The sequence below is a fragment of the Strongylocentrotus purpuratus genome, unplaced genomic scaffold (assembly GCF_000002235.5).
Source record: "Strongylocentrotus purpuratus isolate Spur 01 unplaced genomic scaffold, Spur_5.0 spur5_scaffold_14, whole genome shotgun sequence".
In the NCBI taxonomy this organism is placed as follows: domain Eukaryota; kingdom Metazoa; phylum Echinodermata; class Echinoidea; order Camarodonta; family Strongylocentrotidae; genus Strongylocentrotus; species Strongylocentrotus purpuratus.
Genome location: NW_022145599.1, coordinates 520,853 through 592,941, shown reverse-complemented (window position 1 = coordinate 592,941; position 72,089 = coordinate 520,853). Strand labels below are relative to the sequence as shown.

The following is a 72,089-nucleotide window of genomic DNA, read 5'->3' as shown; positions in this document are numbered from 1 at the left end:
ATGCATTAAATATAACTATCAAAGAATGTCAAGATTCATCTTCGGAAGAAAAGCTCAGAATCATAGTGACGTCAGACTAGAAGTGCGATTGTCTACGATTTAAAGCGGATGAGGCCTTTATTCTGACGAGAATGCTCAAATGTATACTAAATTTCTTGTTGTTAGTATTCTTATCATCATTTGTACCTAAATCAGAAATAATATTATGATGTCTGCTAAGATATCATGTGCAGTGGCGTACGCAGGATTTTTTTAAGGGGGGGGGGTTTAAAATCGGGCCCAAAATTTCGCAACGACTAAGCTTTATTATTTTGCTCCGGAAAATTTGTAAATCGCGCCGGCCGAAAAGTCGCTCAGTGGGGGGGGGGGGGGGGGGGGGGGGGGGGGGGGGGGAGGGGGGGGGGGGGGGGGGGGGGGGGGGGTAAGAAAAAAAATCTCAAAGGGGGGGGGGGTTACCAAAAACATACATAAAACATACACGCAAACAAAAATCAAGGGGGAGTTAAACCCCAACCCCCCCCCCCCCTGCTCACGCGTCTGATCATGTGTATCATGCGCTTAGAGATTTCGGTGATAAACGCTTTATAAGTAACGTTTTTATTATTATTATTATTATTAATACGTGTATATTGTCTTTTTCGAAATCAAAACACTGAATTATCGTAAAGTGTGCGGTGGCCTTTACTCTTTTGAATTTGAATTTGAGAATACAAGTAAGACGAAGAATTAGCCTAATATAGGCTGAAACCATTAAAATAAAAGTTATAACATTGGCAGAAAAAAAATCTTTTAGATGTAGACGAAAAACCTCTAGCAACATAGGACTATAGACCTTGGGTGAGAACAGAGCCATTATGTTACCGGTTCTGAAGAGAGCAATCTTAACATAACTATATTCTTTGAATAATTGATTTGCCTATTAGATCCATCGATACGGATCTAAACAGTTAATCATTTTTAAGTGATACATTATCAAAACTTTGTGGAATATAATTACCTTCTTTTCACCCATTTGTTTTAGCATCGACTGCGAAGATCTTTGTGACAGATGAAGACGTGATTTTTGTTGCAGATCTACAAGGTGACCTAGACTTCACTTCAATACCATCCACTAATAAACCACGTTATATTACATATGACTCCGTGGAGAAGAAGATCTACTGGACTGACGAGGATACAAAACGAGTTTATCGTGCTGATGTGGATGGTGCAAACAGGGAGGAGGTCACTTCTGGAAGCAGTATTGGTATGATGTATTCACGTAGTCGTATAAACATAAATCTTAATATATATGATCGTATGCACTCTATCAATATTTTTGAGGAATGATGTGTAACAGAGTCTGATCTTGTTTTACAATCCAAACACAATTGTGGTTTTGTCGCTAAGTCATTCTTATTGCATAGATAGAGCCTATACACTGACAGATTTTCCGTATTGGAAATGTAAGGCTGCACAGCTTTTGTTTAAAAAAAAAACTAAGTAAATGCACATGTTCATATACCATCAAGTTGACGGTTGTTAACGTTTTCACTGAATAGAACTTTAAACAAAAATGTCATTTAAAGACCTCCTTGCTATTATGGGGTGAATACTGTTCTCCTTATTTCTACTAATTATTATTTCTACTAATTTGTATTATTTCATTTGTAAAGAGGTCCCGCCTCCCTAGTTCCGACAAAGTTTTTTTGTATAAATTAAATCACAGAACTACGAGGAATTGCTATAGCCGAGACATCTCGCACTCTCTACATCGCGAATAAAGGTACGAAGAAAATAACATCGGTATCGATTGCACAAGGAGACTCGTTTCCTAGGGCCGTGATGAACTTTGTATCCTGGTTATCTGAAGAGCTATATTCCTTAGAAGTGGATGAAGAGGAAGGGTGAGTCTATCATGGAGTATCCATGATATAAAATGTCATTTTTTCTTCATACCAGAAGAATAATAGAGATATTTTATGTCACTTGATTTGATTTATTTGATTTATTTACCAACAGCAATGCAGTAATACATTTCATAGAATGATATTTACCTATTATACAAGATGGGACACTATTGGTTGGTAAAAGGCGTCGGATAATAGCACATGTGCTAGTCGAGCCTAACCCCTTACAGCTAAACAAGGTATTTTGATACAAGTAAGTTCAGAAAACGAAATAAAACACAAATTATTAACTTATTATTAACTTACTATTACAATCCGGTATGACACTTTATCATGTTTTGTAAGATCATTTCCCACCACCCCTCCCATCATATGGAAGTATTATTCATTGTTCAATAGAGCGAACGTAAACATAACACGTACCATTTGGTTGAACAAAACTTTGAATCAGAAATGTATAAGTATAGATTAGTATACGTGTTATGTTCATTGTCAATCACGTTAAAATATGATTTTGACCTTACCGCTGATACAAGTCACGAAATTAAAATCTTTAAGTTATTGCGGACGCAAAAATGCTCGGTGTTTTGGGCATTATTTGATGAAATAGGAATAGATAAACATTTCAAGACCAACGAGCAGTCTCCATGCCAGCTGAATCGTTTAAAGGTCCACCAGCAGCGCTAGAACCCCGGAGGGAGGACATGCATGCCCCCACTAATAAGATTAAAAACCAAAAAAAGTGCCCGTCCAGCAACCAAAGTGTGCCCCATCAAAATGAGCACATGCCCCTTTCCCCTTATTAGTATTAATCCATTCATGATAAAGCGGGTGCCCTGGGTGGAGGGGGCATTTGTCCTATTGGGAGAGGGGACAGAAGTAAAAACAGGGTAAATATCGTCTTTTTCCTTATAATTTTCTGCTGCAAACTTGCATGTAATCAAGGTAATTAATAATTAAAAACATTACAACAGCCACATCAGGAAAACAGAAGATGGTATACATGAATCAATATGTATATGCGTATAGAGCCACTTGACGAATTAGATAATTTTTTTAGAAGGCACCGGGGCCGTCGGCTATTAAAGTCTCTCCCTCTCTCTTTTTTGTTGTTGCTCGCTCTCAAATACTTATATTACCAGCCACTTGTGTCCAGGAAGATGTCAATATACAATGCGTATCAAATAAAGTGTACCTAACTTCGATAAAAAGTTATAACCTATGTGAATCACATTACATTGTAAAGAGCATTAAACCCATACCCTGTCTAATGATACCATATTCATAAAGTTGCTGCGCCAGATGACTGAGCAGCAGGCTTTTAAACAAGTATTGTCAAAATCATTTTGTACCAAGTTTTGGCTATTAAAAGCAATGAATGTGGGTAAAAAGCCATTAATATGTGCGTGCTTTCTCATTAAAAAAAAAATTACGCACTTATTTACAATGACTATTGCCTATTGGGCAGTTGAAAAGAAAAAAACTCAAGGAAATGCTTATTACAGCAAAATGTATGACAATCTCTTTGTTATATTGATTACAATCTTGACTTCATTTGCATCCCTTGTTTAAGGTAACCCTACTCACTGAGTGATTCAAAATGGAAAAGTTCATTTGAGATGTAATTTTGTTGTAATGAAAGTCTACAGTCAATTTCTATAATACCTATCATCACCTGGCAGTAATTAATTCCTTGAAATGCTAGAGCGCTGTAATGGCAGCTAGGCTATAAAGACGGGTTAATAATAAATGCGCCTCAGAATAGAATTTCTAGATAGACGGCGCTATAGAAATGCCTATTATTAGTAGTAGTAGTAGTAGAAGTAGTAGTAGTAGTATTAGTATTAGTATTAGTATTAGTATTAGTATTATTATTATTATTATTATTATTATTATTATTATTATTATTATTATTATTATTATTATTGTTATTATTATTATTATTATTATATGTGTTCTTTCTTGCATTTGCGTTTAGTAACTTTTGAGTTTTCATTCTCTATTTGAGATAAACATCTCATATACTCCTTACGCGTGTGAAATGGTGCAGCGGACAAGCGAGTAGAGAGAACTCCGATATCATGAAACAAGAAGTTAGTAGGCTGTTCAAAATAATTAAAGGTTATCCTATAGATTGAATCGAGGTTCTGTGAAAACCCAGATGCACTGAATGAAGAGGCAAAATTTAATGTTTAAAAGGATTTAAGACCAAAGAAGCACATGCATATGGCCTGATCCACATTCATTCCATCAGCCCAACATTGGTACAGAGCAATTTTGACAAGATTTTTCCAGATTCTGGTGCTCAGTCACCCGTTGCAGAAATATTATGAATATGGGATCGTTGGACAGAAAACAAATGCTCTTTGAAGTTGGGCACACCAATCAAGTCATAAAAAAGATAATGAATTCAACCAATATGGAGGTTTATAAAACATCCGTACGTAATGATAATATTCTTTTCCATGAGGTTTTTGTAGGAGCCCCTTTTCCAAAAATGTCCCCTCCCCCTTCGCTTTCAATAACACGTTAATCTCTGATTATGTTCACGTTGATATTATATGACAGGACACACTTTATTTTACAGATTCTTGTATTGGTCAATGAAATACAATATCCAGCGCAAACGGCTCGATGGATCTGGAAGCACGGAGACTGTATACAGTGACAACGATCTATCCGAAATCACCGGATTGAGCATTGATATCAGCCGTACGTATTTCATATTTAGAAGGGTTTAGTAAAATGACATGTCATTTCAGATAAATGAATGAAAATTTAACAAGTGTACCTACATGGCTCCTCTCCACCCATATGTTAATGGGTACCTAGTATGTTGCGAACGTCATTGTGGTTGGATTAGCATCTCGGCGAATCACTTTAACACCCTCATCGAGTGGAGAATGTTCAGTTCAGTTCAGTTCATTTATTTCAATCATAAAACCATAACATAATATATATACAAAAGTAACATGAAACAATCATAATCTTATAATATTGGAATTAAGAAATTGGAGACTAAAAAGGAAGTTTGAAAAACTTGAAAGTAAAATAGTCCCCTGACATAAATAATAAATAACGAGATTACATGGTTGTATACGTTACGACAATAATAACAATATATAAATAATATACTACACATTATAGATACACACACACACACACACGCACACACATGCATGGTACATTGCAAGAAAAAGAAAGAGTTAAGGGAAATAAGAAGAGACCAACTGTCTCTTCAATAGAACTTTAAAGGATGATATAGTTGTGCATAATGTTAGCTTATCAGTTAAATCATTCCAAATCCGGGGACCATTATGTCTAAAAGAGTAAAGCATTAACTGGGTAGAGACCTTTGGATAATGATATTTGATACAGGAACGAGTATTATACGAATGAACAGATTTATTAAGGATAAACATTTGACAAACTCTTTTAGGTACATAATTATTATAAACATTATACATCATAATAGCACTTTGAATTTTATGTATATCATAAATATTGAGTGTTCTTAAGCGAAAAAACAGGGGACGTGAATGAGCTTGATAATGGGAGTTTGTACAAATTCTTAAAGCTTTCTTTTGAAGTTTATGGAGAGGTTCTAGTTTAGTTGTTCCCACACCGGCCCAGGTGATATTACAGTAATGTAAGTAAGGCAAAATTAAACAATTATACAACATAAACAATACTTTTTCAGGCAGAAATACACGTAATTTACAAAGAACACCAATGTTTTTAGATATTTTGTTAGTTATATACAATCGATGATCCTGAAAAGATAAAGTATCATCCAAAAGGATACCAAGAAATTTAACAGAAGAGGACACGTTTAAATTTATATTGTTTATAAATATTTGTACATCATTAATATTGCAAGGATTAGTTTTATTATGAAAATAAAGTACACTTGTTTTGTCATAATTTATAATCAATTCATTAGCATTAAACCATTCAACAACCTTTTCTAATTCTTTATTTACTTCTGACATTAATTTATCAAAATCATTATGAGATGCAATCAGGTTTGTGTCGTCAGCAAATAAGACAAAATGAAAAAAAGATGAAGCAGAACTAAGGTCATTTATGTAAATTAAAAATAGGAGAGGACCCAGCATGGAGCCCTGTGGGACTCCATACTGGATCCTCTCTCTGTAAGAAATAAAGCTGTTGTATGATGTGAATTGAATACGATCACTTAAATAGTCCCTGAACCATTCCCAAGCAATACCGCGTATACCAAAATGTTTTAATTTAGTGAGGAGAATATCATGGTTAATAACATCGAAAGCTTTCGACAAATCAAGAAACAAGCCTAATGTATGCAATTTATTATCTAATTTATTGAGTATGTAATCATGAAGGTCAATTAGAGCATGTCCACATGATGAGTTTTTTCTAAAACCATATTGAGAAACAGTCAGAAGATTATTTTTATTAATATGATTAAAGAGCCTATTATAAATTAATTTCTCCAGTATCTTAGAAAAACAGGGGAGTAATTTTATTGGTCGATAGTTAGAGAATATGTGGGGATCACCTTTTTTAAATATGGGTATGATTTTTCCTACTTTAAAATTCTTGGGAACTCTTCCTGACAAGAAGGAAAGATTACATATAAAAACAATAGGTTTGACAATGAAATGTATAACATGTTTTATAATGAACTGACTTATTCCTTCAAAATCTGTGCTCTTGGTTGAATTGAGCAATTTGACAATATTCAAAACTTCTGTTACATTGGTAGGATGAAAAAATATTGATTTGCTACAAGGATCTCGTAAAAATGAACTAAAATTGCATTTCGGTTTCTGAATATGTTGAGATTTTAGTTTTGTAGCAATACTAGAAAAATAAGAATTAAATTCATTCACAATCAATTGACGATCAGTTAACTTGTCCTTATCTTTAAGAAAATAATTAGGAAATTGGCATTTTCTTCTCTTTCCTAATAAATCATTAATAACTTCCCAAGTTTTAGACATATTATTCCTATTCTTCTGTAATAAATCACAAAAATATTTTTTTCTTACAGACTGCAGGATTGAGTTTAATTTATTTCTAAATTTTTTATATTTACATTCATTGCTGTCGTTTCTTTTCTTACAAAATGTTTTATATAATCTATACTTTTTATTAATCTTTTTTAACAGTGAAGGGGTTATCCAAGGTTTTCGTGGCAGTTTTCTTTTCTTCACTTTACGAACAACAAAGTTATGATCATACACAGTTTTAAATATGTTTAAAAATGAATTATAGGCCTCATCTACATCACAAGAAAAAAAAAAACTTCATTCCATTCTAAAACAGATAAATCTCTCTGAAATGAACTTAAACTTAGAGGATCCGTTTTCCTCATGTGGAAAAATGACGATGGTCTATGACAAGGACTAATAGAGAGGTTGGTTATTTGGAAAATAGGTAGATGGTCCGTTATATCACTATAGAAAATACCAGAGTGAATGTCTTTAGTGACTACATTTGTCAAGATATTATCGATTAAAGTGACAGACTTCTTACAAATTCTTGTAGGTTTGTCAATTAATGGGCGAAATGAGTTGTTATACATAATATTTACAAAATCATCAATGCATTGAAGCGAATTATATTTAAGTAGATCAATGTTATAATCTCCCATTATATAAACTGATTTATTTTCTAAAGATATTTTTTCAAGACAAGCATTCATATTCTCATTGAAATCACAAATGGGTTTATTAAGGTCTCTGTAAATTATACCAATAATTATGTTTTTACAATTATCCAATATGATTTCAATAAAAAGATATTCACAGAGAGTTTCAGGTAAATAAATATCATCTCGAACTTTAGCATCAAATAATTCATTAACCAGGAGTGCAACCCCTCCACCTCTCCTACCTCGTCTGTCATTATGATAAAATGTGTAACCATCCCTATTAAATAATAACATTGTGTTATCGTGAATCCAGGTTTCACTAAAACCATATATAGAAAATTTTAAGTTAAGTTGACTAATAAACTGATCAATAGCGTTAAAATTCTTATTCAAACTTCTAGAATTAAAGTGGAGAATGCTAAATTTTTGTTTATAGTTATTAATTAAATCTTGGTTCACATTAAAATCAACAGGTAGTGGGATTATTAGATGTGAAAAAAATTATCATCTGGATCAATATCATTAAGCGACCCACTTTCATCTGTATCAAGCCTTGTCGAAAACATATCAAAGTTCATATCATTATTAGTAATATCATATTGCACTTCAGAAAACATACATTTAAACTCTATATCATTTACTTGATTGAAAGGAAATACATGCTGAGATATATCCATACAGTTTCAATAGCACACAATCACACTTCATGCACACATTCACGCACACCAAGATAAGAGATACAAATTACAAAATAGCAGATAACGCAAGTTAACACAAAAATATAATGAAAAAAGAAATACAATTAACTCAAAGTGAGAGGAATAGGTCATTAACCTAGGATGTAATTCAAAATAGAAAAAAATTAGACTTACATAAAATTTTGGAAAATATTGATGACATGTCTTTTTTTCAAGATATCAAATAGGTAACTTCAAGAAAGACTTGTAATTTAACTTCATGCAGGTAGAATAAAATGTTCTTCATCATTCATCAGTTTTCATATGTTTTCAATGTCTTTCACGGAAAAAATCCGCTTCTTCATTGTTTTATTGTCCCCAGTTTTGATGGATACAAGTATGCGTCCATCCATTGACCATGCCGACTCTATCTTGCTTTCAGGTTTCCAGCTAGCTTTTTGGGCCTCCCACAGAATAGATCTGTTTGCAGCTGTTAGGTCTTCGAAGATGCTGTACCCAGTTTTGTTTACTTTGAGTTTTTTCTTGTTTTGCAGCAACAGTTTCCGAAGTCTGTAGGAAGTGAGTTTAACGATGATAGCACGCGGTTTACGTGCCGATCCTCCTGTCGGTTCTACCCGTCGACGCACTCTATGACTCCTGTCAATGTCATCCTCTCTGATATTTACTCCAAGATGATTCCTAGCAATATCGCAGACCAACTCGTCTGTGTTTTCCTTTTCTTGCTCTGGCACCCCAAACAGGCGTACGCAATTTCTTCGAGAATATTGTTCTTGCGCATTTAACTGATGTTGTAACTTCACATTTTTATCCTCACATGTCTGCCGCTGCTTCTGTGCTTTAAATCATGTTCAATGATTTCCATTTTGCTTTGGAGATCCAAGATGACACCATCCTGTTTGTCAAGCCTGACAATTAGATTTTGGAATTTGACATCTAGAGCTTGACAAATCGTTCTTTTGATTGTTGATAAAACCTCATCATCCATCAATACCTCCTTAACTTGGCTCTTTAGTATACTGTCAGAGCGTGTTTCAGGCATTGTGCTTGAAGGCGGTTCCAAGTAGCAGTCCAAGGTGAATGATCAAAAGGTACCAAAATCTAATCCAAGATGAATGGAGTTATTTCACAAAGGCACCATAGAATTAGTAAAGTAACTCACTCAATTCAATGATGACCAAGGGTCGATGACCAAGGGTCCAAGTCAGCTTTGGCTTGAACGAAGATCAAGTCTACTCCAAAACGTATAGATGGGGCTAGGTTGAAAAATCACTCACAGAAGCAGGTATCAGATCCAACAAATAAATGACACAAGATTTGCTTACATGCCACCAAATTACATCCAGGTCATGATCAAGTAGACTAAAAAACTCCTATACTTCACAAGACATCTCACCTCTAATAGAAAAAACATCAAATTCTGGTAAAAACAAGCAAAAGTTCACAAGTTCACAGAGTTCCACAATCACGAACGATATATGTGTACTGCATTGTGTAGAATGGTGTTATAATTCAATAACAGGGGTAATAATAATACTTTTATCGCTTTGGTTAATTGATGGTAAAGAGCTTTAAAAATAAATAGGAATTTTCTTTATTTATTTTGTTTTCGCTGAATTATCATGAACTTCTTCGAAATATCATTTAAGTAGCGAACAGTGTAACGATTCTTAAATATTAAGGCCTTTCAAAAAACCGAGACAAAGAGATGATTTTGATGAGAGAATGAAGATGATAAATGAAGAAACCAAGAGTTGTTTTAATGGGGAAGGCATCAACTTTTTATAATTCCGAACATATTTCATTGGTATAGTTTTAAAAGAGTTTAATAAAAACATCATTAAAATGAATAAACGCAAGACAATGATGATGTGAGCGCCCAGGTCCGAAATGATAATAGTTGAGTATACTTGTATAATGCTCATTAATGTCACACTTGGCGCTCTTGACGTTTGACCCCGGCATTGACTCCGCCGTCAGTATTTCTTATTTCGAAGGGTCATTTCAGATGAATGGAAAGATTCTTCATAAAGGTCTTTGAAATGCAAAATCCTGGATTTATCATGACAAGATAATAAATCGTCCTTGTTTTCACGAAGTGACGGTAGTGAGGAAAATCGTCACGCAAAGTGAATGCAATTTTTTTTCACTACCGTCACTTCGTGAAAACAGCGACGAATTATGTTGCATTTGTATTACAATACCACGATATTCCCTTCATTCCATAATGGAAACATGACTTTGGCGATTATGATATAATCAGGTAATATAGAAATTGTAACGATCCCTCATTTTATCTACATTAAAAAGCGTTACATCAGCGTCTTGAATAGTCGCGGGGAGACAGTGTTGGCAGTGGCAGTTTTAACAATTATATATTTTAGAAATATGCATGTATGATTCCCTGTCCTTCTTAGGGTTGATTTAACAGTATACAGTTGTATGTCATGGGCTAGCAAAAAGGAGAAAACTATTAGTTGTATGAAAAATGATTTCAAAATTGACGGAAATTATCATTGTATAGTACGCCACATATACCACACACATGCAGTATTAATTCAAGTTGTACTTAATCTTGTCTTGTCTTCTCAGACTTTGATTTTTAATCGATATCAATAATCATTGTTTGTATTTTGTCATTACATTTTTATAGTTAAAGATTAAATTATTCAGGAGAATGATTTTTCTTGTTTTCATGTAAGATTTGGTAAATTTCTTTGTTTTGTCAGGGAATCCACGACGCATATTTTTCTGTGACTTTGGTAAGGAACGATCTTTCTACAAGGACGTAAACCAACCTCTCACCAGTCTCACGGGGTCGGCTCACGAGCTCACAGCCTACATGAATGACGATGACATCAGTGGCTCTGAAGAGCGACAAAAACTGCAAGATATAAGCTACTTCAACGGCACCCTCTACTGGACGAAGGGAGGCATTCACAAAGGCATCGCTGTAATGACTAATTACGATCAAAGCAGCCCATCATTCGACATCAAAGAAACCAGTGAGATTTACAAACCCTATCAATTGCTCATCATTAATGTAAATCCATGATCAATATTCGTCAGAAAAAAGCCCGGGGGTCTTTTTGTTTATTTTATTCAGCACAGCCACCATTGTCATGTAAAATATGACATGGGAAACCACCGAAGAAAAACCGCCGCGTTTTTTTTCTTTTGGGTTTCTTTTTTGGTTTCTTTGATGTAAATTAATGGCAATGCGCGTATTCACAGAGCTCACAGAAATGTGAATTCTATTGCACTTTGTGATTACGTCATCATAAACAAAACCCGCTGTGGTTTTGAGACAAGTAGGGGGGGGGGGTCAACTTTACAAAGTGTGCCTTCAAATTAAAGATAATGGTAGAAATGCGTAGAATACTTAAATTTCGGACTTTTAAAATCTCCCAACACTTTGGATATACCCGCCCTGCCCCGCTGTAGCTACACTTATGTCAAAGTGTACTCATCTGAAAGGGAGAGCTTGAAAGTCACAATTTCTTTTTTTCTTATTGCAGCATATATTTTCTATAATGTAGGCTAATGCCGAAGTGAGATTGGTTGTTTTAGAGGAATGATGATACGTTCTTTCTTGTTCATGACATGCTTTGTTGTAGTTTTTGCTTTTAATTTATATGCTCTTTTTGTATTGCTTTTCAATATGAAATTAATTGAATCATGTAAACCTCGAGACACGAACCGTCAATTTTCAGACATCGTTAGTAACAAGTCTCTATGCATGGTATAAACATCTTGAAAGGAAAGGTTGTTATCATGCTTGCTCGAATGAGCTATCAAACTCACAATTTCCTGTCAAACTTTTCATACTCATTACTAAGTGTTTTATATCTTGGTCAAACAAAAAGCATGAAACATTATTATAGTCCAATGTTATAATAATAATAATAATAGATCACATTTATAACGCGCCTAATATATTGTTTCTAGGCGAAGTGGTGCTGTTGTCCCAGCAGCCATTAAAGGGATAGTTGAGTTCTGTTTTCAGAACGAAAATGCCTTCAAAGTGCATGGTTATTGCTCTTATCCTTATCTATGACATTTCTAGTACCCTTTTGGAACTTAAAATTGCTATGAAGGTAATTTTAGACCCTAAAATGTGTGAAATTTAGCCAATATGAGCATACCAATTCAGCTCCATTTTCCAAAAAAACACGGTGACCGTTAATTAATTATTTAATTAAAAATAACAATACATGGGCCGGCTGGTTGTGCGTGATATAAGCGACACGAAAATGCCAACAAAAAAGCCAACAGCGACATTGGCTGAAATACGACGTAAAAGGCGTTATTTCGTTTTTTCAACGTTTTTTTCAATTTTTTCAAAATATCTAATATTTGTGGTGGTACACAAGTATTAGAAATTGTTATATTTCAGCCGTCTCTGAATCGATTTTGATCAAACAAAGATGATTTTGTCATACAAATATTATGTTCTTTCAAATTTGACACTCAGTTTTTCATTATTTTACAAAAGAAATATTTTGTGTAGCGCCCTCTGCAATAGAACTCAACTATCCCTTTAGGTGAAGCAATGTCATAACACGAAATAAAGCCGGGACGACAACACCACGAGTACACAATATTATTCAGTACAAAATTACAGTATGTTATGCTATGTTACGTTACAAAATCAAAATTACAGTTTGTTACAAATAAATGAATAAATCATTTTAATCTAACTTAAATTGTGCTAAAGATGACTTATTTTATAACAAATAGTAGTACGACATCATTTTTTTATTTGACATGTTTAGAGAAGACAAAATTCCTTGTATGGATTTGATCAGATGGGTTTTTAACATTACTTTGAAAGTGGATGGAGAAGGAGCGTTTTGAATGTAGGACGGGAGGCTATTCCACAACTGGGGGCAGCTACAGAAAGCGCTCTATCACCGTATCTTGGCTTCACACGAGGGCCAGGAATTAATTGAAAGTGAGAGGAAGTTGAAGCACGCAACCTGGAGGGGGGGGGGTTGGATTTTACAAGACTGGAAAGGTACGTGGGGCATTCACCGTTACGGATTTTAAAGGCAAGGGGAAGAATTTTAAATTGGATACGTTGTAATGTACAGAATCAGAATACAGTCTAGTAAAATTCTGAGAATGCAGAAGTGTAACTTGAATTATCGAATTATTTACCTATTATTATAAACCGATTAGAGACACTAATCAATCACACTACCAATGGTTTGTTCATCATTATACAATACTTTATTTTCTTCAAATTTGTTGTTCATAGGTGTTTTATTGACGATGACAAAGATCTAATCTAATGATATAGTTTATTGTGTGTACATAACTATACCTTCATTAGTTTATTTTATGTTTTGAATGGGATTCGTTTATATGTATATATACTTCATTAGTTTATTTTATGTTTTGAATGGGATTCGTTTATATGTATATATACGAATGTATCCTGTGGAGTGCAACATTATATGTATCTGTATTTAAAATATTTATTTAATCATTATGAACAGAAATGGATTCCTAGTCTTCTGATAGTACAGATAATTGGTTATGTTATAGTGTTACCTGGGTGATATTATAGACCTTTATGTGCTCAGCATTGGTCAGACTACATTACTTTTAGAAATATTACTTTTTTCGGATTTTTAAATATTTGCATTTGTTGAAAAAGATAGCATTCAACCCTTATTTTGCTGTTGGTTGCTGTGAAATATTACTTTTTCGGATTTTAAATATTTGCATTTTGTTGCAAAAGATAGCATTCACTCTTATTTTGCTGTTGGTTGCTGTGAAATTAAATTAGACGTTATTTGTTACACCTAAAAAGAGAGAATCCATTGTTATGATTGTGCATTATGTTTTTAAACAAAATAATGTTATGCGGTTGGAAGAAGGTTAGCAAAGAAGAACGATTTCCAAACAAAGGTTGGTTCTGCATGTCTATGGGTTCATGGCTGTATAATATATTCGAAGAACTTTTAATATCTTTCTGTGAAGAAACGTTGGAAATTCATTTACCGAAAATACACCCTAAATAAAAACAACAAAGCGATAGCGCGAGTTTGGTTAATGTTCATCAGTGTAATCTCATTATCGACATTATGTCCGGGGGATTCATCCTATTACATATTTAGGCAAACAGTGCAGATCTAAACATGCTATAACCGTCAAAGTATTGGGTTTGTAATCAATTCCACTGAATCCACTATCGTACCACAAAAATATGATTATTTCTTTTTACTTACAGCTACCAGCCCCCCCCCCCCCCGAAAAAAGACATAAAATACCCACAGAAAATAATTTGTCACTGAACTGCAAAACCTGCCAAAATGAAACCGTTATTTCTCAGCATTGGTAACAAATAGAAATGATGTGAGAAGAATGATCGCCATGACGACCTGAAGTGCAATGAATCGTTCACGACATATTTAATCATCATTATCTATTCAATGAGCCATGGCATAAACACCTCTATTAGTATAATTGTTGAAAACTGAATTTAATTCTACTATGATTAGGATAAGTAGGTGATCATGAACAACTGATGAATGCAGTGATGAGAATCCCGCAGATTCACTAATTTATAGTAATTCGACTTCAACTATCGGTATTTAGTTGTATGTCACCAATCTCTTTAAAAATTTCGATGGAAGACTTTTCCATTTTGATGCATTATTTTGCGTAAAATTCAAAGCCAAGGAAAAAGTGACGGCCTTACATTTGATAAGCGTCCGCACATACAACATCTCCCTACCCCACATCTAGTAGTAGTCAGAGGAGGAGTAGAATACGAACATGCTGATGGAGGGGGGGGGGGGGGTGGGGGGGGGGGGAGTTGACTAAAAATCCGCATCACCCCACTCTTACATGCCGGCCCCACTATACGTTTTTCAAAGTAGGTGGCGGGAGGCTAAAGTATTTACGACCAGGTAGAGCGTAGCGTAAGTCGGCGTGGGGTCTCGGGGCAAAGTCAAGAGGCGGAGTCCCCGGAAGCTCAGGGGGTATGGCCATTTAAATACGGTCAGATGAGCATTTTGATACCTTATTTACACTGTCTTCCAAACACGCCAAAAAATGCCAAACCGGAGCCTGGCCGCGATGTTACCAAGGGCAACTACGCTTTACCGGCAGAAACGCCAAGCCCCAAACATTCCAAAACGAAGTGTGATCTTTTGGCGTGTTTTGGCGTGTTTGGCAAGTATAAACGCTCGCAGATGTAACATCGCGATGTTAGGTAAAGTGACTTGAGGAGCGGGGCTAGATGTCGTCCTTTTGAAGACAATGATAGAACGATTAATACAAAAAATAACATAAGAGAAGGTGATAGAAGGAAGATACTAAGAATAACATAAGGAAAGACGGAAAGAGAAAGTGATAGAAGGAAGAAACAAAGAATAACATAAGGAAAGACAGAAAGTGAAAGTGATAGAAGGAAGAAACAAAGAATAACATAAGGAAAGACATAAAGAGAAAGTGATAGAAAGAAGAAATAAAGAATAACATAAGGAAAGACAGAAAGAGAAAGTGATAGAAGGAAGAAACAAAGAATAACATAAGGAAAGACAGAAAGAGAAAGTGATAGAAGGACGAAATAAAGAATAACATAAGGAAAGACAGAAAGAGAAGGTGATAGAAGGAAGAAATAAAGAATAACATAAGGAAAGACAGAAAGAGAAAGTGATAGAAGGAAGAAAAAAGAATAACTAAGGAAAGACAGAAAGACAAAGTGATAGAAGGAAGAAACAAAGAATAACATAAGGAAAGACAGAAAGAGAAAGTGATAGAAGGACGAAATAAAGAATAACATAAGGAAAGACAGAAAGAGAAGGTGATAGAAGGAAGAAATAAAGAATAACATAAGGAAAGACAGAAAGAGAAAGTGATAGAAGGACGAAATAAAGAATAACATAAGGAAAGACAGAAAGACAAAGTGATAGAAGGAAGAAACAAAGAATAACATAAGGAAAGACAGAAAGAGAAAGTGATAGAAGGAAGAAAAAAGAATAACATAAGGAAAGACAGAAAGACAAAGTGATAGAAGGAAGAAACAAAGAATAACATAAGGAAAGACAGAAAGAGAAAGTGATAGAAGGACGAAATAAAGATTAACATGAGGAAAGACAGAAAGAGAAGGTGATAGAAGGAAGAAATAAAGAATAACATAAGGAAAGACAGAAAGAGAAAGTGATAGAAGGAAGAAACAAAGAATAACATAAGGAAAGACAGAAAGAGAAAGTGATAGAAGGAAGAAATAAAGAATAACATAAGGAAAGACATAAAGAGAAAGTGATAGAAGGAAGAAATAAAGAATAACATAAGGAAAGACAGAAAGAGAAAGTGATAGAAGGAAGAAACAAAGAATAACATAAGGAAAGACAGAAAGAGAAAGTGATAGAAGGACGAAATAAAGAATAACATAAGGAAAGACAGAAAGAGAAGGTGATAGAAGGAAGAAATAAAGAATAACATAAGGAAAGACAGAAAGAGAAGGTGATAGAAGGAAGAAAAAAAGAATAACATAAGGAAAGACAGAAAAAGAAAGTGATAGAAGGAAGAAACAAAGAATAACATAATAAAAGACAGAAAGAGAAAGTGATAGAAGGACGAAATAAAGAATAACATAAGGAAAGACGGAAAGAGAAGGTGATAGAAGGAAGAAATAAAGAATAACATAAGGAAAGACAGAAAGAGAAGGTGATAGAAGGAAGAAATAAAGAATAACATAAGGAAAGACAGAAAGAGAAAGTGATAGAAGGAAGAAACAAAGAATAACTAAGGAAAGACAGAAAGACAAAGTGATAGAAGGAAGAAACAAAGAATAACATAAGGAAAGACAGAAAGAGAAAGTGATAGAAGGACGAAATAAAGAATAACATAAGGAAAGACAGAAAGAGAAGGTGATAGAAGGAAGAAATAAAGAATAACATAAGGAAAGACAGAAACAGAAAGTGATAGAAGGAAGAAATAAAGAATAACATAAGGAAAGACAGAAACAGAAAGTGATAGAAGGAAGAAACAAAGAATAACATAAGGAAAGACAGAAAGAGAAAGTGATAGAAGGAAGAAATAAAGAATAACATAAGGAAAGACATAAAGAGAAAGTGATAGAAGGAAGAAATAAAGAATAACATAAGGAAAGACAGAAAGAGAAAGTGATAGAAGGAAGAAACAAAGAATAACATAAGGAAAGACAGAAAGAGAAAGTGATAGAAGGACGAAATAAAGAATAACATAAGGAAAGACAGAAAGAGAAGGTGATAGAAGGAAGAAATAAAAAATAACATAAGGAAAGACAGAAAGAGAAAGTGATAGAAGGAAGAAAAAAAGAATAACATAAGGAAAGACAGAAAAAGAAAGTGATAGAAGGAAGAAACAAAGAATAACATAATGAAAGACAGAAAGAGAAAGTGATAGAAGGACGAAATTAAGAATAACATAAGGAAAGACGGAAAGAGAAGGTGATAGAAGGAAGAAATAAAGAATAACATAAGGAAAGACAGAAAGAGAAGGTGATAGAAGGAAGAAATAAAGAATAACATAAGGAAAGACAGAAAGAGAAAGTGATAGAAGGAAGAAAAAAAGAATAACTAAGGAAAGACAGAAAGACAAAGTGATAGAAGGAAGAAACAAAGAATAACATAAGGAAAGACAGAAAGAGAAAGTGATAGAAGGAAGAAATAAAGAATAACATAAGGAAAGACAGAAACAGAAAGTGATAGAAGGAAGAAACAAAGAATAACATAAGGAAAGACAGAAAGAGAAAGTGATAGAAGGAAGAAATAAAGAATAACATAAGGAAAGACAGAAAGAGAAAGTGATAGAAGGACGAAATAAAGAATAACATAAGGAAAGACAGAAAGAGAAGGTGATAGAAGGAAGAAATAAAGAATAACATAAGGAAAGACAGAAAGAGAAAGTGATAGAAGGAAGAAAAAAAGAATAACATAAGGAAAGACAGAAAAAGAAAGTGATAGAAGGAAGAAACAAAGAATAACATAAGGAAAGACAGAAAGAGAAAGTGATAGAAGGACGAAATAAAGAATAACATGAGGAAAGACAGAAAGAGAAGGTGATAGAAGGAAGAAATAAAGAATAACATAAGGAAAGACAGAAACAGAAAGTGATAGAAGGAAGAAATAAAGAATAACATAAGGAAAGACAGAAACAGAAAGTGATAGAAGGAAGAAACAAAGAATAACATAAGGAAAGACAGAAAGAGAAAGTGATAGAAGGAAGAAATAAAGAATAACATAAGGAAAGACATAAAGAGAAAGTGATAGAAGGAAGAAATAAAGAATAACATAAGGAAAGACAGAAAGAGAAAGTGATAGAAGGAAGAAACAAAGAATAACATAAGGAAAGACAGAAAGAGAAAGTGATAGAAGGACGAAATAAAGAATAACATAAGGAAAGACAGAAAGAGAAGGTGATAGAAGGAAGAAATAAAGAATAACATAAGGAAAGACAGAAAGAGAAAGTGATAGAAGGAAGAAAAAAAGAATAACATAAGGAAAGACAGAAAAAGAAAGTGATAGAAGGAAGAAACAAAGAATAACATAATGAAAGACAGAAAGAGAAAGTGATAGAAGGACGAAATTAAGAATAACATAAGGAAAGACGGAAAGAGAAGGTGATAGAAGGAAGAAATAAAGAATAACATAAGGAAAGACAGAAAGAGAAGGTGATAGAAGGAAGAAATAAAGAATAACATAAGGAAAGACAGAAAGAGAAAGTGATAGAAGGAAGAAAAAAAGAATAACTAAGGAAAGACAGAAAGAGAAAGTGATAGAAGGAAGAAACAAAGAATAACATAAGGAAAGACAGAAAAAGAAAGTGATAGACGGAAGAAACAAAGAATAACATAAGGAAAGACAGAAAGAGAAAGTGATAGAAGGACGAAATAAAGAATGACATGAGGAAAGACAGAAAGAGAAGGTGATAGAAGGAAGAAATAAAGAATAACATAAGGAAAGACAGAAACAGAAAGTGATAGAAGGAAGAAATAAAGAATAACATAAGGAAAGACAGAAACAGAAAGTGATAGAAGGAAGAAACAAAGAATAACATAAGGAAAGACAGAAAGAGAAAGTGATAGAAGGAAGAAATAAAGAATAACATAAGGAAAGACATAAAGAGAAAGTGATAGAAGGAAGAAATAAAGAATAACATAAGGAAAGACAGAAAGAGAAAGTGATAGAAGGAAGAAACAAAGAATAACATAAGGAAAGACAGAAAGAGAAAGTGATAGAAGGACGAAATAAAGAATAACATAAGGAAAGACAGAAAGAGAAGGTGATAGAAGGAAGAAATAAAGAATAACATAAGGAAAGACAGAAAGAGAAAGTGATAGAAGGAAGAAAAAAAGAATAACATGAGGAAAGACAGAAAAAGAAAGTGATAGAAGGAAGAAACAAAGAATAACATAATGAAAGACAGAAAGAGAAAGTGATAGAAGGACGAAATTAAGAATAACATAAGGAAAGACGGAAAGAGAAGGTGATAGAAGGAAGAAATAAAGAATAACATAAGGAAAGACAGAAAGAGAAGGTGATAGAAGGAAGAAATAAAGAATAACATAAGGAAAGACAGAAAGAGAAAGTGATAGAAGGAAGAAAAAAGAATAACTAAGGAAAGACAGAAAGAGAAAGTGATAGAAGGAAGAAATAAAGAATAACATAAGGAAAGACAGAAAGAGAAAGTGATAGAAGGAAGAAATAAAGAATAACATAAGGAAAGACAGAAAGAGAAAGTGATAGAATGATTAAAAAAAAACAAAGAATAACATAAGGAAAGACAGAAAGAGAAAGTGATAGAATGATTAAAAAAAAACAAAGAATAACATAAGAGAAGGTGATAAAAGGAATAAATAAAGAATAACATAAAGAAACACAGAAAGAGGGAGTGATAGAGTTATAAAAAACAAACAATAACATAAGAGAAGGTGATACAAAAATGAAGAAACAAGAATAACATAAGGAAAGACAGAAAGAGAAAGGGATAGAAGGAAGAAACAAAGAATAACATAAGGAAAGACAGAAAGCGAAAGTGATAGAATGATTAAAAAACAAAGAATAACATAAGAGAAGGTGATAAAAGGAATAAATAAAGAATAACAAGGGAAGATAGAAAGAGGAAAGTGTTTGCATAGGAGTGCCGCGCATGCGCATTACCAACTGAAACACGCCAAAACATCACTGAGCTTTTCAGTCGGTGATGTTTCCGCACAAGTGTAAACGGGTGCGCGAAACATCGCGACTTTTCAAAATGAGGTATTTGACAGTATAAATGCGCTTACTGGCAGGTCACTAATTGGCGTGGGGTCCAGGGGGCGGAGCCCCAAGAAGCTCGGCGGTTTTAGGCATTAAATTACCGTTAGATTGGCATCCAGGGGTCCGCCTTAGGGCCCTAGGTGTGGTCCAGGTGGCAGAGCCACCGGAAGTTCAGGGGTTTTAGACATTCAATTACGGTCAGATGAACATTATTTTGAAACCTTAATTGTGACACTGGCAGGTCACTCTTCTTTTTTTCTTTCTCTCTTTCTTTCTTTTTCTCTTTGCTTGAGGCCCCAGAGACCCGCCGCACCGCAGGCCCTGACACGTAAGTATCTAAATAAGCAAATTTCTTGCCTGACTGTAAATTTAGGAATTTGTAATTTTTCAACAAACGCATAGAAAAGTATAATTTACTAAAAAGTGAGGAAAATATCTCGGAAAATTATGTTATTTCCGCAGCACATGTAAATCACCGGTATTGAATTAGAAATAAACCATGTTTGAATTTCATTTCGGGGGGGGGGGGAACTCTCTCTCTCTCTCTCTTTTAATGTTTGCTGGGGGGCAAGGGCCTTTAACCCCCCCCCCCCCTTCCCCCTCACCCCTTGATCCACAACTTGTTGGCGGGAAAATTGCAACTGATATCCCCCATCTTTTCTTTTCTTCTTCTTTTATTTTGTTGATTGGGGGGGGGGTAGCAACAGCCTGGGACGCGAGGTTCTTTCGGGGCCCCCTCCTCCGATTTCCTTCCTAACCCTAAAACCTAACCCTAAACCTAACCCTAAACCCTAACCCTAAAACTTGTCTGTAGAATTATTGTCCTACTAATGACAATGTCTACAATAATGACTCACCTTTTCACTCTAATTGTCCCTCTAATGACGCCTTAGGTAAAATTATATATTGAGAGAGAGAGCAGCTATAAAAATAGACCTTCTGTCCTCCTAATGACAAGGTCTACTTAATGACTCATTTTTTTTACACGAAATGTCCCTCTTAAGTAAACAAATAATTGTATACATGTTCCAAATTCACATGGATCATCCCAATTTTAAGAAATCTACATTAGTTACCAGTACGCCAGAGAATAACTTTCAAAATCTTGCTGATTGTATATAAAGAACTTTTTGGTCAAGCTCGAGCTTATATGAAAGAACTGTTGAATTTCAAACGTAAGCAACACAATCGCAACTTGTGCAGTTCCCGAGATACTTTTGTTGCTGCAGATTCCATCTATCGAAACAAAAATAACGCTAGGTGATCGAGCATTTGCTTGTGCAGCCCCAAAACTCTCGAATAACTTACCATTAGAAGTCAGGAAATCACCATCTGTAAATATCTTTAAATAAAAACTGAAAGCACATCTTTTCAATTAACTGTAAATCTAAGCATATCAGGAGCTATTGTAGCGGAGTAGAATACATACTTAACTATGAATAGTTTCTGCGCTCTATAAATGTATTATTATTATTATTATTATTTTTATTATTATTATTATATAAACTTAATATCAATCAATCATAGTCAAGCATCATGAACATAGCAAAAATTAGTACGAGAAATACTTAAGTAAGTATGCCGTGTATATTTGTTTATACAATGTATTTGTTTTTGTATGTGTTTGTACTTCAGAACCTGAAGAAGGCCTCACAAGCCGAAAGCTCGTAATAAACTTGTAAAGTAAAGCTACGTCTCACGTTCCTAGACCATTTCTTCACGCCTACATATTCTGGATCACCCATTGTCATGTCAGAGTTGAGAATTCTCGCACTTATATATATATATATATATATATATAACAGAAAGAGAGAGAGAGAGAGAGAGAGATAGGGGGAGAGAGAGAGGGAGAGAGAGGGAGGGAGAGAGAGGGAGGAAGGGAGAAAAGAGAGGTATACGTATATATAATATAGTGGCTGATAGTTTAAAATCATGGAACAATTAATATTTCCTTTCGATCAGAGAATCCTTTGAGCCTACTTCTTTCTTATTAAGTAATAGTTTGATTAACATATTTTATGATTTGTTTGTTTATCTGTTACTTAACAGTATCTTGATCCTGTTTGTTTGTTTTTTGCTTTTAGTGCTCCTAAATGATCGAAATTAATTGTAATTATTATTAAGGAGAGGAAAAGAAGAAGAAGGTGTATACCATGAACAAAAACAAGGTGCAAGAAGAAAAAGAAGTAAAAAAAGAAGATGAAGAAGAACAAGAAGAAGAAAGTGAAGAAGAAGAGGAAGAAGAAGATGTCGAAGAAGAGGAAGAAGAAGAAGAATAAGGAAAATAAGGCGACCGGGGGAAGGAGAAGAAGAAGAATAAGAAGAAATGGAAAAAAGAAGAGAAAAACAAAGTTCGAAGAAGGTGAAGAAAAAGAAAGAGAAGAAGATCGGAGAAGATCGGAGGAGAAAAAAAAACGAGAAAGAAAAGAAGGAGGGGAAAACTTGATGCTAATTGACCTCCCTTCCTTGAAAAGTAAGGCCTATATCCCGCCCCCCCCCCCTAATCCGGGGTCGGAGGGACCACATTCGTATTCCCCAAATCTCCAGTAAAGGGGTACTTTTCACGCAACAATGTCCCGCAAGAGAATTGTACTAAAAAGGGGTTGTTTTTTCTCTCTTTCTTTGGATTCCTGAGAAATGTAATTGGGGGTTATAGAATATTGAAAAGGGGGTGTTTTTTATCTCTCTATCTTTGGACTCATAGATAGGGCCCGAGGCACGTTGAGCAGTATCGCTGCCAGATTTAGGGGGTCGATCTCCAAGGCAGGAAAAGCCCGCAAAAAAGCCTGCGAAAGGGGAGTTCAGAAATGTTGAAAGTCCTTAGATAGAGGGGCCGGGGGGGGGTTCTTTCAAAGAAAGGGAACAAGCATACGCTTACCCTATCGAGTTTTCGCAACCGACGACGCGGCCTTCTACAAAGCTAATCTTAGCGGGTGAGGGGGGGGGGGGTCGCACTCAGAGCGAACATTTCCGCGTAGCGCCCAAACCTACGACGGTATTCAGCTGTATAAGCGTCGAGGATCGTGCTAGTACGGGTTGGCAAGCTAATTGAAATACCCCGTAGTCAGCACTTGCGTCGCCGTGCAAAAACACCCTAGTGAGTGGGGGCCGCGGGAGCTATAAGTTAATCATATTTCGGCAACCGGCGAATTGTAACTGAAGCAAAATTATTTTCACTCATTGCCACAATAGCTGAAAAAACGTGATAGTTTTTTTAAAGTTTGTAGCTGATACTGATTAGCAGGCTGCATGTCCCCTTCACAAAAAAGAGAAGGATAACAAAAAGGGGCGGGGGCGGGAGCGATTATATACTCCGTTTCCCGCCCCCTTCCCTGGATGCATGGTGGCCTCCTGATTCTGTAATAATTGTTTGAGGGACCCCTCCCCCCCCCCCAGCACATTAAAACCAAAACCTTTGTTAAAACCAAAACACACCTGAAAGAAATCCCATTATTTATATGAATTGAGCAAAGGTCGAAAGTCAAACTTGACATGTTGCATGGCCGGTGGCTCTATGATCAGCTTGGCATGTATGTGATATGCAAATTAAAGAACCTAATTATGATACATTTGAAATGTAACAATATTTTTACAACATGAATAAGTGTTGTTGCAATTATTCTGAATGTAACATAGGACAAGAGATATACTTATAATAATTCTCTGCAAAAATGTTTAATTTAACAGCCTTTTTCAATTTAAGCAAATTAAAACACTCAACCGGGCATATGAAATATTGTACAAACAAAAAACTTCTTGGAAATAACATTTCAGACTTCTAAAGTACACTAAAAGTATGCTAAAAAGGTATGTTTGATTAATATCTTGACCAAATCTAGGAGAAAACCCTAGAATTGGAGGCGATTTTGGATTTATGTAAATTAGACGAAATTAGTCCCCTACACGGATAATGTAAGGTACAGGATGTACATGGCCCTACCAACAGTTCTTGTGTTTGTTCGGATCCTCATGAGGGCCAATCTTTCTGAATATTTATCTAATAGCTTTTTAAATATAATTAAAATGATACGATATTTGTCTAGTGCATAACATCATCTGCTATAAGGTGATAAATTGAGCATAAATTACTCGTTGGATTGTGCGGGTGTGCGGGGGAGGGGGGGGGGACTTGTTTTAGGTGTGTGATGTACCTGTAGTATATGGGTATTTTAGTTGATACAAATGCAGCAGACCACTTTTACTACTTCTTTAGTGCCACAACAGCCTACTCAAGTTGAAAATATGACAAAATCTATGTGGAAATCCTCGAAGTAGTGGCCATTATATTGGATTCATGCAAATTAGGCACTCCTCCACTGCTTTGATTTGTTTGGACTATCATGTTCACAATTTCAATAGGTGGCGCACAAGGCAATTGGAAACGCTTTGGTTGGTTTTTCGAAATTAGGTGCTATCGTACATGTTAAAATATTCTTTCTACGAAGGCGGATCACCTCGACTCAAAATTGAACTGATTGAAACAGTGACAGATGGCTATTAAAGTATTATTAACTACGCTTTTACTAAAATTATGGACTTGTAGGCTATGCACAGTTATTTTTGAGGTAATATCAAAGAAAATTCACACCTGACATACCTAGAGATACGATGGTGATGTTGAAAGAACAGTTTGTATTTACAAGGCCGCTGTTGTCAATCACAGTATAGATGACGCTAATGGGGCTATTCACGGAGACATTAACTCCAGGTTCATTGTTGGCGACGATGAATGCAATTCCAGACGCATCACTGGCTGTTGGTGGTGTCCAAGTGATCGGTGTGGTGGTTTTGAGAACCGAGAATGTCTGGTTAGAAGGGCAGGATTGTACCTCCGGAGGGGTGGTATCGACTGTGATATCAAGACATAATAAGAATGCATTATGGTCTGTTATCCAGTCACAGTGGCGGATTAATGGTGGGGGGGGGGGCACAGGGGACACATGCCCCCCCGCCCCCAAACAAATTATACAATTTTTTATTTAATTTTTTTTTTTTTTTTAAAGATGACAATGGCTGACCTTAAAAGGTAACCTTACCCCCCCTCCCCCCCAACGGAGCAAAATGTCAAATTTAAGAATTTCGCGACCAAAAAAAAAAAAAAAAAAATGTGCTCTTACCCCCCCCCCCCCCCCCCCCCCCCCCCCCCAAACCATCATGGGCTCAGAAATCTGACTCAAAACCTTCTATCGAGCGGTTGAGTTGATGAATCATCAATTTCGACCCGAACATCTCTCCATCTTCCTCAAATTAAAGTGTTAAAAGAGCGTGCTCATTAAGACCAAGTATCCCTTTACATAATATCGTGAATAAAGTAAGTGAAAATGTCAAATTGCAAAACAGTTCTTTATACCGGTATTGACGTTGACGTTGAAGGTACAAAAATATGCTTTGTTTCCGCTCTCATCAGCAAATATGTACTCAACGAGAGTTGACCAAACTGGGAAATCATCCCCCGATTTATAGTTCTGATGGGAGACCAGGACGACAGTTCCTTCTCTATCGACAGCCGATGGTGAGATGAACTCTACCGACTTATTCGGAGTACCAAGCTCAACGGTTACTGTGATATCCTTCACACAGGTAAAAAACAATCTTAAGAAATATCTGTTTAATTTAGCTTATAATTGATTACCATAACCTTTCATGTCTGTACCTTTCCTATCGCACTTTGTATAAATGTATCATGTATGTATTTCATCTTTTGCACAAGCTGCGCCTTGAGCATTTGACTATCAAGTGGATTTGGCGCCTTATAAATCATATGTATTATTATTATTAACAACAATTCCCGGGGTCGTTGCAGGCGGATTTGTGTCAACTAGTTTAAAGATTGATAGATAAAATTGGTGAAATTAATGAAGTAAACAGGAACATTGGAGAAAAAAATATTGATATACATTTCCAAACATTTCACCTTGCAGCCTCATACCGACGACCACCCGCGGTCAGTTCAGTTACGAGACTATAAGGCCGGTAACGGTTGGTATCTTCCTAGATTCGAGTATAGCATTACGAGATTGGTCAATTTGCATTTTGAAGTTCCTATCTAATCCGAAGCTCATTTCATTCAAAAACCCAATCATAGCCAAAAGAAAGGATGACGAAAAGTAAACTACTTGTCTCTAATGGTATACTGCATCGTGCTGGATGGTTTCATTATACCCTAAAGATATGAAATGCAGTTTTATCTTTGTTCTTACGTTCATGACATTGTTTTCCTTGAAATCCGATAGGGCAGTGACATCTATATCCGGTCATAGTCTCCTTACACCAGCCGTTTTCACATGGATTCATGTCGCAATCAGCAAACATAATGTAATGAGCATGTAATTAAAATAAATACAAAACAGCATCCCTGATATTACAATTACTCCGGATTTCTTATATAAGACAATCAAATTGTTATATTAGTTACTAATGTATTCCTAGATACAATCGTTATTTTTTCTTAAGGACCATATCCGAACTGAAAAATGAAATGTAAGAATTATATATCAACGGAAAGCTTATGAGCCATAGATCACAATGATATCAATTATATGCCATTTTAGTGTCTGTCAGAGGAGTATCACCCCTCTGAAAACACAAAATCTAAAGCTTTGAAAATCGGAAGTTGTCGACCTAAAAACTTGCCATCGACTTGATGACATCGTCTTATGTAGAGTGCGCATATTCACAATGATCGTGCATTAATCAGGCACGACTCATCACCTAAACTTTATAGGCGAACCGGTCGAGTCCACATGTTATGTCGTCACTGTAAATTCGGCAAATTTGACACCTGGTGAGTGACCCGTAAATTGGAGGGGCGCGGAAATGAGTTCTTTAATTTTCTTTTGTGCAATAATAAAAGGATAAATACTTGTTATTCCTTTGTATTTAAATTCTACATTAATTCAGTTTTCAAGTTGTATTTTCATCGGATAGGGTCTTTAAAGTCCAAACAATAGTAGAAAAGCTCTCCAAAGGATTTTAAAGAGAAAACCAGAGAGAAAAACAATCACCCGGGAATCTGCAGACTCGACGTCCAGGAAGAACACCAAGTTTACTCTCCCTTCTGGGGCAGCCGCCTCCTTCGAATGAATTAGGGATAAGCTTTGGGATGGTTTGCACCATACTGCCATTGGGATGTCTTTTCTTCTGATTTTTCCGTAGAGATCAGTGGCACTGCCACGTAATACAGAGAGTCAACTGGTCACTGGGTGCGTCCATTATGACAAAATAGGGAGAATGGGTCTTGTTCATAACATAGACATAAAACAAGGACGATTTCATTTGTATGTGTATGTCTTTTAATGAAACTCTAAGACAATAAAAAAACAATAACCAGACTTTAAAACTGTTGAAGATTGAATTCATATCGATAATTCAATATCAAGGAGTTCACTAATTATATATCAAAACCCTACAATCAAATGGAATATTCCTGTTTGAGAGTCTGAGGATTACGACGAACAATTTTACAAAATCCTTTGTGTTTCGTCTTGGTCACCGGCAAATTTCACAAAAAATCCATGATGTATCACCATTTAATTATCATTACTACAGTTTACATGTTTTCTTCTTTCTACATTTTAGGTTTAAACTCACAGATTGATAGAAATAACTACACAAAATGGACAGGTTCGAAGAACATTCCGAGAGACGTGCTGTTTCAGCTCAAAAGTTCGCACGCAAATGTGTACGTCTATAGAACTCGTGTAGTGTGGCATATTTCATGCTCTTGCGCAAAAAGGAGCATAAAATAAGAGACAGCAAATCATTGGATGCAAAAGTGCAACATTTTTTTCTTATGAAATCAAAATGAATTATACATTACTGGAATCGTGAACTCTGCTTTAATTTAATATGCGAGACGGTGCAATTCGCCCATCGAATCAGTTCTCCTGCCAAGATAAGTATGGAGAGTTGACGAATTTTGGGCGAAAATCCGTCGACCTTCATAGAGAAAATGTCGTGCAAGGTTTCGTTGATAATTTTTTAGCAAAAAAACGAACCTTTTCCCCATGAATGAAATTATTTAAAATGTATATGATCATATAAAGAGATAACATTGAATTTTAAAATACCGGCCGAGACGGTAATACAAGTGGGTTCAATTAGGCTGTTGCTGTGATTTAGCGTAGGTAATGCATGAAATTGTGAGGAATTATTACAAAAGAAGAAAAAAGCCAGTCAGTCACTCAATAGTGTCTGACAGTGAAGTCTAGTAAGTAAACGGGTTTCCTTGCATAATTTGAATATTAGGACACTGCTAACGTTTAAATTTTACAGATAGACATATCCATAATTCCTGTAAAGTTCTTCAGAATTTGATGTTGGCTGCAAAAGGGACATAGTATCTTTAACATTGGTGTACAAACATAAGTTTTGTTTATAGATATCGAAAATGATAACAAATGATAACCTTTCTAGCAGAGAAGAGAGAGAGAGACAGAGAGAGAGAGAGAGAAAGAGAGAGAGAGAGAGAGAGAGAGAGATTAAGACAAATGAAAGTGGAAGATGCAGCATTAAGGACGGGAATATCTGATCGTGTTGTTTTCACGTTTTTCTCGTTTGTCTTTTTGATAACGAGTATAAATAATAAAGTGAATCGTGATGAGTGCATAGTTGTAAAGAGGAAGCTTATGATGTCGCTTTTTTTTTTAACTTGAACTTTTAGCAATTTTATGTTAATTGTAACACTACCATTAACCGGGTTAATTTCTATGAGTGATAGGATGAGAGTGATGTTTGCATCGTCGCTACGGGTGACGGGGGAAAGATAGGTTGGGTGTCACGTGGATCGTGCTATATTAATAACCACTTTACAATTATATCCATCTAATGGCTGTATAGATCTAGTTTTAACCAATCAGTACGAAATATACGACTATACAACTATGCGACTATATGGCGCTACGCCTCCATCGAAGTACTCGTGAACGCATGAATAGTTTCCAGCGTGCGGGCTGAAGTGCCATAATTCTGTACAACTATATGAATGTACAGTTTTAACCAATCAGAACGCACCCCCCCCCCCCCCCCCCCCATTGGAAAAGTTTTAGGTGAATTCGTTCCGGAAAATGGATTGCTCACCGAGCCGATCAAGTTCGCACGCAAATGTGTACGTCTATAGAACTCGTTTAGTGTGGCATATTTCATGCTCTTGCGCAAAAAGGAGCATAAAATAAGAGACAGCAAATCATTGGATGCAAAAGTGCAACCTTCTTCTCTTATGCAATCAAAATGAATGATACATTACTAGAATCGTTGAACTCTCTGCTTTAATTTGATATGCGAGACGGTGCAATTCGCCCATCAAATCAGTTCTCCTGCCAAGATAAGTATATGGAGAGTTGACGAATTTTGGGCGAAAATCGGTCGACCTTCATAGAGAAAGTGTCGTGTAAGGGTTTGTTGATAATTTTTAAGCAAAAAAAGCGCAACCTTTTCCCATGAATGAAATTATTTAAAATTTATATCATCATATACAGGGATGTTTTAAAATACCGGCCGAGACGGTATAACAAGTGGATTCAGTTAGGCTGTTGCTGTGATTTAGCGTAGGTAATGCACGCAATGGTGAGGAATTTCCTCAGCCCCCCCCCCCCCCTCCCTACTTCGTGAACGGAGGGATACCATGCGTGTTACCAAAATGTCCGGTAAAGGGGTACTTTTCACGCACCAAAGTCCGGCTCGAAGTACACAAAAATCCGGACCGTAGTGACTTTACACACCGGAATTAAGTTTAAAGGGGAACATGCTTATGCGTACCCTAGATAACACTGGGTGGGGGGGGGGGGGGATTTCACGTGTTGTAGCTCACGGTGCAGTGCGTGCCGAATCTCAGAATCTCAGAATTGGTGTCCAGACATCGCTAGAAGCACTAACTAAGAGGGAGTGTCATGTGCATTTTAAATTGATGCACGGTTCTTTTGGAGGCATAGTCTAGTCTAGTTTAAAGGTTTGTGTAGAGTTCAGCTTCCTGGTGGAATGCCTTGTAGAATAGCGTTAATTTGCTGTCTTACCTTCGTTGTTGGAGAGGAGACCATTCCAGGGATTTGAGTAACTCAGAGACACTTGTAGATCTAGTCTAGTTGTACTAGATCTAGTAGACCCGTACGACGAAATACAACAGCATATGGACAAGAGTAAAAGATCGCAACCGCCCAGGGTCACGGAACCAACGGAACACGGCAGTACACAGCGCCCCGCTACCAGATGACAAACATGAGGCCTTGCCAACATATGATGAAGACCCTCACATCAAAGACTCTGAACAAGACTGCAATTGTGAAGAACAAGACAAAACCACTATGTGTCCAAGATGCTCAAATCATGCCTGTCTAGATACAACTAGATGCTCTGTATGCTGCAAGTGGTACCATTTCGCTTGCACTGAACTTTCAGATATTGAACTGGAAACCCTTCTGAAAAACTCAACTGCGCAATTCGTCTGCACTACATGCAAAAACATCACCAATAGCCCAGTTATACCACAAAGGGATACTTCGACTCCTATCTCTGATGACAAAATAAAAACTGGCTCAGAAGAGGACTGCCCCATCTGCCCAATCTGTCGTACTGAAGCCACAAGCGACTCAGTAGAATGTCTTGTCTGCGAAAGCTGGTATCATATGATATGTGCTGGCATTACCACATCAGAATTCTCATCTATCCAAAAAGACACCTACATCTGCTCCTCCTGCACACTAATTGACCTCACAACAGCTGGAGGTGTACAAGTAAATATTGAGGAAAATGACAGCCAACCCTCAACTACGCAGATCTCCAAAGCTAACTGCAAGACATGTAAAGATCGCGTGAAACAAATAAGTAAACTGAAAGACGAAATAAACTCTAAGTCTGCTTCTGTAGCCACTCTTCTAATAGAAAATGAAAAACTAGCACTGGAACTCAACCAAGCTAGAAGAGAGGCTCAGCTAGCTGAGGAACAAAACCAAAAGACAAGGAACATTCTGGAACAAAAGCAGAGTGACCTAGCACATGCAAACTTCTTGAAGACTCAACATGAGCTGGACTTCAACTGTATAGTAGCCCACAATGACTTTCCGTACGGAGTCTGCCTAAAGCATGGAATCAATATCAGCCAGTCAGAGTCGGTAACCCATCTCCCAAAACGCTATACCAGCAAGGATTGTAACAACCCAAGGGAAGCGTACCATCAGAGCAGTCAGAACAGTGAAACATCCCAACACTATAGCATACTAACACAAAACCGGTTTTCTGTGCTCTCGGAGGCCAATGAACCTCCACCTGGCGGCAAAAATATCCCCTCGCACACGTGGTGGTACTCGACAACAAAATGCAGCCCTCCACGAGGTAACCGCCCATCAGGACAGGGCAATAAGACACCCGATCACAGTTATCCTACTCATATCAAGCATCACCACCAAGTCTCGAACGCGCATTCGCCAAAAAGAAGGCCAAACAAAATTTCTCACAATGTGCACGAAAACAAGCCCAAAGACAGAGTAGAGAACCCTACTAGAATCTCTACTTCCACTTTGATCAGACAAGGCCAAAGTGCAGGGAAGATGGGCTGGTCTCAACCACAGAAGCAGACGCCCTCTCGTACCAGAACAAATCTGCCAAGATACCGGGGACACCAATCGCCATCACAGCAAGATCACAATAAATCTCCTCGGGGCCAAGATGACAAAAGGACTCACATCTCGCCACCCATGCTTCCTCAGCATCAGATCATAAACGAGACCCCAGTCATTAACCAACAGAAAAGGTCACAGCCACTCAATCCACTACCAAGCCATTCACCAACAAGACTGCACGATACCTCACCTGCAAAGGATACATGTACTCCATCAACAGGAGCTCAGCATACCGCCAATCCTCAGTCTCCCGTGCCGGTTTTTCATGCAGGCCGAGCCTCAACAACTGCTCACATAGCCCTTCTCGATGCAGCATACCACTCACTCATGTACACACTCCAGCTCCTCTCAGCACCAGAAGCAAAAAGCAATCTCACCTTAAACAGAATGGTAACAACCAACCACCACCACATCAAAGACCTTGTTCAATCAAGCCTCGTCCTTCTAACAACCGCATAAACACATCAAATATTTCATTAGGAACACTGAATGTACGTGGAATACAGTCCAATCTGAGATATGCCCAACAAGTTGCCAGCAAGACTGATATCCTCTTTATTCAAGAACACTGGCTTTATACAAACACACTGCAGTTGCTCAATGACATTAGCAGCCAACACTTTATAACAGCTAAAGCAGCAGATTGCATCAGCTATACCAATGCCATACGAGTAGGACGAGGAAAAGGAGGGATATCAACACTAATCCGTAAAACGCTGGTTGCCAGCTACAGTGAAATCCCCTGCCACTCTACCAGGATCAACATAGTTCGAATACACCTTCAACAGTCAAAACAGTGCATCCTGGCCATAAACTGCTACCTACCGTCAGGCGTCAACCAAACTGATCCGGTAGAATACCAGGAGAGCCTTGCCATCATATCCAACATCCTATCCACCCACACCGACGACGCCATTGTCATTTCAGGCGACGTACTTCAATGATTACACAGTCAACCATAACAACGAAAGATCCCTAGGATACCTTCGAGCCTTTCTGGAAGATGCTGGCCTAATCAGCGTAACAGAAGAACTTGGAAGCCAAGGAAATTTCACCTATAGATCAGATGATGGTGCAAAGACGCCGTTTATAGATGGCTTCCTTACGCTTAGTTCATCACTCCACCAGTTTGCTGATCTCACCATTGGCCCTGACAAACCTCTGAACACTTCGAATCACCTGCTGGTAAAGATCAAATGGTCTATAGAGCTACCATGTAACTTACATACAGCTCGACCAAAGCATGCAAAAACCAATCAGCCAGCCCAGAAACTGCAAAGACTGAAAATCAAATGGACAGATGCATCCAAAGATCAGATAGCAGCTCAATATACTGATCCCCTTGGAATTACAGCAAGGAAGTTGTTTACTACAATCCACAAGAGAGTGCTGGACAACACATTTGTGGACGACTTACTTTATAAGCTTACCATGGCCATGATTGAGACCGCACTCAGCCTCCCACACAACTATCCTTCCATAGGTAAACACGGCAAACCAGAATGGACCTCGAAGGTCGAAGACTCCTACAACGCCGCCCTTGAAGTCTGGAAGAGATGGAAAACAGCTGATAAGCCTCACAGCGGTACGCTCTTCACAGACTACCTCCTATGCAGAAAGAACTTTCGAAGGCAGCTCCGCCAATCTCGAGCTCACAACAACAGAAGACTCCTGAACCGTATTGAGAACGCTTGCGTAACGAACCAGCAGCTCTTCCACAAACTTGTCAAGAACCAGCGCTCCAAAGACAGCTCGGGATATGGTACAGAGTCACTAGAGTACAATGGTAGAACATATCAAGGGGACCGCGAAGTCATTGAGGGCTGGGAGCTATATTTTACTGACCTCTCCCTACCAGACCATACAGGAGATGCCTCTAGCAGCTCTGCCTTCGACATCCCTGAAAAGCCCAAACCCAAAGTTCTCAGCACCCATGTATGCGCTCACCATAACATCTCATGACATCAAGGAAGCTACTACTAAACTGAAGAAGGGCTAAGCCAGTGGTCCAGACAACATCAGCCCAGAGCACCTCAGTTACATAGGAAAAGCCACCATGCACCTGATCCTGCTCATCTACAACTACTACCTCTCAACCGCTCATACTTCGCAGGAGATGAAAAATGGATTGATTCTTCCCTTCCACAAGGGCAAAGGAAAGGATCCCCGTGATCCTAGGAACTATCGAGGGATTACATTGTCTTCATCCTTCTCCAAGCTCCTTGAGCTTATCCTCAAACCAAGGCTAGAGAAGACCCTTCAAGGCAATGGTATACCAGATGAGCTACAATTCGGGTTCCAGAAAAACCACTCCTGGCATGACGGCCTCTTCTACAAAGTGGATCAAACCAACGTTGACCCTGCATACACAGCCCTCCTCAGATCTTTGTATGAAAACATGAAAAGCCGAGTACTGTGCTCTGACAAGACAAGTGGAGCCATACCGATACTCCAGGGTGTCAGGGAAGGTGGGCGTACTCTCCCCCCTGCTGTACACTGTTTTTGTTGACGGCCTTATGAAGGAGCCGAGAGACAAGAGGCTAGGTTGCCAGTTGCTGAGCCAGCATGCTGGTGTGATCGTCCTGGCCGATGATGTAGCGCTAGTCGGCTCATCTCCAACAGAACTTCAAGAGATGCTGAATGCTACATGTAAATATGCAGAAACTTGGAGATATCGCATCAACCCGAAAAAAAAGCAAGATTGTTACCTTCAATAACAAAGCTCACAACACAACGGCCCAACCCATGTGGATCCTTGGACAGATGCTAATCGATTCAGTGACCCAACATCTGCATCTGGGGATCATAAAATCCTCCTCCAAACATGATCCAACAGATCTAATGATCTCCAGAGGCACAAAAACCTTCTATGCCCTCACTGGAGCGGGTGCATACACAGGAGGTCTTCTACCACATCACTGTGCACGACTCTGGAAAACATACTGCATCCCACGTATGCTGTATGGAGTGGCCATCATGAAGCTCAACCAGACAAGGCTAAATAAACTGGACAGATCCCAATACCAGCTCTTCAAGAAGATCCACGGGCTCCCCAACAGTGCTGCCGATGATGCTGTCTATCTTCTCACAGGCCTCATTCCCCTGAGCATGCGAGTCGACCAAGAAACTCTCCTCATCATAGGTCAACTCATCAATCTGCCACACTCAAGATATGAGGTACGCACACTACATCATGCTATCACCAACTTCACCCCCTTGGCGAGGACATGGGAAAGAACTTTGAGAAGTTAAAAGCTCCCCAACCTTCACTCCCTCCTCTCCAAGCCCGTTCCCTACATTACCTGGAAGTCAGTCACTAGGTCTGCAATTGACTCGGCTATGCAGAAGAAAGTTCATGAGGCCATCAATGCAAAACCATCTCTCTCCTTCTTCGAGAATAACACTAGCTCCCCCCATGACCTTTACCCGAGATCCATCTCCTCAAGTTTTCTACGTTAAGCCATCATTGTACGCTCGCAACTTCTCTCTCAGACGTACCTAACTCAATCCCGGCTATGTAAAATCAAGAAGTGTACGATCCGATTCTGCCAAGTGTGCAAAGCGGAAGAGGAGGACATCACACACTTCATAGCCAAGTGCATACCACTCGGAAATCATCGCCAGAAGCTGGTCGACAATCTCCACCACAGGGGCGTACAGCAGTCGACACTTGCTTTATTCAGTCCAGATGACCCTGAGACCTTCACGCGGGCAGTCCTACTTCCAAATGTTCTAACTGTCTGCCCTAACCAAAAGAACCTTCTTATTAAAGCATAACTGTCATTTTTTATACAATATCAACTCTGCTCGTGCTAATGCAATTGCCAATACACATTCTACCTGACATGACAATCTTGCCTGCTATGACCATGAACCTACTTGCTATGACAAACTGCAGTACCCTGGTAGCTGCTGATCTCCAAAAGAGCGGAGGAAGAAGAAGAAGAAGTCATTGTAGACGAATCGTGTTGCCCTTCTTAGATGAACGCAATTTTTTGATATGTATTACGAACGAAAGAGACAGAATTTTCGGTCCAGTACTATCATCTAAACCTACATGTCTACTACTAGTCTAGAACGTAGTAGGTTATATTAGGCCTAGACCCGAGATTCTAGACCTTCTACGTAGAATATTTGCATGTGCACTGCGCGCGACAGCGGCTATCGGTGCATGTTTACTGAGGCTAGATCTAGACTAGTTCTATATAGGGCTATCTCCCATTACTGAATTTGGCTCAGCCCCATATGCAGGACTAGGAGCAAGATTAATGGAAATTTCGAAATTTCCTGTACAAAATAATAAAATATCCACATAGGCCTACCTCAACAGTCCCAACAGACGACCGTCTCGATTTGCGGCTGCATACCTACTGGCGCGGCGCGTGAAGTCTTGGTGTGTTGCAGTGCATAAAGGAGACACATGCTACCGCGCAAGGGAGACAAAATATCGGCAAATATGAAGTTGATCTTACTGCGCGTGTAGTGTGCGATTTATCCCGATCGCACCATGGAATAAACCACTTTCGAAATGGTGGTGTTTTCAGACCATAAGGGATATATATTTTTGATGAGCAAGATGCATATTATTACGTTGTTAAAACCACATCTGATCTTAAATATGAATATTCCACCCATATACGATTGAGAAAGCGAGATGTATCCAATAAACTTTGTGTCTCCGAAATGTACTTTTATGACAACGCCGAATATACAACCCCATGTTTGAACAGGGTTCTATTTCGAATTGATGTACCCATATAATAATAATAATAATAACAATATTTATAAAGCGCAACATATCCATCTCTAGAGATGCTCAAGGCGCATACAAATAATTTAAGTTAATATTCAACATATTCAACATTAATTTAACAATATGCATTGAGCATCAGGTGAGTTTTAAGCCCAGTTTTGAAAGAAGAGAGATTAGGGGGTTTTCGTTTGTCACGTTGACATAGTCGACGTCTAATATGTGACGTCATTTCCGCGATCTGCGCATGCGTCGGGTCGTCTGGCGTCGTCAGGCCACATTTGCGAACCCGTTCATCGATGATTTGAGGTTCGTCAGAAAACTAGTGACCCGTCGTCAGAATGACGTCATATTGCTACATCGCAGCGTAAATCAGAAAGTAAAAACAGAAAGAGAAATTGATAGAATGATTAAAAAACAAAGAATAACATAAGGAAAGACAGAAAAAAAAAGTGTGATAGAATGATAAGAACAAAGAATAACATAAGAGAAGATGATAGAAGGAAAAAACAAAGGCTAACATAAGGGAAGACAGAAAGAGAAGGTGAAAGAAGGGAAAAAACAAAGAATAACATAAGGAAAGACTGAAGAGAAAGTGTAAGAAGGAAAAAACAAAGAATAACATAAGGAAAGGCAGAAAGAGAAGATGAAAGAAGGAAAAAACAAAAAATAACATAAGGAAAGACAGAAAGAGAAGGTAAAAGAAGGAAAAAAACAAAGAATAACATGAGGAAAGACAGAAAGAGAAGGTGAAAGAAGGAAAAAAACAAAGAATAACATATGGAAAGACAGAAAGAGAAGGTGAAAGAAGTGAAAAACAAAGAATAACATAAGGAAAGACAGAAAGAGAAAGTGAAGGAAGGAAAAAACAAAGAATAACATAAGGAAAGACAGAAAGAAAAGGTGAAAGAAGGAAAAAACAAAGAATAACATAAGGAAAGACAGAAAGAGAAGGTGACAGAAGGAAAAAACAAAGAATAACATAAGGAAAGGCAGAAAGAGAAGATGAAAGAAGGAAGAAACGAAAAATAACATAAGGAAAGACAGAAAGAGAAGATGAAAGAAGGAAAAACAAAGAATAACATAAGGAAAGACAGAAAGAGAAGGTGAAAGAAGGAAAAAACAAAGAATAACATAAGGAAAGACAGAAAGAGAAGGTGAAAGAAGGAAAAAACAAAGAATAACATAAGGAAAGACAGAAAGAGAAGGTGAAAGAAGGAAAAAACGAAAAATAACATAAGGAAAGACAGAAAGAGAAGGTGAAAGAAGGAAAAAAACAAAGAATAACATAAGGAAAGACAGAAAGAGAAGGTGAAAGAAGGGAAAAACAAAGAATAACATAAGGAAAGACTGAAGAGAAAGTGAAAGAAGGAAAAAACAAAGAATAACATAAGGAAAGACAGAAAGAGAAGGTGAAAGAAGGAAAAAAACAAAGAATAACATAAGGAAAGACAGAAAGAGAAGGTGAAAGAAGGAAAAAATAAAGAATAACATAAGGAAAGACTGAAGGGAAAGTGAAAGAAGGAAAAAACAAAGAATAACATAAGGAAAGACAGAAAGAGAAGGTGAAAGAAGGAAAAATCAAAGAATAACGTAAGGAAATACAAAAAGAGAAAGTGATAGAATGATAAAAACAAAGAATAACTTAAGAGAAGATGATAGAAGGAAGAAACAAAGAATAATATGAGGAAAGATAGAAAGAAAAATGATAGAATGATAACAACAACAATAACATTAGGAAAGACAGAAAGAGAAAATGATAAAGAATAGACAATGGAAAGATAGAAGAGAAGATGGAAGAAGGAAAAACAAAGAATATCATAAGAAAAATAGAGAGAGTATAATAGAATAATAAACGAAGAACAAAATAAGAAGTGAAAGAAGGAGAAAATGAATAAGCGCGTGCGGGGCCATTACGTCATCGTGTAGAGAACGTGTGTCAACTTAAAACGAAAAGGGTTATAAGGTAGTGAACAGGACGGGTGTCTGACGTCAATTTGCATCGTTAGAGGACGTGAACGCCGTCCTCGTCCACACAAACGAAAAGCCCCTAGTGTTGGCCGTCTGACGGTGCGATCATAGAGCTACGATGTTAACATGAATATTCATGAAGCCTTTTGGACACCGTTCCTTGTAAAACTGCGTTCATTAGGTGTTGAAACGTAAAGGAGACACGAAAATGTCTCCTTTACGCGGGTGTCTCCTTAAAGGACGTCTAATAACACCAAGTGTCTCCCAAATGATGTATACACGTATATATATATATATATGAATGTATGTTAGCTGCGAGTGGGGGCGGACGTGTTTCTGCTGAGCTCCCTTGTTTCTCATATTTTTTCCGTTTTGGCGTTTGTTTCTATGCAGTGATTGGTACTAAAGTGATGATCTGGACGCGTACAAGCCATTTCCAGGATGAGTCTTTTGATTTAGCTTTTTGATTTTCATATATTTGGTGATTTAGTGATCAAATTTTGGTTTTTTGATAGTGAAGGAAGTCAAAATTGCAGTTGTTTTTGCTGCGCGTAGTGCTAAACACCTGTTGTCAGTGACAACATATTGCGCACTCTGTTATTTATTTTATTACTTCTTTGTTTTTAATTGCGCATATACACCTGCGCCAGCGCCTTTCATTTGAAGTACGCGCAGAGGAATTATCCTTATTACAATATGAACATTTTATGTTACTATTAATATGAAATAATATGAATAATAAATAAATAAATGAATGAATATTAATAATAATAATAATAAATAATTATATTACTGGATTTGTAAAGATATATATATTACGCTTTGTACTGATATGTGCGTTGGGTGTGTTTAAGTGCTGATAATATTATTATAGTTCACAATTTGGTGTTTATTCAATTATTGTTTTTATATTTTCCTGTTTTAATTTTACGTGATTAACTTAATCATAATTTGTTCTTGAATCGATTGGGTGAGTGGTACATACGCGGTATTATTTTATTTTACTTTTTAGGCTCTGTATAAGCTTGGCTTGTTAGAGCTCTTGTGAGTAGTGTGCCGCGGGGTTTCATATCCTTAAACTGCTGGCGAACAGAGCAACAAGACCAAGCTTTGTAATTGTTAGGTTTCTCCAATGGTAGGTTTGTCCAATAATGCCGAGTTTGTGCCACGGAACTTAGTCGGACATTTCGATTATATTCTTCTTTTTTTTTGTCATACGTCTTTATCTTTTTTTTTTTTCTTTTTTTTTATAGTTTAGTCTACCTTAATTGCTGATACCTCCTCAAAATATATACGATAGACTATCATTAATTCTGCTGCATTACCATATAGCTTACTTAGAGGTTACTGCAGATCAAATCAATTGATTCATAATATATTATAATCAGTTACTCAATTTATTATTCAAATTAGTTTGATATCGTAAGGTAATTCGATCTGCCCTTAATCTCCTTAATATTCTTGCACTTATTTCGAGAAAAAATCTTTGTTTCTCTACTATAATCAGTGTTTTTATCACAGCACTGAATAGATATAATCAATAAAGTAAGGTAATATTTTGTTGGTTCAATTAGTACTCTTATCATAAGAGTAATTGTAATCGCCTCATTCTTTTAATAATTGTTAATTGGTTTTTGCCATGCTTAGTTGTAACCACTGCCCTGTGGTTCAGGTTCTCTTTAGAATCTAACTAAGGCTAAGGGAGCAAACCCTAACAGAAAACCATGCCACCGTGACAGCATTGAGGGCGATTGACGATACGGAACTCCCGACATCCTTCGACCAGTCACTGCAGGGTCTAGTGGTTCACACCCGTCCTGGTTTGTCCTCGCCGGTGTGAAACTGCCACCAGTTCCCCGAGAGAGTGCCGGTAGTAACTTGCAAGAGCTACCGGTACTTATCCACCTTTGCAAGCAGCCTTCATTATGCGCAACAGTATGAAACTTCATACCGGTTCGGTCGTCTTCCGGGTTAACAAGGACCGCGCTGTTAGATCAGGACTTCCGTCGACAGTGCCAAGTATGCTAGGAAGCAAACAACAACAACAAAAAGATGACACCAGCGGAATTACTACAATGACGTTTGGACAGTGGAATGTCAGGACACTCCTCGATCGGGAAGGAACTGGCAGGCCAGAGAGAAGGACTGCCCTTGTAGCCATGGAGCTGGAGAAGTACAAAATTGACATTGCTGCTTTGAGTGAAACACGTTTCTCCGAGTCAGGTAGGCTCGATGACATGGGCTACACATTCTTCTGGAGCGGCAAGCCGGACGGGGTACGACGAGAGGCTGGAGTGGGATTCGCCATCAGAAAAGAGATCTTAGCGAAGCTCACAGAAATGCCTAAAGCGGTGAATGATAGAATTATGACAATGACAGTACCACTGATGAAGAAGGGAAATGCTACTCTCATCAGTGTATACGCACCAACCATGACGAGTCCGGATGAAACAAAGGAGAACTTCTACAATCAGCTTAGACGAACGTTGCGGGACACCCCCCGGACTGACAAGCTGATATTGATGGGAGACTTCAATGCCCGGGTAGGACGAGACTATGAGAAATGGCAGTCGGTGCTAGGCAGGCACGGAATCGGTAAATGCAACACCAATGGTGAGCTACTTCTAGCGCTGTGCTCTGAGTTCGAACTCCTACTGACAAACACCGTGTTCAAGCAGAGGGAAGAACACAAAACCACCTGGATGCACCCTCGCTCTAAGCATTGGCACCTGATTGATTACATCATAACAAGACAACGAGACAGAATGGATGTTCACAGCACAAGAACTATGCGTGGAGCTAACTGCTTGACCGATCACCAGCTACTAAGATCAAAGATTGCATTTGCTTTACGTTCAAAGCGTAGGAAGCAAGGAGCTACTAAACTTGCAAAGCTGAACACAGACCGGCTACACGTCAACACACAACGGCTAAAGCTAGAGCAAGATATGGAGAAAGCTCTGGCGACTTGGGGAGTGCAAGAGGGAATGACAGTTGATCAGACCTGGGCATCACTCAGCAAAGTAGTATATGACACAGCGAGCAACACCCTCGGTAAACCAGAGCGAAAACACCAGGACTGGTTTGACCCAGAAGACTCCGAGCTTCTGATACTCATGAAGAAAAGGAATGAAACACACCAACGTGTATTACAGACTAGAAGCACCAGGTCAACCACCACCGCGTACAAGGAAGCCTGCAGACACTTGCAGAGGTACACACGGAAAATGAAAACCACCTGGTGGGAGAAAAAGGCAGAGGACCTGCAGCGCTCCGCAGACAATAATGACATGAAGTCCTTCTACACTGGACTGAAAGAAGTCTGGGGCCCCCAGACTAGGAGTACAGTTCATCTCAAGTCCCTGGACGGTAACACAACCTTTTCAGACAACAAAAGGGTGCTTGAACGATGGTCGCAGCACTTTGAGACACTACTCAACCAGCCAGGAGATATCGAGCCTGCAGCGCGTGATAGGATCAACCAGCGACCTGTAGTTACTGCACTCGATGATATTCCAACACGAAAAGAGCTAAACCTGGCAATTGCCTCCTTGGGTGATGGCAAGGCACCCGGAGTGGATGGGATACCAAGCGAGATATGGAAGCACGGAGGAGCCACACTAACCAACAGTTTACTAATGCTGATACAACAAGCATGGGCAGAAGGCTCCGTACCTCAGGAATGGAAGGATGCTAATATTGTCGCCATCTTCAAAAAAGGAGATAAAACTCAATGTGGAAACTACAGAGGAATATCGCTATTGTCAATAGCAGGGAAAGTTTTTGCCAGGATCCTTCTGAACAGATTGAATGCCCACATAGCACCAGATATATTGCCGGAGACGCAATGCGGATTTAGGAACAACCGCAGCACAGTAGATATGATCTTCTGCCTCAGACAACTACAGGAGAAGTGCATTGAGCACAACCGATCCCTCTATGTGGTTTTTGTCGATTTCACGAAAGCCTTTGACACTGTTGGTAGGACAGGTCTTTGGGAACTACTACGAAAGTACGGATGTCCCGAGAAGTTCACCGGAATGGTAGAGTCCTTACATACGGGTATGATGGCTAAAGTCAAGGAAGCAGGCGAAACATCCCATAGCTTCCCTGTAAGTAACGGTGTAAAACAAGGATGTGTGTTGGCCCCTACGCTGTTCTCCATCTTTCTCTCGGCGATGCTGGAGGAGGCCTTTGCGGACTTTGAGGAAGGCGTTTACATACAATCACGTCAAGACGCCGACCTATTCAATGTCGCACACTTCAAAGCTAAGACGAAGTCTACACAGATTCTCGTGAGGGAACTCCTCTTTGCAGATGACAGTGCTCTTGTTTCTCATACACCAGAGCAGATGCAACATGTTATAGATGTATTTTCATCAGCATCAAAGAAGTTCGGTCTACAAATAAACATCAAAAAGACTGAAGTACTATTCCAACCAGGTACAGACCACCGAGAGGAGGAGGAGATCCTAGTGGATGGGACAGCCCTAAACCAGGTAGATGACTTCACTTATCTCGGCAGCACTATATCCAAAGACGGACGCATCGACTCTGAGCTGGTGAAAAGAATGTCAAAGGCCAGCAGTGCCTTTGGAAGACTGCGAACCAGGCTATGGAACAACCATCATGTCTCAACAAGAGTGAAGTGCAAAATCTACAGGGCTATCGTCCTATCCACTCTCTTATACGGTGCGGAAAGCTGGACTCTCTACAAAAGTCAAGTAAAGAAACTTCACGCGTTCATGATGAGACACCTTCGAGCAATCATGAGAATCAGTTGGAAGGACAAGGTGACCAACAAAGAGGTACTAGAGCGAGCAAACCTTCCTTCTATGGAGGACCTGCTCATCAGGAAGAACCTACGATGGACAGGCCATGTCATCAGGATGCCCTCTGAGAGGTTACCAAAGCAAGTACTATTCTCGCAACTACCCGCTGGCGAAAGAGGGATTGGTCGTCCACGGCTTCGCTACAAGGACACGATCAAGAGGAACCTTAAGCGGAGGCAAATTGAAACCAAGACTTGGACAACTGCTGCAGGCCAGCGAGCTGTATGGAGAACAGCTGTAAAGTGAAAATGAAGGCGGTCATTGTCGCTTCGCGACAGACAGCTACTACTATGTATGTAGGTATTTATGTATGTATACATGCATATCTAGATATTCATATCTATATAAATCTATTTAACCGTGTTTATACACAATCATGATAGGATTCGTGGTATGCTTGTTCGTGTGACTGAGGTATAAAATGCTGACAATATCATTAGCAGACCGTCATAAAACTGAAATTAAACCGATACCCACACGAATGTTTGTATTATCGGTCGATCGGTATGACTGATTGCTTACCCGAGCATGCCTGAAATGCAGAGGATACTACCCAACACAACCTTTGATTTATACCGACAGAGACGAAAACTCTTGACGCGGTGCTGCAATGTGCGACTTATCTAGAAAAGACTCACCAAATAAGTTCATCGTATGACTAAAACATGAAAGTAAAGAGCATTGCGTTATATATTTTTTTAGTTCTTAAAAATTGCATATTATCCCCGATATTGTCCTTTGCAGGGCGCCATCTTCAACTTCAAGCTCGTCATCATGCAAGCACTAGTATTTACTCTGGTCCCTTTATTTCTAGTTGTAAAATAATTGAAGTAGAAGTGAACAACCCTATACACAGATAATTGATAAAGTGATACTTGTCTGTTGAAATTATTGATTGACTTGATTGAATTGATACTGAATAGCTTTGTTGGTAAAGATTCGAAAGTAATTACTTATCATCGTTAAATAGTCCATGAAAACAACAAAAATAAAAACATTTTACAACGCACGGTCCAGTTCTCCCGTTGTATAGTAATTCATTATTGTCCGCCATCCATATTTCTAATCATCTAAATTGTCTTTATCTATTGTATTTTCTCTCTCTAAATTTCAAGCGATGTCAATAATGATAATTATGGACAACATTGTTATATCTGGATTAAATATCTGCAGATGTTATTTCGGTATTGCTTTTATAACGATTGTCCCTGTATTGAACACGATAGCCTGGATAAGCAGAATGGTCAACATGGAATAGTCCGTTATGGAGCGCGGGGTGTAAACCTACTTATGAAAATAAAAATATCATGATGAAAAGGGGGGGGGGATGGGGGATCAGTCGACCAGAGACTCCAACTCTCCCGCTTTAATGCGATTTCCTCAAAATTTTCCGCTTAAAATGTGTTTTTCTCCTGCCCAAATAACTAATTTTTTTTAAATGGTGAGCAAAGAATAAAAAGCTCCAAGTCTATTCAATTTATTTAAAAAAAAAAGCAAATTAGACAAAAAAACACAAGCGCATAGACCGTGTAGTATACTATGGCTACATGGCGTACTAAAAATGAAGTAAAAGGGAAACGAAAAGAATAATAACGGGAAAAAACAGAAAGAATGAAAGAAAAACGAAATAAAAGGTGTAAAGTAAAGATAAGGCTTCATCATAGAGATATATGCTACTAACAGTTATATCTCTATGGGCTTCATCTATGTACATTAATTGCAACTACCATTTTCTTGTATTAAAGCATTAAAAGCTGAGAAATATTAGCTCAAAGAGGGATTTTTTTTTTTAAGTTAAAAAAAAAGTTTTCCGACCGACCGACCCATGTTTTATTACGGAAAGGGCAATACCACATCTTTTTGTTTAGGCCTTATATACATCTTCTAATGCAAGAACTATTTGTTCAATCACGATTTTCCTGGAATAGAGGACGGGAAATCTTCGGCGTGCGCCTGTAATCCAGCTAACAATGGAAGTTACAAACTGATTCAGCTGAGGACGTAGGTTCAAAACTGAGTCACGTCTTTGGGATGGTGACGTTAAAGGTCGGTCCCCAGACGTAAATAATCATATCTGATGGATACACGTCTGTAAAAACCTAATTACACACACACACTCTCTCTCTCTCTCTCCCTCTCTCTTTCATATACCCGTTCCATGCAGCACCCTTTACTATAGGCTTTTACAATGACATTTCTTTAAAAACTGAGGAAAAACATGGAACTCAAGTTGTGACTTGTAAGGATGAAATGTTGACACTCTACCCATGCATTGAATTAATCAGACTTTCCCTGCATTCAACTAGTTATGTTTTTAATTAATGAACATCGGCTGGATAGTTTCTTCCATCCCCGATTTATAATCAATGAGAGAGTATTGAGTTTATTTGAATTAAAATTAAAATTTATTAAATTAAGGTACACTCAAAAATCATTACTGTAATTGAAATTGTATGCCTATATGGTTATGACTACGCTTCCTATATTTAATAATGGGGATTGATTTTTGACGAGTGGTAAGCTTTTAAAAAGGGGAACAAAGAAATTGTATCTTAGCTTTTAACATTAATGGGGGGATTTTCATTAGATGAAAATATTGACCTCAATATTGGCCTTATTCAACCAAAATATTGTGTCATTTCGTTTTATCCCTTAAAGATACTATGTCCCTTTTGCAGCCAACATCAAATTATGTAGAACTTTGCAGGAGTTATGAATATGTCATGTATGTCGTATCTGTGAAATTTAAACGTTAGTAGTTTCCTAATATTCAGATTATGGAGGAAACCGTTAAATTGCTAGACTTCACTGTCAGACACTATTGAGTGATAAACTGACATTTTTTCTTCTTTTGTAAAATGAGCTGTAAAGGGTACATGAGCATTTGTCTACATCAATATTCCACTTCTTGTAATGGGCAAAATTAAACTGATTTAATCTTTGCGCAGCATAAAACGTACGACCATTCGGTACAATGGTATGAAAATCAGACTATTACTTACTGGTTCTATAGCTCTTAAGTCAATTCGACAACTTATATTCGTTATGTTCACACTTAAAGACATTTTCAAGCCCCCCCCCCCCCCCCCCTTTTTTTTTTTTTAGGGAAGATCTAATTTAGTATTTACTTTCAAATGCCGTTGGAATTTAACCTTTTCATTCATTTTGGCCTGCAAATGGGACATAGTACCTTTAAATTTAGGAGCACGTGCACAGCCCTATATGCTCCGACTATATGAATTTAAATCTTTTGATGCTGGAAATTCCCTCTTTCATTTCCAATTGAATTAGACATTGGTCATTACGTTATATTCTTATTCAAAAGGGAACAATATGAAATACTAATATGTCATTTTAAAAAAATCAAAATACATCAATAGGAAATGGAATGCATGCATTCATACATAGCTGACATAAGCATGGGGTGTGTGTATGAAAGAGAAAGGGAGGATGGGAGGTATATAGGGAGGGAGGGAGGTAGTGAGGGAGTGAGAAAGAGAGAGAGAGAGAGAGTGGGTGGGGGGAAGTGAAGCCCATCAGCTAGATTTCCTTTCAAATAACGATATATCTTGGTGCCCAAGCGCTTTATTTTATCCATATGAGATGTAAAATTAGAAGCTAAAATAAACGAGCGAATCGAATGTACACTGCAGCGAACGGAAGCCCCCCCCCCCCCCCCCTCCCCGTAATGGTGGATATACATAGCGCTGCTAGCTGCCGTTGGAGATGGAGCTTGGGGCGCGCGATATCGGATTCCTGTATATAAACCCATGCGACAAGACCTCTTCATTCATTCTTGTTCGAAATATTGCGAGTGAAGCCTAATAAATCTTTGCTCATGATCTGTAACTGACTTTGCTACTACTTGGGCGAATTTAGAAGTCAATTAAGAGAGGAAGTTCTGGAAATGGCATTCTCTTGGGTAAGGATTGTTTTTAATAATAATGGCGTAGGCCCTATCAAGACATTGATAAAGGCATGAGGGCAACATCAGCAACAGGCAAGGGAGCGTCTGTTGGCAGCCCCGTGTGACGTAGACCATTGCAAATTTTACATACTTCAAACCAGAGGTGTGTTTTTTGCCAGCTCCACCATGTGCTGGATACGCCGCTGTTCAATGATGTACTCGGATCGAACTATATAGTTATTTTAGTAGATGCTTCTAAAAGTTATCAAAGTTATCAATCTTTGAATAAGTTCATGTATACCATTCTTGGTCCAAATACAAAGGCTGTGGGTAGCTGGCGAGGCTTGAGGAGTCGATAGACTTTCATTTTATTTTATTGGGAGATAAATTCAATCCCGTATTGGCGGTATTGCATAGCCAATAGGCTATATTTGTGTTGATATTTTCGTTGGTGAAGCTTGATATAAAGAATTACCGTTTTTCTTCCAATAAACTTTTCTTGCAGATTATTTTCGTCCTTGTCTGTTCAAGCATCCAATTTTCAGGTAATCAATAGAGATATATGAATGAAATATTTTGGAAATTAAGAAAACAATATAGGCTATGTTTCTCTTTTGAAAAATATGCATCTTATTTGTTCCCCACACATCATATATATTAGCATTTCGGCAATGCACTCGGAAAACAAATAAATCTGAAATAGGTGTAGTAAACTATGAAAATAAGATAAGGTCGAAAGATCAAAACTTGTTGTAAATTGTATTTCTATTTAATTTTTTTTTCTTCCAGGGGTTATAATAATAATATTGTCCAGGGTTTTTAATTTTCATGTTTGTCTTTCGGAAGGTCGTTTACGTGACTTCTGGATGGATTTTGAAGATATATTAGAACAGCATTGATTTTACAACAAAAACTCTATATCGAAACTCGGTTGAATTCAAAAGATTTCCCTATTCCTTTTTTCAACACTCATTTAGCGTGGAAGGCGCTATATATATTCACTGCGCGTTATTCGATGTTTTCCGAGTATTAACGTCTATACTCGGTTTGAGTTATATATGTCTGACTGATAACGCGGGTTCTAACTAATGAGGTATCCTAATTGCATGTTTTCACGAAATGTATAGGCAATCTGTCGGCTGAGTTTGGAAGAAATGAAAACGAGAACTTACTTGGAGAACTTAATATCCGTGGAAGGCGCTATATTCACTGCGCGTTATTCAATGTTTTCCGAGTATTAACGTGTATACTCGGTTTAAAGAGGCACGTTCCCGCCATTGTAGTTATCGCTGCTCTAGTCATCGCCATCCTGGTTCCGAAGATCGACTTGTAATTTGCATACAGCTGTCAATCAAAGTACGCGCGGCCTGGCCTGCCTTCGTCAAGCCAGCTGATCGCTGCCGATCCTGACGTCACCAACGGGCGGAAACAGCAGCCGAATCTTAGAATCGAACTGCGATTTGTATTACTTCGGCACATGTATGCGATAATCGGCATTGTGCGGGCATTCGGAACATGCCATCTGCGTAAGAGCCGTATTCTGTTGGTGTCAATAGGCAGCTAGCACCATCCGCCAGCGGGTACGTATTTTGAACGCCCTCTGGAATACGGGGAACATGCCACTTTAAGTTATATATGTCTGACTAATAACGCGGGTTCTAACTAAAGAGGTATCCTAATTGCATGTTTTCACGAAATGTATAGGCAATCTGTCGGCTGAGTTTGGAAGAAATGAAAACGAGAACTTGACGAACTTAATATCCTAACCGATTAATGTCTGTATTCTACTCTTTAATTGCATTGTGCCAATACTCAGGCGGAAGAGTTGTCATCAGGGGGTCAATCGGCAAGCTATCCTGTAGTTACATCACAGGCCCTATGAAGGAGGTCATCAACCTTGTACCAACAACCTTTGACCTTCGACCTCTACGGTTGCCGAGTGTATCATACGTTTGTACGTTACCAGGTAGGTCTATCAAAGTATTTTTATAAAAAAAAACTTTCTTGCTCACACGGAATGAGAAAATCTCTTGAAAGTGCACAAACATAACAAATAAAATATGAATCAGCGAACCCCCGCACCCCCCCCCCCCTCCCCGTCCCGCGGTTTATTAGTGTTCAGATATTCTTGCATATTCAGGCGTCAAATTTAGTTAATTTATTTAGTTTGTCAGGCATTAATCGCAAAGATTAAAAAAACTTGCAGAGGATAGGGTTGCGGAGGTTTCCCTTTGTATATCTGAAGAGACCTTAACTGCTATCTCATGATTAAGAAAGGTGTTTTTAAACCTTTATAATGTCGAAATATATTAATAAAATGAATTTGAAATGATTAGAGCATGGGTAATAAAATATCATGTACCGTATATGAAATGAATATAATAATTTTTCAATTTCGATGATCGACAAACTGAACCACTGAAAAATAACGTATATGCATAATATGATTCATCATGTGCATGTTCATATCTTACTTCGTCTCTCAATACATCTATGAATTCGTGATGCAGTTCAATGAGACATCACTCCGCCGATTTCTTCGTGGTCAGTGTCCTATACTAATTAACAGAATTCCTAATTTTAACCCCAAACCACACCAACCCTAACCCTAGCCCATGCGACCAAGCCCAGAGCCTAATTATCTATGAACCCAATAAGAACCCAATAAGAACACTAAGTCTGACTCTCTGAGACATACACTAACATAATTATACACATTTACACTTAACGCATTTCATTGTATGCCTTTAAAAAACATAACATAACATAACATAACATAACGTAACATAACATAACATAACGTAATTTGGTTTTCTCTTGTATGCAGAATACCTAAATGTTGTATTCTTTCATCAATATTTGTCTTCAAACACATTTTATTGAAAATCCTACCTGAAATGTGCCTTTAGATTAAAAACATCCTCTTTCACATTATGATACAATTTAAGCAAAATTTTGCCATCAAATTTTTGGTAAATTTGGGGCTTCCCGGATTACTTTAGAGGGGCTTTAAAGGCGAGGTTTTCCTTTGAATGACTAATAATTTTCGGCATGCCATTGATTAAATCCACAGCGCCGACGAACAAAACGAGTTGTGAAGATTACAATGAGACAAACCACGTGAGTCCTCTCAACCCTGGAGTGGGAGGCAAACCATTCTACGTCTATTGCGAAAAAGATGACTATGTCATTATTCAGGTATAATAACCGAATACTCTTTTATCCGTTTACATTAAAAATAGGCAGGCCTGTCAAAAAAAAACACACTTTTACCATCTGGTAAGATGCCGAACTGCCTAGTATACCCTGGAGCTTGCCTAAATATAGAGTACTGAAGTGTGACGTCATACTGGCCAAGTTGTCTAGGTTGCTGGTACCCCTGGTACCAAACAATTTTTTAAAGGTACTATCATGTCCCGTTTGCAGCCAACATCAAATGCTGTAGAACTTTGCAGGAATTATGCATATGTCACGTATGTCCTATCTGTGAAATTTAAACGTTAGCAGTGTCTTAGTAGTCAAATTATGCAAGGAAACCCATCAACTAACTTTAGACTTCACTGTCAGACACCATCAGTGACTGACTGACTTCATTTTTTCTTCGGTAATAACATACATAAAATGATCTGTACAGTACCAATAACCCACTTCTTGTAATGGCCAAAAGTGATTGAATCTTTGCGCAGCACAAAACGTACACCATTCGGTTCAAAGTCTGAAAATCAGACTATTTACTAAAAGGATTGCAATCCCCCAAGTCGACTCGACAACTTACAATCGTTATTTTCACACAAAAAGACATTTTCAAGCCCTTTCGTTATGAGGGAAGTTCAAAAATAGTATTATCTTTCAAATACCGGCGGAAATTAATCTTTTCATCTGTTTGGCCCGCAAAAGGGACACAATGCCTTTAAACAATAATTGTGAATGTGGTGATCATTACCACACATAATTTGCCCTGCTCCACACATTTGCTTGAATGATTTCGTGGTAAATCTCAGGCTCTGTTATATGCAATGTGTTGAGCCAGTAACTTGGACGATGCGAAACGAACATGACGTTCGCATTTCGGGACTCCACTCCTACTATACAGTCGGTCCCTTTTCAACGTTTTGAGCTTTCATATATATATATACATATATGTATGTATATATATATATATATATATATATATAATACTTACCAAAAGTAAAAATGATATTGTAAATCGCATTTTCATAATTTCAAGTATATGCTAGGAGGAGTATATTAATCAAATTTTTAAATGTTTGTTTTCCTGTGTTTACCTAAATGGCAATTGAGTTGATTTATTTTAAAGGCCAAATGGAGGCATAGTCCCCGGGATTTATGCGGTGTCTTTTCAAATTTTCAACATTCGTTCATTTTTTCCACATCCTGCATAAGTGGAATTAAATCCAACAATAAAGATGTTTGTTTATAATGGTTCGGATTGTTATGAATTAAACTAAAATAATGATATAATCTGAATTTAAACATTATGCTGAGGATAAACATTAGCTACTTGGAATTTCCCATCCATTTCAACACTTTTTTCCCTCTCAATCAAATTCATCTTTGTACACTTCAGTTCCGTCCTATAGGAATCCGGGATCGTACATACACATTTCATAGTTGATTAATTAGTCTTTTCCCATTAAAGTTAGTTAATGGTAAATAAATTTCAACAAGAGCCTTGTCCGTTCATTTATGTTAGATTTCATTCACATTCGTCTCACCTGGCGCTGTAGAATGCAATTATGAAATTCGTCTTTGTGCAATCAATTTCAAGAGAGTTTCATTCAAATTCGTTGTACAGTGCATCCCAGGAAAAAGGAAACCGAGAATTTTCGATGTTTTATCATAACTTAGTCTCATTTATAATTCAGATACCGTCCGCCAAATGACTTTTTGCTTTCTTCTCTTCAAATTCATTTTAATCACTCATGCGTGAAATATATATTATATGAGTTACATCAAATAAAAGTGGAGGATCTAAGCTTTCCAAATATGTGTCATTTATCAATTATAAATGTGATTAAGGTATGATAAAACATCGATAGTTCTCGGTTTCGTTTTTTTCTGGGACGCACTGTATACTAGACAAGACCTTATAGCGAACGAGTGACGAATTTAATTAGACTTTGAGGAAATTCGATGCAAATTATGAAATTGATTGGACAAAGTTCGAAAATGAATGGCCAAAGACGAGATTGACAACAAAACGGACATGTGCAGAATTGGAAAGTTTCGGGATGAAATTGAATGAAAAAAAATGTTAAATGGAAAACCAATATTCGAATTGAGTCTCGAATCATGAGCAATGCTATCATTTCACAGCGGAGGACACACCTCTCGGTTGATTTCAATCGTTCTTGGATTGATTACCTCAATGGATTTGGAGACCTACATGGAGATCATTGGTTGGGACTACAGAAGATCTTACGGTTCACACAGAATGGGAATAAGACGCGAAGCTGGAAAATTATGGTTACATTCGAGGACGGTGAAGTTATTGGCGCCACTTTTCAAGCACGGATATATGCAGAGTACGTATACATACCCATACTTTGATACATCGCTGATTGGTATACTGCTGCTCAATCTGGGGGCCGTTTCACAAAACTTGTCATCAGTGACAAATGACAGTTTTTGTTAAAAGCTACTGAAATCATTGCTTCTGATTGGTTATCGACAGATTTGTCACTGATTTTTGTCATTTGTCATTGAAAAAAGGCTTTGTGAAACGGGTCCCAGGGCCAATATTATCTTTCCGCTATTCCCTATGTATATAGCGACGGTTTGTCGATTGTATGAGAACCTATCCGACCATGGGCATGGACTGCATGAAATGTTGCAATTGAAACACATCTTGCGAACATGACTATTTTATAGTTATTGTACAGGCCAAGTGTTATCGTTAGATCATTCAAAGTAATATCATCATGCGAGTTGAACTATTCAGCCTTTGTTTTGTATGTATAGGATCCATAGTTCATTCTTTGGCAATCATGATATAGTAACAAACCACTACTTATAGGCGAAAGTGAAAAGTCAATATTGGTCCTGACTCATCTCCACAATATTTATCCGATGATGATACCTCATATCTGTCCCAACCCCCAAAGCAATTACTATACCAACTGAATGCGATCTCAATTTTAAAGAAAGAAACTCTTCTTCATTAGCATTTTCTGCTTTTTCTCCTCTTCTGTTTTAACCTTCATCTTACTTTTTGTAAACATTTATTTAAATATTTGTTTTAAATATTTGTTTTTAATTTGAAATCCATGCCCTCTCCTGTTCCTTAATACCATAGCACTAAGACAGAATACACAAATATATAAAAATAAATACATGTACAGTATATACATTCACAAAAAGATACTCTTCTACGATGGAGGAGAGTCTCAACACACAATGAAGAAAGAAAAAGAAATCCGTTGACTACGTAATGGTGCACAAAGCTTAATACGTAATATATGTTACATAGGCCTATATACATGTATATATATATTTATGTATCTGTGATTCTCTTTTATTTTCCCGCCCTTTCTCGGTTTATAGTTTTACAGGAAGTTTCTGGCATTTCAATTACGAGGGCATCCACTTTAATAGTACGTGGAGGTTTCATCTACGGGCACCTGGTATATACCCTTTCGCTACCCTAGGAACGTATATGATAAACTCATCAGATTCATCGTTGCTGTCGGGTGAAATCAGTTGCCCCGTTATTTGTGGTGGTGGATGGTGGTACAATACTGCACAATATCGATGCCTCGGGAACATTAATGGTATTCTTAGTGCTTCTACCAATGAGGGCACAGAGAGGAGCTGCGGGTGGCCGAAAAGAGTCGTGAAGACTCTTTTGAAGATGAGAGTGTGTAACGATTGAAGAAAGCTGATTGAATGTTAACTGCTCGTATATAATTGTGAAAATTGGGGAGCCAGAATGAGACTGAAACAAATGAAAGAATAAATATTATGATACTGGTAAAAGTGTCAAAAAAATGATTGGTTGCATGTCAATGAAAAGCTTGATCAAAATGAGACTAATACAAAATGGAAGGAAGTTACTTTGATATAAGGTAAAGGAAAACAGAAAATGATTAAAGGAAGATCCTTACTTAACAACTTCTCTAAAAGAATATGATTTTTTGAAAGTTACAATCACTTAACGAATGGAGACTTTAAATTGAATGAGTCCGTTTTACCGTTATTAATCGTGTCGGACTACTTCCCAATTGTTTTTCAACTCACAAATTACTAAAACGTAATTTTGTTTTTCAAAAGTATGACTTAATTGGGAGTTTTTTCCTTTCTAGAGGACTTATTATAATACGCTTCCCCTAATATATTTTGATGCCCGAAAGGAGGAGACACTTACAAGAAACATGGAAGTTAATGGTATTTTTGTACACGACAAACGGGAATTAATCATGAAAAGGATATGATCTACTGACCAAATAATATTGTTAATTTCAGGGGCAGATCCAGGGGGGAGGGGGGTGTTTCGGCGGATTAAGTGAAAAAGAACAAAAAGTAAAACAGTAAAACGGCACGATTTTTTGAAAAAAACGTGGTCACCCCCCTCCCCCTTGGCAAACAGCTAGATCCGCCCCTGAATTTGAGATTCGCATAGATTAGGTGATATCATATTTCAAACATTCATGATTCTCTTATTATTGGTCCTGTTTATTTTCATTGCATTGTTTATAGCAGTGATGCTCATGTATACTTATGAATATTGGATCCATCAACTGTTCTCTCTTCTCTTTCTCCCTCTCTCTCTCCCTGCCTCTCTTTCTTACTCTCGTCTCTATTTCTCCTCACCTTTTTTCTTTCCCCTCGCTGTATTTATACCCCTCCTTGGCTTTTTTTTTAATTGAATTTTGTTTTCCTTTAAATCTTAATTTAATGAAAACAAAATATTTTGAATCTTTATAGATAAAAATTGACATTTTTTTTGTTCTAATGTTTTGTTTTTGGGTTTTTTTTTTAATTTTTATTTTTTTATTTTAATGCAGGATATAAAACAAATATACCATGTCTTCTATTCGAGGTACTGGTTAAAACTATGGGCCTCAATGACTCCAAAAGTACCATTTGCTTCGGGGCTGCGCCCCTCAGCAAATAGTACTATTGGAGTCACCTCTTGCGCATAGTTTTAACCAGAACCTCTCAAGACAGTGTATATTTGTATAATATAGCGCTTAATACCAACGTTTCTCAGCTCAGTGCTAACTGTACTCTGATTACCCTTAATTAACCATTTACATTACCTGGGTAGAGAGTGACAAATTTAGATTAAAGATAATATGTCCCTTTTGCAGCCAACATCAAATTCTGTAGAACTTTGCAGGAAATTAATATGTCATGTATGTCCTATCTATGAAATTTAAACGTTAGCAGTGTCCTAATTTTCAAATTATGCAAGGAAACCTGTTTACTTGCTAGACTTCACTGTCAGACACTTTTGAGTGACTGACTGGCTTTTTTTTCTTTTTTGGTAATAACATACATGAAATGAGCTGCAAAAAGTGTACATGAGCATTTGTCTACATCAATAACCCACTTCTTGTAATGGCCAAAATTAAACTGATTGAATCTATGCGTAGCATAGAACGTACAACCATTCGGTACAATGGTCTGAAAATCAAACTATTACTTACTGGCTCTATAGCTCTTAAGTCGATTCGACAACTAATAGTCGTTATTTTCCCACTTAAAGACATTTTCAAAGCCCCCATTTTTTTAAGGGAAGTTCTAAATTAGTGTTATCTTTCAAATGCCATTGTAAATTGAACCTTTTCAATTTTTGGGCCTGCAAATGGGACATAGTACCTTTAATGTCTTGCCAAAGGATGTTATTGCTGCCGTAGGTGTTAAACTGTGAAGCATGTGATCCTTACTCCGAGTCTGTTTACTAGACCACGACACCTTTGAAGGTTGATACATGTGTACTTGAATGTGACTTATATCCAACACGTGTTCAAATACATTAAAAAGTCATGAATACTATCAGTAAGGACAGCTTGTGCAATACTGTATGATGCACATAGATATTATTTTGGTTCTATTTATTATACTATGCATGTATATGCGGTAAGGATGTTTTTTAGATATTATTTTGGTTCTATTTATTATACTATGCATGTATATGTAGTAAGGATGCTTCTAGATATTATTTGGGGTTCTATTTATTATACTATGCATGTATATGTAGTAAGGATGCTTCTAGATATTATTTGGGGTTCTATTTATTATACTATGCATGTATAGGTAGAAAGTATGTTTCTAGATATTATTTTGGTTCTATTTATTATACTATGCATGTATATGTAGAAAGTATGTTTCTAGATATTATTTTGTTTCTATTTATTATACTATGCATGTATATGTAGAAAGTATGTTTCTAGATATTATTTTGGTTCTATTTATTATACAATGCATGTATATGTAGTAAGGATGTTTCTAGATATTATTTGGGGTTCTATTTATTATACTATGCATGTATATGTAGAAAGTATGTTTCTAGATATTATTTGGGGTTCTATTTATTATACAATGCATGTATATGTAGAAAGTATGTTTCTAGATATTATTTTGGTTCTATTTATTATACTATGCATGTATATGTAGTAAGGATGTTTCTAGATATTATTTTGGTTTCTATTTATTATACTATGCATGTATATGTGGGGATGCTTCTGATGTGATATTAAAGAAAGAGATATTAATTCTAGTTCAAATTGTGTGTTCATTGTATCTACAGGTATTGATGACAATCCTTTTCCTCATCTCGCCATATTTGTTCAAAAGTAGAAAAAAAGTGAGAAAGAGAACATTGGAATTTGGGGCTGACTGATAATGGTTAAAATATTGATTGGTGGATTTATCAGTAGAACGCATAATTTTATCACATCTGTGCATGCCTGAGATATGTTATTTGCACATGAATTTCCTTATTTTATTATCAATAGAATATTGCTTTCTCAACAGTCGAAAAGGGGTCAAGGGATTTTTTTTTGAGGGGGGGGGGGCGGAAATCCAGTTCCAAACAATTGGCTAGTTGCTTGAAATCTAAAAACATGTTCCATACATAAATATATTTGAATGACCTAAACAAAATGTATACAAAAATGATGACAGAATTAATTTAGGCACATCTGTATAGTTTTTTTTTAATTAAAAACAGTTTCACCAAGATAGATACCGTGAATGTTATTGTTCTACTAGAACGATTTGCAATTTTGAGTCATTTAAAATCAGATCATCATGCCTTTGTAGTGTGTTTCATAATAAGGTGGCAGTCATGATATGAAACATACACTGGAAAAGAAATAAGAGCACAGAAGTAGCCTATTATTTGCAAACATTTGAAGATTTTTTTTTCCTCAAATGCATAAGATCGACTTCAATGGTGCATTACAATACTTTGTTATTTCAAGAACCAACCAAAACATGAAAATTAATATTTATTATCTTATGTACAATATTACCTTCACTTTCAAAAGAATAAGTGTGGAATTCGGTTGAATAAATCAAACGTGGAAAAAAAATGAACAGAACGTGAGAGGAGAGAGTGAGAGAGAGAGTGAGAGAGAGAGGAAGAGAGAGAGAGAGAGAGAGTGCAACATAGAAAGGGAAAGAAATGAGAGAGAACGACTTAATGATGTAATACAAATTAAATAAGTATGATACACATGACAGCTATACATAAATGACAGTCGTGTATGATTCTACCAAAATGACATCGGACATCGAATCAATGAAATGGTATCAGAATCACAATTCTCTTTACCTAAAACTCGCATATTAATAACAACTTAAATTGTTCTATAGTCCTTTTCGTTTTGAAGATTGTAAGATTTTATTGACTCTATTGACCCCCTCTCGGGGTATGGGAGTACAAACATATTTACAATATAGTATCAATATAATAGTAGTATATAACAATGATAAACATGTGATGTATTGAGCGCCATATAAACACGGAATATTATTATTATTATTATTATTATTATTATTATATGAACAATGATAAACATGATAATATGACAAAGATAAGCATGTGATAATATGAACAATAATAAACGTGATGATGTGAACAATGATTAACATGTGATAATATGAACAATGATAAACATGTGATAATATGAACAATGATAAACATGTGATAATATGAACAAATAAATATATTTACAAATCAAGGTGAACTGGGAAATTCACCCGCCTACCGAAACGAGTGTGCCTAACAACATTGCTTACTTGTGAGCTATCATCTACAGAACCATCTACCTTTGGGTCTTTAGAAAATGTGACATAATTATTTTAACAAATTTCGCTAATTTCTTTAGCTGGCAAGCATGAGCTGTATCAAGAAACCTTATCCAGGTGCAACGCACCTGGTATTAAGCTACTACCACGTAAGTTATATGGTATATACATTTTCCTCTCATTTTGAAAGAATGGACATACAAACATATAATGAAATTCATCACCACTATCTATTGATGTACAAAGTGGGGCATTGCAAATTATCTAGTACATTTTGCATCAAATCTGCCGTTATTAACTGGTAATCTATGTGCTCTACTTGTAAATTTACCTAAAGTTATTGCTTCCTTCTGACATGATATATCTGGAGTTACATTTCAAAAACCAACCTATTATTATAGTTCGTGCAAATACGACTTGACCAGGTAGCTGCGCTCCATTCCTGAATAGACATGTCAGAAAGCCTGGTTTTCATAGTACTCATAATCCAGACAGCACTATATCCTTCTCCTTGAGCTCGCTATACGTTCCCAAGTCCTGCATACTGATCAAAACTGTCTGCAAGAAACTCAGCCCATTGTGACTTGATATTAATTAGACTTTGTACATCACTTTGCAAGAATCAATGAATATATTTGTTCCCTTTAACTAATCTAACCCAATATCCAATCATTCTACACTTAATTTTATCAAATATTTTACCACGCCCAGTTTCACCACAAACCATGCAGTCAGGTGTGCATTTTTTTTACAAACAATATCGTTTCTTGAAATTTATCTTTGGAAAACTTTAAGTTGATCTATACACTCATATTCAGCAAATGTATGCGATTTATTGTATTATAACCAACGCTTCTTCTCTCCCCTTTCCTTTTCTTCTCTGCTAGTCACACTCTTTATTAATAATATGTTTATTGTTGTATTTAAGTTGAGGGCTGCGGGCACGTCAAGCTACTTTGCTTATTTCTGTAGCCCTCCTGCATCTAATGTATGCATTCAATATATTTGTTTAATTTCGTTTCTTATCTGTATAAAGTTATAAACACTTAAAATATTGTATCAAACCATATTGTGTTCATGAAAATATATGATGAAAAAAAAAAGATGCAGAAACCAATAAATCAAATCAAATCAAATCAAAATCATAGCCCCAGACCTCATCATATTATAATAGAATTGGCAAAACTAAGTGATCAAATATATGACATTATTTATCAACAGATAAATTCAACCTTTTTGTCTTTACTATAAATTGCCTTTCTAGCTTGTGTGACGTGTTTAGCAATTTCTTTTTAAAAATACCATTATTATTAGACGTCATGCACTCCTAAATAATTATACAAAGTCATAAAAAACATCCATTTACCTCACCATCATAAACGAGTTCTTAATTATTCTAACTTTCCCACGTGAAAAAACAACAATTTTCGTTTTGCTTGCATTAACAGTTAAATGTTAAGTATCACAATAATCTTTCAATGCGTTTAGGGCTTTTTGCAACTCTTCAGGAGATTCTGCTAGAATAATTGTGTTATCAGCATTTAACATAGAACAATTGATTTGATTTGAGCTCATCATGAATATGGCGACCAGAGTGGATTTACCAAAATAATAGCAAAAGAGGACGCCCTTCTTAACATAAACTTGTAGAACTTCAATTTCATTATTCTAGCCCTTTTTTGTTTATCAATACAATTAAGTTCCTGCTTATCTAGCGGCCATTTCGGATTTCACCAAAATGGCGGCCCACGGGATGTCCTTCTTGGCGAGCGTCAAAAAACGAAGTATGGTATATGGTGCTATAGGGCCAAATTGGCGCTTTTACAAGAATCTGCACAAAACTGTCCCTAGATTGCCGTTACATCCCCGACTACCAGAATTCTTGCCTGCATATGGCCAGTACGTGTTCCCATTAAAGGGGGCAATCTAATCTTGGTCATTAATAAGTTCATTAATTTTGTTTGAAAGCAGATTCATAATAGAAACAGAATGACGAAAGTTTGATATAATGTAGCCCAGGCGCGTACGCAGGGGGGGGGGGGGGGGGGGGGGGGGGGGGTTGAACCCCCATAAAAAAATAATTGTACGTGTGTGTTTTGGATGGATTTTTTTTTTTTTTTTAAATAAACAAAATGATGGTAATGGGTGACCCCAAAAGCTGACCTCACCCCCCCCCCCCAACGAAACGAAATATCGATCGACCAAATTTTCAAATTTTGGGACACACACCAAAAAACAAACAAAAATGTCCTCTTACCCCCCCCCCCCCTCCCCGCCCCCCGGCACGATATACGTAACAGTAATATTACGGATTCATTCATTTGAAGTCCCCATTCGTAAAGTGATTGTAACTTTCAAAAAATCATATTCTTTTAGAGAAGTTGTTAAGTAAGGATCTTCCTTTAATCATTTTCTGTTTTCCTTTACCTTATATCAAAGTAACTTCCTTCCATTTTGTATTAGTCTCATTTTGATCAAGCTTATCATTGACATGCAACCAATCATTTTTTTGACACTTTTACCAGTATCATAATATTTATTCTTCCATTTGTTTCTGTCTCATTCTGGCTCACCAATTTTCACAAATATATACAAGCAGTTTATTTGAATACATTCAATCAGCTTCCTTCAATCGTTACACACTCTCATCTTCAAAAGAGTCTTCACGACTCTTTTCGGCCACCCGCAGCTCCTCTCTGTGCCCTCATTGGTAGAAGCACTAAGAATACCATTTATGTTCCCGATGCATTTATATCGTGCGGTCTTATACCACCATCCACCACCACACATACCGGGGCAACTGATTTCACCCGGCAGCAACGATGAATCTGATGAGTTTATCATGTACGTTCCTAGGGTAGCGAAAGGGTATATATACGGTCTGCCAGGTGCCCGTAGATGAAACCTCCACGTATTATTAACGTGGATGCCCTCGTAACTGAAATGCCAGAAACTTCCTGTAAAACTATAAACCGAGAAAGGTGCATGCATTTATTTTTTATATATTTGTGTATTCTGTCAAAGTGCTATGGTATTGAGAACAGGAGACGGCGTTGATTTCAAATTAAAAACAAATATTTAAACAAATATTTAAATAAATGTTTACAAAAAGTAAGATGAACGTTAAAACAGAAGAGGAGATAAAGCAGAAAATGCTCATGAAGAAGAGTTTCTTTCTTTAAAATTTAGATCGCATTCAGTTGGTATAGTGATTGCTTTGGGGGTTGGGACAGATATGAGGTATATCATCATCGGATCAATATTGTGGAGATGAGTCAGGACCAATATTGACTTTTCACTATCGCCTATAAGTAGTGGTTTGTTACTATATCATGATTGCCAAAACATGATGGATCCTATACATAGAAAACAAGGCTGAATAGTTCAACTCGCATGATGATATTAATTTGGATGATCTAACGATAACACTTGGCCTGTACAATAACTATAAAATAGTCATGTTCGCAAGATGTTTTTCAATTGCAACATTTCATGCAGTCCATGCCCATGGTCGGATGGGTTCTCATAAAATCGACAAACCGCCACTATATACATAGGGAATAGCGGGAAGATAATATTGGCCCTGGGACCCGTTTCACAAAGCCTTTTTTCAATGACAAATGACAAAAATCAGTGACAAATCTGTCGATAACCAATCAGAATCAACAATTTCAGTAGCTTTTAACAAAAACTGTCATATGTCACTGATGACAAGTTTTGTGAAACGCCCCCCCCCCCCCCCCGAGATTGAGCGGCAGTATACCAATCAGCGACGTATCAAAGTATGGCTATATATACGTACTCTGCATATATCCGTGCTTGAAAAGTGGCGCCAATAACTTCACCGTCCTCGAATTTAACCATAATTTTCCAGCTTCGCGCCTTATTCCCATTCTGTGTGAACCGTAAGATCTTCTGTAGTCCCAACCAATGATCTCCATGTAGGTCTCCAAATCCATTAAAGTAATCAATCCACGAACGATTGAAATCAACCGAGAGGTGTGTCCTCCGCTGTGAAATGATAGCATTGCTCATGATTCGAGACTCAATTCGAATATAGTTTTTTTTCCATTTAACTTTTTTTTTCATTCAATTTCATCCCTAAACTTTCCAATTCTGCATATGTCCGTTTTGTTGTCAATCTCGTCTTTGGCCATTCATTTTCGAACTTTGTCCAATCAATTTCATCATTTTGCATCGAATTTCCTCAAAGTCAAATTAAATTCGTCACTCGTTCGCTATAAAGTCTTGTCTAGTATACAGTGCGTCCAAGAAAAAACGAAACCGAGAACTATCCATGTTTTATTATACCTTAATCACATTATAATTGATAAATGACACATATTTGGAAAGCTTAGATCCCCCTCTTTTATTTGATGTAACTCATATAATATATATTTCACGCATGAGTGATTGAAATGAATTTGAAGAGAGAAAACCAAAAAGTCATTGGGGGACGGTATCAGAATTTCAGGGAGTCACATTTCTAGAAAGTTGAGTTTCTGCCCTTTCATATGATACCTCAATCAAAAAAAATGAGCAAGGAATGACAAAGTTCTGTTTGTTTAAAGTAGTGCTTGTATTTCCATAATTTTATCGAACGAATTCGTTTTCACTGGGTTCCTGCCGTAGCAACAAACAGAGTTGACAAAAGACTTAACTCCATTTCGTTGACAATCAGCCGTAGACGAAAGACTTCATGCATGGCTGATTGTCAACGAAACAGAGTTAAGTATGTTGTCAATTCTGCATGTTGTTATGGCAGGCACCCAGTGAAAACGAATTCGTTTGATACAATAAATGCAACACTACTTTAAACAAACAGAACTTTGACATTCCTTGCTCATTTTACCCGATTGAGGTGTCATATGAAAGGGCAGAAATTCAACTTTCTAGAAATGTGATTTTCTCTTTGAAATTCAGATACCGTCCGCCAAATGACTTTTTGGTTTCCTCTCTTCAAATTCATTTTAATCACTCATGCGTCATATAAGTTGCATCAAATGAAAGAGGAGAATATAAGCTTTCTAAATATGTGTCATTTATTAATTTTAAATGTGACTAAGTTATGATAAAACATCGATAATTCTCGGTTTAGTTTTTTCTGGGACGCACTGTACAACGAATTTGAATGGAACTCTTTTGAAATTGATTGCACAAAGATGAATTTCATAATTGCATTCTACAGCCCCAGGTGAGACGAATGTGAATGGACAGGGCTCTTGTTGAAATTTATTTACCATTAACTAACTTGAATGGGAAAAGACTAAATCAACTATGAAATGTGCATGGACGATCCCGGATTCCTATAGGACGGAACTGAAGTGTACAAAGATGAATTTGATTGAGAAAAAAGTGTTGAAATGGATGGAAAATTCCAACTAGCTTCTGTTTATCCTCAGCATAATGTTTAAATTCAGATTATATGATTATTATTTCTCAATTCATAACATTTCGAACCATTATAAACAAACATCTTTATTTTTGGATTTAATTCCACTTATGCAGGAGGTGGGAAAGATGAACGAATGTTGAAAATTTGAAAAGACCCCGCATAAATACCGGGGACTATGCTAAAATAAATCAACTCAATTGCCATTTAGGTAAACACAGGAAAACAAACATTTAAATTTGATTATATACTCCTCCTTGTATATCCTTGAAATTATGAAAATGTGATTTACAATATTATTTTTACTTTGGGTAAGTATAGTATAATTATGAAAGCTCAAAACGTTGAAAAGGGACCGACTGTATAGTTGGAGTGGAGTCCCGAAATGCGAACGTCATGTTCGTTTCGCGTCGTCCAAGTTATTGGTTTAGCACATTGCATATAACAGCGCCTGAGGTTTACCACGAAATCATTCAAGCAAATGTCTGGAGCAGGGCAAATTATGTGTGGTAATGATCACCACATTCACAATTATTGTTTAAAGGCATTGTGTCCCTTTTGCGGGCCAAACAGATGAAAAGATTAATTTCCGCCGGTATTTGAAAGATAATACTATTTTTGAACTTCCCTCATGACGAAAGGGCTTGAAAATGTCTTTTTGTGTGAAAATAACGATTGTAAGTTGTCGAGTCGACTTAAGGGATTGCAATCCTTTTAGTAAATAGTCTGATTTTCAGACCTTGAACCGAATGGTGTACGTTTTGTGCTGCGCAAAGATTCAATCACTTTTGGCCATTACAAGAAGTGGGTTATTGGTACTGTACAGCTCATTTTATGTATGTTATAACCGAAGAAAAAATGAAGTCATTCAGTCAGTGATGGTGTCTGACAGTGAAGTCTAAAGTTAGTTAACGGGTTTCCTTGCATAATTTGACTACTAAGACACTGCTAACGTTTAAATTTCACAGATAGGACATACGTGACACATTCATAATTCCTGCAAAGTTCTACAGAATTTGATGTTGGCTGCAAATGGGACATGATAGTACCTTTAAAAAATTGTTTGGTATCAGGGGTACCAGCAACTTAGACAACTTGGCCAGTATGACGTCACACTTCAGTACTCTATATTTAGGCAAGCTGGGTATACTAGACAATTTCAGCATCTTACCAGATGGTAAAAGTGTGTATTTTGACAAGCCTACCTATTTTAAATGTAAAAGAGTAATAAACGAGTATTTGGATATTATACCTGAATAATGACATAGTCATCTTTTTCGCAATAGACGTAGAATGGTTTGCCTCCCACTCCAGGGTTGAGAGGACTCACGTGGTTTGTCTCATTGTAATCTTCACAACTCGTTTTGTTCGTCGGCGCTGTGGATTTAATCAATGGCATGACGAAAATTATTAGTCATTCAAAGGAAAACCTCGCCCTTTAAAGCCCCTCTAAAGTAATCCGGGAAGCCCTAAATTCACCAAAAATTTGATGGCAAAATTTCACCTAAATAATCATAATATGTAAAAGGATGTTTTTTGGCACATTTCTGGAAGGATTTTCAATAAAAATGTGTTTGAAGACAAATATTGCATCATGAATTCATAGATGTATTTAGAGACGAAGTAAGATATGAACATGCGCATGATGAATCATATTATGCATATACGTTACCCTTCAGTGGTTCAGTTTGTAGATCATCGAAATTGAAAAAGAATTATATTCATTTCATATACGGTACATGATATTTCATTACCCATGCTCTAATCATTTTAAATTCATTTTATTAATATATTTCGACATTATAAAGGTTTAAAAACACCTTTCTTAATCATGAGATAGCAGTTAAGGCCTCTTCAGATATACAAAGGGAAACCTCCGCAACCCTACCCTCTGCGGGTTTTTTAATCTTTGCGATTAATGCCTGACAAACTAAATAAATTAACTAAATTTGACGCGTACTGCGCATCTCATTGCCGTGCAAGAATATCTGAACACTAATAAACCGCGGGACGGGGAGGGGGGGGGGTGCGGGGGTTCGCCGATTCATATTTTATTTGTTATGTTTGTGCACTTTCAAAAGATTTTCTCATTCCGTGTGAGCAAGAAAGTTTTTTTCTAATATAAATACTTTGATAGACCTACCTGGTAGCGTACAAACGTATGATACACGCGGCAACCGTAAAGGTCGAAGGTCAAAGGTTGTCGGTACAAGGTTGATGACCTCCTTCATAGGGCCTGTGATGTAACTACAGGATAGCTTGCCGATTGACCCCCCTCTTCCGGCTGAGTATTGGCACAAAGCAATTAAAGAGTAGAATACAGACATTAATCGGTTAGGATATTAAGTTCCTCTAAAAGTTCTCCAAGTTCTTGTTTTCATTTCTTCCAAACTCAGCCGACAGATTGCCTATACATTTCGTGAAAACATGCAATTAGGATACCTCTTTAGTTAAAACCCGCGTTATCAGTCAGACATAATATAACTTAAACCGAGTATACACGTTAATACTCGGAAAACATCGAATAACGCGCAGGAAATATAGCGCCTTCCACGTTCAATGAGTGTGGAAAAAAGCATTGGGGAAATCTTTTGAATTCAACCGAGTTTCGATATAGAGTTTTTGTTGTAAAATCAATGCTGTTCTTCAATATCTTCAAAACCATCAAGAAGTCATGTTAACATCCTTCCGAAAGACAAACATGAAAATTAAAAACCCTGGACAATATTATTATTATACCCCCTGGAAGAAAAAAAATTAAATAGAAATACAATTTACAACAAGTTTTGATCTTTTTACCTTATCTTATTTTCATAGTTTACTACATCTATTTCAGATTTATTTGTTTTCCGAGTGCATTGCCGAAATGCTAATATATATGATGTGTGGGGAACAAATAAGATGCATATTTTTCAAAAGAGAAACATAGCCTATATTGTTTACTTAATTTCCAAAATATTCCATTCATATATCTATATTGATTACCTGAAAATTGGATGCTTGAACAGACAAGGACGAAAATAATCTGCAAGAAAAGTTTATAGGAAGAAAAACGGTAATTCTTTATATCAAGAACACCAACGAAAATATCAACACAAATATAGCCTATTGACTATGCAATACCGCCAATACGGGATTGAATTTATCTCCCAATAAAATAAAATGAAAGTCTATCGACTCCTCAAGCCTCGCCAGCTACCCACAGCCTTTGTATTAGGACCAAGAATGGTATACATGAACTTATTCAAAGATTGATAACTTTGATAACTTTTAGAAGCATCTACTAAAATAACTATATAGTTCGATCCGAGTACATCATTGAACAGCGGCGTATCCAGCACATGGTGGAGCTGGCAAAAAAACACACCTCTGGTTTGAAGTATGTAAAATTTGCAATGGTCTACGTCACACGGGGCTGCCAACAGACGCTCCCTTGCCTGTTGCTGATGTTGCCCTCATGCCTTTATCAATGTCTTGATAGGGCCTACGCCATTATTATTAAAAACAATCCTTACCCAAGAGAATGCCATTTCCAGAACTTCCTCTCTTAATTGACTTCTAAATTCGCCCAAGTAGTAGCAAAGTCAGTTACAGATCATAAGCAAAGATTTATTAGGCTTCACTCGCAATGTTTCGAACAAGAATGAATGAAGAGGTCTTGTCGCATGGGTTTATATACAGGAATCCGATATCGCGCGCCCCAAGCTCCATCTCCAACGATAGCTAGCAGCGCTATGTATATCCACCATTACGGAGGAGGAGGGGGGGGGGGGGCTTCCGTTCGTTGCAGTGTACATTCGATTCGCTCGTTTATTTTAGCTTCAAATTTTACATTTCATATAGATAAAATAAAGCGCTTGGGCACCAAGATATATCGTTATTTGAAAGGAAATCTAGCTGATGGGCTTCACTTCCCCCACCCCTCTCTCTCTCTCTCTCTCTCTCTCTCTCTTTCTCACTCCCTCACTACCTCCCTCCCTCCCTATATACCTCCCATCCTCCCTTTCTCTTTCATACACACACCCCATGCTTATGTCAGCTATGTATGAATGCATGTATTCCATTTCCTATTTATGTTGTTTGATTTTTTTTTTTAATGACATATTAGTATGTCATATTGTTCCCTTTTGAATAAGAATATAACGTGATGACTAATGTCTAATTAAATTGGAAATGAAAGAGGAAATTTCCAGCATCAAATATTAAAGGAAAGATTTGAAATCATATAGTCGGAGCGTATAGGGCTATGCACGTGCTCCTAAATTTAAAGGTACTATGTCCCATTTGCAGGCCAAAATGAATGAAAAGGTTAAATTCCAACGGCATTTGAAAGTAAATACTAAATTAGAACTTCCCTAAAAAAAAAAAAGGGGGGGGGGGCTTGAAAATGTCCTAAGTGTGAAAATAACGAATATAAGTTGTCGAATCGACTTAAGAGCTATAGAGCCAGTAAGTAATAGTCTGATTTTTAGACCATTGTACCGAATGGTCGTACGTTTTATGCTGCGCAAAGATTCAATCAGTTTAATTTTGCCCATTACAAGAAGTGGAATATTGATGTAGACAAATGCTCATGTACCCTATACAGCTCATTTTACCAAAGAAGAAAAAAGGTCAGTTTGTCACTCAATAGTGTCTGACAGTGAAGTCTAGCAAGTTAATTGTTTCCTCCATAATCTGAATATTAGGAAACTACTAACGTTTAAATTTCACAGATACGACATACATGACATATTCATAACTCCTGCAAAGTTCTACAGAATTTGATGTTGGCTGCAAAAGGGACATAGTATCTTTAAGGGATAAAACGAAATGACACAATATTTTGGTTGAATAAGGCCAATATTGAGGTCAATATTTTCATCTAATGAAAATCACCCCATTAATGTTAAAAGCTAAGATACAATTTCTTTGTTCCCCTTTTTAAAAGCTTCCCACTCGTCAAAAATCAATCCCCATTGTTAAATATAGGAGCGTAGTCATAACCATATAGGCATACAATTTCAATTACATTAATGATTTTTGAGTGTACCTTAATTTAATAAATTTTAATTTTAATTCATATAAACTCAATACTCTCTCATTGATTATTAATCGGGGATGGAAGAAACTATCCAGCCGATGATCATTAATTAAAAACATAACTAGTTGAATGGAGGGAAAGTCTGAATAATTTATTGCATGGGTAGAGTGTCAACATTTCATCCTTATAAGTTTGAATTTGAATTTGAATTTGAATTTATTAACAACAACACATCACAATAATGACAGTACATAGTCTATGAACAATCATACAATGCAAAGAATAATACTGATACATGTATACATAACATAAGAGTAATGTCGATTGAACAGTAATGGTTTTAAAACGATATTTTTTAGACATACATCTGCACACTATTAAATGTACAAATATATATTCGTAAATATGTATATTACTATGTTTAGGTGAAGTTGTTAATGGGAACTAGAAGTTAGCACAAGTGCTAGTCGAGCCTAGTTCCATTCTTTGGCAAGATTTTTTTTCTGTTAATTTGTTTTTACACATGAATGTAAAACTTGTTTGTTTTGTATTTACATATATACAACAAAATAATACAATATCATGTAACTTTTTTTCTTTACTAAAATGAAAAAATAAAAATAAAAAAGCTTAAGCGTTAAAGCATTATAATGAAAGAAGACAAATCTTTGAAGAAATAAAATCATCAATGTGTTCATAAAAATGAAAAGGATGTATTAATAAAAATAATCATACACATGTCCGTACATGCACAAATCCTGTAAAAGCTTAAGGCCGCTATAATCGTTAACAAGGAAGTGTATACTTATATAAAAGAAAGACAAGTAATATAAAAGGAAAAAACGAAGGGGGTGGGATTGAGCCCACGTCATTTACATAGAAGGTAGGTGGAAAGATGTCTCCGAAAAGATAACCTTGATGTTTTTAATCTAATTTAATCTGGCAGATCATTCCACAGCTTTGTTCCTACAAACGAAATACAAAATTGCCCTTGCGTTGTCTTACATTTTGGTTGATAAAGTAAGCCACTTTCTTTTCTCCTAGTTGCTTATCTGTGCTGTATCATCTGACAATAATCCACTAAAAAGTGTGGTAAAAAACCTTTTACCAAATCATACATAAATGTTGATACAAGAAGTTCATGAAGTTGAAAAAGATTTAAAATGTTTAGACTTTGAAAAAGAGCTTTGGAGTCTGTTCTAAGTGGACTGAATGTAATTGCTCTCATTGCCATTTTTTGACTTAAATATATACAATTTAGATTACTTTTGTAAGTGCTCCCCCATACTTCTACTCCAGAAGAGAGGTGAGGCTGTATAAAAGCCTTATATAATAACACAAGTATATTCTTGGGAACAAAATGTCTCAGTTTAAACAGAATACCTACTTTCTTTCTTATGCATTTGTTTATTGTCTGAATATGTTCTTTCCATGAAAGGTGACAATCAATTTCAATTCCTACAAATGATGCAACAGATACCTCTTTAATATCTGATCTTGATATTCTCACAGATCCCTTTTTGTTTATTGATCTACCTTTGGATTTCATAATCATATAGTTTGTTTACTGTAAGTTAATTGTGACTTCATTTGCATTACACCATTCCTGCACCTTCATTAAATTTTCACTTACAATCTCTAAATCAATTTCTTTTTGTCTAGGATTAAAAGTATGAAAAAGATTTGAGTCATCAGCAAATAATCTGAAATTGAAAAAGTTTGTGGAGTTAGGTAAGTCATTTATATATAGTAAAAATAATGTTGGTCCAAGAACGGAGCCTTGAGGGACACCACATGTTATATTCAATTTCAAAGACATTTTGTCTTTATATTGTATAAACTGTGATCGTTTACACAAATAATCTTCAAACCATTGCAAGGCTAACCCACGTATTCCATAGTGTGACATTTTTTTGAGGAGAATGCTGTGGTTTATAGTATCAAATGCCTTTTGAAAGTCAATAAAGATGCCAACTGTTGTTCTACCCTCATCAAAGTATTTCAATAGTGTATTTGCAAGATTAACCAAAGATAACTTAGTGCTATGTTTCTTACGGAAACCATACTGGTGTTGAAACAAGATATTGTTTGCTTCCAAATAGTCAATTACACGATTGTTTATTATTTTCTCAAAGATTTTACCCAGTATAGGTAAAACTGAAATAGGTCTGTAATTACCAGCTAGATCTTTTCGCCCCTTTTTATAAATAGGTGTCACTTTTGCTACTTTCAGTGCGTCTGGAAATTTACCTCTTTCTATGGAAAGATTGAAAATATATGTTAATGAGCTTGAAATGTATAGGGCAGCATCCCTCAACAGTCTTGCCGGCAAATTATCATAGCCACATGCTTTTTTTGTATCTAAAGTCTGTAAGTGGCATTTCAATTCATTTTCTGTTATTGGTTTTAAAAATAGAGATTTTTCTGTTCTATATCCTAAATATTCTGTAAAGTCAGAATTCACTGGTGGTATTTCCTTTGCCAGCTTTGGACCTATGTTTACAAAAAAGTTGTTAAATTCGTTAGCTATTTCATTGTCAGAAGTTATCACTCTATTTTCTCCACCACCTGAGCTTAATAATTTCTCTACATTGGTCACTTTATTTTTGACATTTCCACCACTCAACAACTCGTTAATTGTTCTCCACGTTTTACGACTATCATTCTTATTAATGAAGAAGAAGTCACAACTTGAGTTCCATGTTTTTCCTCAGTTTTTAAACAAATGTCATTGTAAGAGCCTATAGTAAAGGGTGCTGCATGGAATGGGTATATGAGAGAGAGGGAGGAGAGAGGGAGAGAGAGAGAGAGAGAGAGAGAGAGAGAGAGAGAGTGTGTAATTA

General features: G+C 36.9%; 4 protein-coding genes across 4 annotated transcripts in view; 3 read left to right on the top strand and 1 right to left on the bottom strand.

The window, feature by feature from the left end:
- Positions 1-1,890, top strand: part of LOC105442099 (cell wall protein DAN4-like) — a 22,431-nt gene extending 20,541 nt beyond the window's left edge. Inside the window, exons 8-9 of the mRNA XM_030984907.1 lie at positions 1,022-1,246; positions 1,709-1,890. Coding sequence (XP_030840767.1) covers positions 1,022-1,246; positions 1,709-1,890 — 407 coding nt within the window. The remainder of the gene's footprint in view (positions 1-1,021; positions 1,247-1,708) is intronic.
- A 32,260-nt stretch (positions 1,891-34,150) lies between these two features.
- On the top strand, positions 34,151-34,603 carry LOC115923693. The gene has a single exon (XM_030984906.1). It carries the CDS (start codon positions 34,151-34,153, stop codon positions 34,601-34,603), a length of 453 nt encoding a protein of 150 aa, XP_030840766.1.
- Positions 34,604-49,136: 14,533 nt separating this feature from the next.
- On the top strand, positions 49,137-55,104 carry LOC105438736 (angiopoietin-related protein 2-like). Its single transcript, XM_030983908.1, has 4 exons — positions 49,137-49,520; positions 50,628-50,752; positions 52,892-53,100; positions 54,119-55,104. The coding sequence occupies exons 1-4, from the start codon at positions 49,328-49,330 to the stop codon at positions 54,444-54,446; spliced, it is 855 nt and encodes a 284-aa protein (XP_030839768.1). The 5' UTR covers positions 49,137-49,327; the 3' UTR covers positions 54,447-55,104.
- A 6,041-nt stretch (positions 55,105-61,145) lies between these two features.
- On the bottom strand, positions 61,146-66,720 carry LOC115923739 (angiopoietin-related protein 4-like). Its single transcript, XM_030985012.1, has 4 exons — positions 66,367-66,720; positions 65,476-65,600; positions 62,634-62,842; positions 61,146-61,796 (listed from the first exon to the last, which is right to left on the bottom strand). The coding sequence occupies exons 1-4, from the start codon at positions 66,548-66,550 to the stop codon at positions 61,460-61,462; spliced, it is 855 nt and encodes a 284-aa protein (XP_030840872.1). The 5' UTR covers positions 66,551-66,720; the 3' UTR covers positions 61,146-61,459.
- Positions 66,721-72,089: the final 5,369 nt, after the last annotated feature.

Excerpts from the sequence above, each read along its gene's own strand:
- LOC105438736 (XM_030983908.1), top strand. The coding sequence starts at position 49,328 with ATGTCTGTATTCTACTCTTTAATTGCATTGTGCCAATACTCAGGCGGA. Across the intron at positions 50,753-52,891 it reads ATGACTATGTCATTATTCAG|CGGAGGACACACCTCTCGGT; the intron begins GTATAATAACCG and ends ATCATTTCACAG. Across the intron at positions 53,101-54,118 it reads CAAGCACGGATATATGCAGA|TTTTACAGGAAGTTTCTGGC; the intron begins GTACGTATACAT and ends CTCGGTTTATAG.
- LOC115923739 (XM_030985012.1), bottom strand. The coding sequence starts at position 66,550 with ATGTCTGTATTCTACTCTTTAATTGCTTTGTGCCAATACTCAGCCGGA. Across the intron at positions 62,843-65,475 it reads ATGACTATGTCATTATTCAG|CGGAGGACACACCTCTCGGT; the intron begins GTATAATATCCA and ends ATCATTTCACAG. Across the intron at positions 61,797-62,633 it reads CAAGCACGGATATATGCAGA|TTTTACAGGAAGTTTCTGGC; the intron begins GTACGTATATAT and ends CTCGGTTTATAG.
- LOC115923693 (XM_030984906.1), top strand. The coding sequence starts at position 34,151 with ATGCACCTGATCCTGCTCATCTACAACTACTACCTCTCAACCGCTCAT.